The following is a 72,089-nucleotide window of genomic DNA, read 5'->3' on the forward strand; positions in this document are numbered from 1 at the left end:
ATCCATAGAAATCTGTTCCCATGGTCGTGATGGAATAGATAAGGGCATTAGTCAACCATATTGTTTACCATAATGTCTTTTAACTCTTTGACAAACTAAACATTTAGAAACAAAATTAGATACATCACTGTCCATATGTGGCCAATAAAAATCTTCAGTCAATGTATGCAAAGTAGATATAATACCTCTATGACCTTGATATGGAGGACAATGAATCTCATTCAAAACAAAAGATCTAAATGGAACTGTAACACATAATCTATATTCATAAAACATGAATCCATCATTGTAAGATAGTGAATCAATAGGAATCCAATTATTTGCAACTAATTTATTCCAATCAGCTTGAAAAGTAAGATCTTGATAATAAGTATCTTTCATAGGAATAAGGGAATCAAATGATATCACGTAAATATTATGAATTGTCGGTCTTCTACTTAAAGTGTCGGCTACTACATTCTCTTTTCCTGGTTGATGTTGTATAAGGGGATGAAAACTTTGAATGAAAGCTGCCCATTTGATATGTCAGTCAGATATTTGGGGTTGACTAAGGAGATGTCTAATGCTTTGCTGGTCAGTTTTAATCATAAATTCAGAACCCATTAAGTAGTGTTTCCATTGTCGTAAGGCTTGTATTACAACTAGCAATACCTTATCATATGTAGAATATTTAAGTTCAGATGGTTTCAGTTTACAGCTAGAATAGGCTTTGGGATGATTATCTTGCATAAGAACGGCTCCTATTCCAGATCCGCTAGCATCAGTAACTACTAAAAAGAATGGTCTATTGAAATCAGGTAGTTGTAATACAGGAGCACGGGTTAATGCATGTTTCAATATCGAAAGATTTTTGTTGATTATCAGTCCAGTTATAAACAATACCCTTCTTTAAAAGTTTAGTCAAAGGCAATGCAAGTAGCGAAAAATTTCGCACAAACTTTCTGTAAAAACTAGCAAGACCTAGAAAAGAACGTAACTCATGCACATTTTTTGGGTATGAGCCAATTTAAAATTGCTTCTATCTTTTTAGGGTCAACCTTAATATCTTCTCATGAAACAATATGACCTAGATATTCAATTTCTGTTTGAAAGAATTCACTCTTTTCTGGATTAGCATACAACTGATTATCTTTCAACAACTTGAAAACTAAAGATAGATGTTCATAATGCTCATTCTCATTTTTACTGAATACCAATATATCATCAAAGAATACTATAACACAATGCTGATATTTCAAGAATATGTGATTCATCATTCAACTAAATGTAGCAGGTGCATTAGTTAGACCGAAAGGCATCACTAGAAATTGATAACGTCCAAATTGTGTTCTAAATGCAGTTTTGAATATATCAGATTTATCCAATCTCACTTGATGATAACCAGATTTAAGATCTATCTTCTGAATATTGCAGAACCTTGTAGTTTATCCATAAGATCATCTACCCTAGGAATTGGATATCTATTCTTAACTATAATTTTATTCAGGGCACGATAATCAATGTACATGCGATAAGTATTATTCTTCTTCTTTACCAATAAAACAGGTGCACCAAATGGAGAACTGCTAGGTCTAATTAATCCTCTATTTAACAATTCCTCTACTTGATTTTGAATTTCTTTTTGTTCAATTTGGTTATGCCTAGATGGTGCTTTACATGGTGGTTGTGTACCAGGAATTAAATCTATTTTGTGAACTTCAGGTCATGAAGGTGGTAGTCCAGGTGGTAAATCATCAGCAAAACAATCTTTAAATTGAGCAAGAAATTGTGTATGCCTAGGATGCATATGTTTTTCTTTTGCTTAAAGTTCATTGACCCAAATTAAATAAGATTTACTACTTTTACGTAATGCACGTTTAGCTTGAGTATGAGTAAGCAGTGGAAAATTATTAGATGCGTGCATACCATGCAATGTAATTTGTTTTCCTTGAAAATAATTTTTAATTGAATGCGTGGAATAATCTATGTCAGAATTATACTGATGACACCAAGGCATACCTAGGATAATATCACTAGATTGTAAAGGTACAACTAGAAAATTCCTTAGTTCAGTATATTCACCAATTTTAATTTCTAAGTTATGCACCTCTTGTGTTCCATTATATCTTATGCCTAGGAATGCTGCTTTAATGCGATAATGTGTAGAAACAGTTTGTAAATTCAATTCTTTCACTAACTTTGCAGAAATAAAATCATGTGTGCTACCATCATCATGCAAAATAATCTTTTCTTTACCATGCACAAAACATTTCATTGTCAACAAAGAATGTGGAGTTGGCATACATGGCAAAGTATCTGAAGGAGTACCAAGGTCATCATCATCTTCTATAAAGTCAAGCATTTCCTCACGCTCTTCATCTTCCATTGCTCCAAGATAATTGATTTCTCCTTCCATTGCTCCAACCTTCCTTACTTTCTTCTTTTCCAGTGAGAAGCCACCCCTAGGAAGACAAGGCATCGGCCCCGAGTCTGACTTGTCCCCAGGAACCTACCAGGCCTTTGCAAGGCGACGAGCAACTGCTTATAAATTTTCCTTTCTTTCCTTTTCTATTTTTATAGGGGTTAGAACCCCTTTTTACACACCTTTGTATATATTTATTTTTGTTGAGATATTCGGGGTTTTGTTTTCCCTATCTATCATCATCATTTTTCTTCTGCAAGCTTCTCTAACTACCTCACAACTAACAAGAACTCCTAGAACGATTGCCTAGTAGGCTAGCAGAACAGGGTCACTAGAACTACCTTCTAAAACATGTCTCTCGATGCCTGGCAATGTCTTTACAGGAGGCAACGACTACTCAGCCCTCCCTCAGACATACCTAACCTAAACCTGGGACTTCATGCCTTGGACGCCGGTCCCCAACAAGAAAATAAAATCCCCTACAAGTACACAGACACATATAGCATAAAAACACGTTACTCGTAAAGGATAGATATCACCTGGATAGGGCCACGAGAAGTCTCCGCACGACATAGGCTCCTTCCAAGCTCTTCTTTGAACCTATCTAGCACATGGCTAAAACAAGAGACCATTAACCACACCTGTACTAAACAGACGACTGGCCCTCTTGGCCTAATGAAATAAAACACTAAAACCTCGCAAAACTAGCCCTCTTGGCCTAATGAAATAAAACAGCATAGCACCTACACATCCCTCCCCGAAATAGTTGAGATATACAATCATATGCTCCTTTCCAAGAAGGAAAAACAGGGCTCGCAGCCCTAAGCTAAGTGCATAAGATTATGACCCATCCCTCCTGCATATATAGTAAGAGGCCCACACATAACATGTTGTCTAATCAGCCTATGGGTTCAAGATAACAACGGTAGATGGGTCTCGGCTACTCTTTGCATCACCCATATCAACCATCGCCTGCCATATATTGCATGCTCTGATAACATTCCCCACAAGTGATCGGGTCCTGTCTCATTATTGATAGCAATATCCAAACTGGGACCACAGTTGAAGAAAAGGTCTTCTTCATAAGCAAGGTTTTCTAGTGAATCTGCAAATTGATTCCAGTAACGTGGAATTAACTGAAGAGACACTCTCTCAAACTCCTCAAGTAAGGTCATGGTAGTTCGATGATACATACAAAGGATGGGATTCTGCACTGTATATGTCCCATCTAGCTGATTCAAGATCAACTGGGAATCCCCTTTTACTAACAACTGTCGAATACCACCTTACTTAGCAATATGCAGTCCCATAATCAAGGATTTATACTTGCCATGTTGTTAGTGAATCCTACCTTGAGATAAGCAGCTAACTTCATCGTAACTCTACGTTGGGGATCTCGGATTACTACTCCAACACTCCCTTTTTTATTAGGGCCCCTAGATGCTCCGTCAAAATATAATGTGTACATCCACAATGGGTTTACACAGCCTGCCATCACGAACTCCTCTATTCGTAATTATGATAGTCAAAATTTAGCATGTTTAGAGGATGAAGTGACAGCTCCATCCCACCTTCTTCACTAACTCAACAGGCATACTTGTCAACATTCGTAAACAGTGATGGCAGAAGACTTTAATCTCCCACACAAAGGTTCCGTCTTCTTGCTCAATCACTTTGTATCCTTTTCTCCACCAGATAAGTTTCCCCTGATGGTATCTCTGCTCCAGATATGGGTGCTCCAGATAAGGAATTAACCGCCCCATCAATCAGCTTTAAGCTCTTTTGCAGGTCTCAAATCAGCCCCCAGCATGGACTTGCAATGCATTTCTTCGTGTTAGCATACTTAGAAATAATAAGGTTTAATATAATTAATATTAACCTTATTTTTAAATTCTACTCCCTGTAGATTAGCTAGTAGAGCCGTAGACCTATTTTTTCCTATCCTAAGAATCTTGTAGGGGCCATCCCATCTAGGTTTCAGCTTCCCTAGAAAGAGCTCCCTACACGCATCATAGTACAGAACTAATTGCCATTTTTTAAAGGTATACTTCTTTGCTTTAAGGATGTGCAACTGCTTCATCTGACGTTTAGCTACCTCCTGGTGTAATAAGCTCTGCAATTGCAGCTCATCCAGGTAGGCTATGGTCGTGAAACGTTCCAATGAGTGGTTAATTGCAAACCGTATGGTTGGCAACTCGATTTCGAGGGGTAATACACACTCTTCCCCATTAACTAATTTAAATGGAGTATGGCCGGTAGCTCGCTTAAACGTTGTATTATACGCCCATACTACCACATACAACTTCCTGCCCCAGTCTCGTTTCTTCTCCTAGACTATTTTAGACAAGATACCCACAAGCTGCTTATTAGACTTTCGACTTGCCCGTTGGCTTGCGGATTATAGGGGGTCATTTTGTTATGCTTGATTTGCCAAGCTTAAGTATGGATTTTGATCACTTTATTCAAAAAGTGGGTTCCACGATCGATACTAGTTCCTTCGGTGGACCGAAACAACAGATAATCTGCTCTAAGAGGAAACTTGCAGTTTCTTTTGCATTATCCTACCTCGTCGCCCGCGCTTCTGACCTTTTTGTAAAATAATCAGTTGCTACTATAATGTACCTCTTCTGAGTAGTAGACAACGAGGTGATAGGACCCACAAAATCAATGCCTCACTTCTCAAATGGAATGATAGCCATAATAGGTGTAAGTGGGCGTTTCCTATTCTCTTTGCTGTCATGTCTTTGGCATGTATCACATCTCTTAATATAGTCAAAGGAATCTTGGAAGATGGACGGCCACCAATATCCAGCTCTTAAAGCTTTTTGTGCCGTCAACCGTCCAACAAAGTGCCCTCCACATGCAGAGTCATGACACTCTTCCAAGATGAAAGGAATCTCGTCAGACATCACACATCGGCGATAGATATCATCAACACCCTACCGATATAGTGTTCCTGCGATCAAGGAAAACTTCAAAGCCTGTTGTCTGATTTTTCTCTTTTCTGATTTTGATAAACCAGCTCCAGTCTCTCCCGTAGATAGATAATGCATGATAGCAGCATACCAAGATGGGATAGAAGCTGTATCGACTTTAAACATTTCTTCAATATCACTTCCTTTAGCTAGAGTCTCTTTCAGCTCCTCGAAATCCACAAGGCATTCCACAATACCCTGCAACCTCAGTGGCTTACTTTTAATCTCATAATCGAACTCCTGCAAGGTGATTAACCACTTTGCCAAACGATCAGGCAGTTGTAGCTTGTTCATAAGCAATCTAAGCCCTTCCTCCTTCGTATAGAAAACTACCTTCTCATGGAGGATGTAGTGCCTAAATTTTTTAGTTGCAAAGACCATCACAAGGCACAACTTCTCCATGTAGATGTAGTTAATTTCTGATATGCCCAATTTTTGACTAGCAAAAGCTATCGGTTGATACTATGCATGGTGGTTGCTGAAAATATGTAAAATACCTCACCTCTTTTAGGTGCTTTTAAAACTGGTGCTTTTACTAGCTCCTGCTTCACATCCTCGAAAGCTACCTTACAAGGGTCACTCCATACAAATAGACAGCTAAAGGATAATAAGTTCATTAATGGCAACGTCCTTTCTGTCAAGGCATTTATAAACCTTCGATAGTACCCTACCGATGACAGAAAGGTATGTACCTCTTTCGGAGTGCGTGGTGGACTCATAGCGACTATAACCTTGATCTTTTCACAGTCAATTGTGATCCCTACTAAATTGACCACATGGCCTAGCAATAGCCCATAAGGCACTCCAAAGACACACTTCCGTGGGTTAAGAGCGATACAAAATTATCTGCAGTGCTCAAAACACTTTCTTAAGATGATCAACATCCTTACCCTTATAGTGGCTTCCCCCAGGTCATCGATAAATACTTTCAACTCATCTGGGGAGATGTCACTAAAGGTCTTGTCTGCTGTTCGTTGCCACGATCCAGGTGCATTGCACAAACCAAAGGCCATCACATGGTACACAAAAGTACCAAAGACAGTAATAAAAGTCATTTTCAACTTGTCCTCTTTTGCAATTGCTATCTCGTTGTATCCTGCAAAGCAATCCATGAATGAATATATTTCCCTACCCGCTAATTGATCCAAAATCTGGTCAATAAATGGCAACCGGTAGTAATCCTTAACCGTCTGCTTATTCAGCTCTCTAAAATCTACACAAAGTCGGATCTGGTTGTTTTTCTTCTTCCTGATGACAACTGGTGAACACCATTTTGTGTGCTGTACAGGGAAGATTAAACCAGCTTTTCGTAACTTCTGTAACTCCTCAAACAGCCCGTCCCTCAATTCAAAAGGCATACAGCTTACTTTCTGACGCACAGGACGACTGCCTTCTTTTACATGAATAGTATGAACATCCAGGCTGGGAGAAATGCCTCTCAGCTCGTCATAACTCCAAGCAAAGATATCGCGGAATTCTTGGATCGAGGACACATAGTCCTCCCTTTTTGCTGAACTGAGCATGGAACCTAATTTAATTGGCCTCGAATCATTTGGCGTGCCAAGGTCCAACTCAATCACATCTGCGTCTCTTATCCTATCTTGCGGCTCTATCGGCTCATTTAGAGTTATCTGATAAATATCCTTTGTAGTGGACCCCTCTTTAGATTCATCACCGGATGATGTCTCACTACCAGATGGATCATCTGCTATTTCTAATTCATTTTTAGAGGATAAAGGAGCTCTCTCACTCTGAGGCAACTCAGGGTAAGCATCGACTATTACTCGATTAGCACCTCTACCTAGAACCATTCAATCGGCGGGTATATCGACTTGATAGTCTGTTCGTAAGATCCAAGGCTTGCCTAGCAAGACTTGATAGATCAGATATCCTGCAAATCTTATCACCCTAAAGTCCAAGAAGCATTCTACACTTGCAACTGTAACATGGACTTTAGTAACGCAACCTTCTAGTTGCCTTAGACTATCATCAGCCATTCTAAGAAGGGTGGAGCCATCTTTTTGGATGCCTAGATCTAACCTCTCCATCAACTATGAACTCATGATATTGACAGAGGACCCAATGTCTACGATAGCATGCTCTACTAATATTCCATCCACGTATGTTGGAACCCTAGGGCAATTCTTTTCAGCATGATCAAACCAATCTTCCCCTACTCGTGCTATGCCCAAAGGTTTTACAATATACCCAATATGTAGGATCTTCATGAATTCCTTGCATACTCTTGGAGATAATTTAATCAACTATAAGAGGTTTTCATTTGGTTTGACTTCGCAAAGAGAAATTCCTAAATCAAAATCATGATAGGTAGCCAAAGCTCTCTTTTCTCGCCAAACCATCCTTTCTTTTGGTCTCGGGACCGGCTTTGGTGCTTCTCTTTTAGCTCTTTCCTTCTTTCTTGGCACTTCCTCATCCTTCTTAGGATCGACTTTTTTATCAATAGGCCTTAGAGGTCCACCTTCCATGCTAGGATTTAGGATTTGCATCCCCTTATCCCCTTGCTTAGGGTTTTCCTCGATCGGTTTTGCATTATCTTTATCACCCTCTTTAGCCTTTTGGTCTCCTGTCACGACTCTTAGGTTAGAGCTTTCAGCGCTATTGACGCGTACAACCTTAATAAGTCTGACTCCATTGCCTTGTGGCAACTCCTCTATAGTGATCTTTCCCCTTTGCAGTATTTGTCTTGGTCCATCATTTTTCTGGAGGTTATTACCTTGCGCTCTATGATTAACTGGACCTGGCTATTTACTCCCTTGTTGGTGGGAACTAATCTTACTCCAACAAGTAGCGGCTAAGTGGCCCGACTTCCCACAAATATCACATTTAACATTTGGATAGTTTCTAGGGAAATGTTGTCCGCCGCACCACTTACAGCTGAATCTTGAGGGACCACCCTCTTCAGGACGTCGACTCCCTATCAGATTCTGCTGCTTCTTCAGGAAATTGACGTCAACAACTATTTGCCGATATTGTTTAGAAATCATGTCGGTGTAGTGCTTCATCATATCCTTAACTTCACCAAGGACATTAGAGGCATTCGACTCATAGCCTTAATCATCTATCCGTCGTTCCATTGGCCTCACAATTTGATTGGGCATTGGTTGTTGACTCACAGGAACAACTTTAGGGTTCAAAGCTTGGCCTCTAACATTTGGTGGAGCCAACTGACTAGCCATAGGCATAGTCACACTGGGAGGAGCTGGCAACAAAGGTACATTGTGAACCATGCTTCCTCTCCCATTAGGGTTATTCATAGGCATCCCTTGACTTCCATTTATCAATGGTAAATTGCCTCCAGGTACTAGACCCCCATCAAGATTTATTCGAGAGGAGTAGGCTATTTGTAATCGTGACTCTACTCCTTCTGCCGGTGTGATGACGGTGTCTATATCAGCCAAAGCCACACTACTCAATTGTACCTGAATATTGAAATCCAATCCAGGCAAGAAGCATTGCAATTGGGCAGCCGACAGAATAGAAATATAAGTTTGTAACTTATGAAATAATTCCTTAAGCTTCTTGGCATAGGCTTTCACATTCTCATGGGGGTCTTGGCGTGTTACATTTAAAACACGCAACCGGTATTAGCCACCTCTTTCAGGGGCATATTCCCCTCAAAAAGTTTCATAAAATTGGTCGATTGTGGTTATGGTTCCAGTCTCTATGCTATGATACCATACTGCAGCCCTTCCTTGTAATGTCATGTTAAAGAACATCATAAGATATCGCTCATCTTGGATGCGGTAATTAAACATTAATATTTGAAATTCAAAAATGTGAAACTCCGCATCTTCTTTGGCTAACCCATTAAAAATGGGCAAAGGCACTCCTAAAGCTGGCAGGTCCGATGTCCCTACAGGAATTGCAATGGGTTGTGCCATGACGACAATCGGATTAACAATAGGAGTTTGGAATGATGGGATCACACCCCCACTTGAAGTGGGTTGACTTGGTGGAAGAGAGAAATAACTTGCGCTTCCTCTTGCACCTAAAGGACTATGTGTAGCAGTTGGGTTACTAAGACCACTACATTTTATGCGTATCGGGCTGCTCCTTTGAGGAGAATAGCGGCTTACAATCTCCAACCGCCGTCTAGCCCTCTCAGCATGTTCTACTTTTTGTATTTCAACTTGACGATCCTTGTCAGAGGACATAATCCAACTTTTTGGTCCCTAAAAACCCTAGATTCGAGAATCACCACTTGTTGGCAGCTCCTGGCAGATGCACCACTGATGGGACCTCAAATGGGCCAGCACTAGCTATGGCATGCTCATAACAGACAAACACACCCTCATGGCCTCGTGGGCCAGGAGCGTCTATATGCTGCTAAAGGACGAACTGTCCTAAAGCCTAATCTATGCGTTCATAGTTTTGTAGTCCAATGTTTCCCTTTCTATAAACTCCACAGAGGGAGAACCCATACACACTGGCAATAAATGCCACGATAATCACATACATGGGAGGCAACCTCTCGATGGAATCAATGTGGCCCCACTACAGCTCTCCTACATCGCATGGATTAGCCCCTTGATGCACTGCTCAACATATAGAACAAACGAACAAACTCCACTCTTTCATTTTGAAAGTATTCCAAGAGATACCATAGTGTCCTTACCAAATAATCTCCCAAGAAACGAACGTCTATACTACGGCTTAGGTTGCCTTTCCACACTCAAGCGTGGGTCATCATAATAAAAAACATGTGCTATGCGTCTAGTTCTTTGTATTCTGATACCATGGTTCACACACACATGCAAAAGTGGATGATCCTAAAGTACTCAAATATAATTGTCAATTAGAAACATGTTGTACACAACCAAGCTTTCCAATGCTCATTCACTAACTCGTTGCAGTGATGTAAGGATAGCAGCGAGACAACACTCGTGCTACTATCCACTTAATTAAAATACAACAAACTTTATGTCATGATGTGCATCAGAAGATCAGCAACAATCAACATGCAAATCGCACCATTCAAACATCCCAACCCCCTACGTTTAGGTATTGCTTTCATTACATAGGTGTAGAGGTTCATTTTGTCATGTTTTGTTGTATGAAAAGCGATAAATCACAAACTTTGACAAGGAGATAGGGAAAACTAAGGCTAAGCCTCATGCTTTGCCACTAGCACATATAAAAAAATAATAATTATATTTTTTCTTATTTTTGTGAAGCGTATTTCTATTTTTTTTCCTTATTTTTTACATTTTCTTGATTTATTTGGAAATAAAATATGTTATTTTTTAATATTTCTTATTTCAATCACTTGAGCATACTAACATTCAATTAATCTTCCATTTTTTCCCCATAGGAACACATTTCACACACCCAAAACGACAAAACTACCATTTTATCACTTAAAAATCCCATTTCAGATTTTACAGGAATTAAATAGCGCATGTAAATAATTGGAAAATCAATATTTTCTGATAAACAGTAATTAATCATGATGCAACCAGCACTCAAACAAATTTTCATCCAATAAGAACATCATTACCATCATAAAATACCAAAAAGCCTTCATTTTCTTCATAAAAATGATCATACTGTGTTTTTATGAAACTCGAGACGCATTAAATGACTGCGTGACTAGTAGACAAAGCCTCCATTGCTCTCAATCCAATGCTACACATCAATCTTCAGTATCTCCATCAATCTCCATCACCGTTTCCTTCAATCTCCTTCCTGATTCCACCTTCAAGATAGTGCACATGAACAACCCATAGAGAGGAGAGAGAGGGAGGAGAGAGAAAGACTAGATTTTGATCTCTTCATTCAGCCAGCCATATCTCAGGCGAGGATAGGCGATATGATCAGGGAAGAAGGAGAAGTTGCCGGGTATTGTCTGTTTCATGGCTTACTTGCAGCTGCAAAATAGATTTGTGGGGGGTGAGGGCGATTTTTTCGGCGGCATTTCTGATGATGGTGTGCTACCGCCACGTGAAAATAAGGGAGGGGGGTGCCTCCTCCCAAAGGGCACCCCATTTTGGCTTAAGTTTTGTCCACCCTTTCAAATTTGGCCCATTTTTGGCCTCTTTCGCGTTTGGGCTTCGATTCGACCTCTGAAAAATCTTGCGCATCCGTTTGAGCATCCCGCACTGATTGGCAGCTCCTGACATCCTGCATGGCAGTCGGAAAAATTATCAAAAATCCGCAAGTGTCGCTCAGGCGCTTTTTAAAAGCCATCTTTCACTTGGTGCTTAAAATTGTCCTAGCTGCAGCCGCCGCCTTCGATGTTGAAGATTTTTCTCCTAAATTCCAGATGTTTTGGCAAAATTTAGGCACATTCCGGGCTCAAAACTCCACTCTCAATTATATGTTCAAGAAGAAAGTTAGCAGTATTTTTTGCATCCTCCTTTCTCATCACTCTTACTTCTGACCATTTTGTAAAATAGATAGTTGCTACTATGATATACCTCTTCTATGTTGAGGACAATGGGGAGACCTACAAAGACAATACCCCACTTTTTGAATGGTAATAAATCCATAATAGGAGTCAATGGGTGCTTCTCATTGTCTTTACTATCATATCTCTAGCATATATCACGTCTTTACATATGCAAGTGCATCTTGGAAGATAGATGGCTACCAATATTCACCACACAAAACTTTTTGGATGTAAGCAATCCAATAAAATGCCCTTCATAAGTAGAGTCATGACACTCTTCCAAGATAAATAAAACTTCATCGAGTATAATGTATCAACGATACACATAATCTATCCCTTGGTGATATAGATTTCATGTAATTAAGACAAACTTTAAGGCTTAGTATTTAATCTTTCTTTTTTCCATTTTAGACAAAGAGAGTTCAATCTCTCTTGTGGATAGATAATGTATTATTGCAACATACCAAGATGGAAGGGAGGCCATGTCTATTTTAAACACAGCATCGAGGTTGTTAACTTAAGTTAATACTTCTTTCAACTCCTCAAAGTTGACAAGACACTTTAAAATGCCTTACAATCTCAGTGGCTTTATCTTAATCTTGTATTTAAATTCTTGCATAGTGATTAATCACTTTACTAGGTGATTGAGTGGCTATAACTTGTTTAGTAATAACCTCAACCCTTCTATCTTTATATAAAATACTACCTTCTTGTATAGAATATAGTGCCTGAATTTCTTCCTAATGACAAAGACCACCTTGAGGCACAATTTTTCCATATGCATATAACTAATTTCAGACATACCCAATTCGCAACTAGCGAATGCAATCAAATGTGGTACCATTTCTTATTCCATATCTGAGCTAAGCACGGTAGTAGCTGATACTAAATATTGTTGCTGCCCAAAATACATAGAATGTATTACCTCTTTTAGGTGCTTTCAAGACTTGCGCAACACTCAAAACCTTTTCAAAATTATTAATTATCTATCCCTTGTGGTAGTTTCCCCAATATTATCAATGAAAACTTTTAGCTCTTCTGTGGAAAAATGTCCTCAAAGGTTTTCTCAATCGTGCGTTATTAAGAACCCAATGTATTACATAATCCAAAGGCCATGATATGATATGCAAAGGTTGCAAATACGGTTACAAATGTCATCTTTAACTTATCTTCCTCTTAGATGACCATTTGATTGCAACGAGTAAGCAAAATAGTCCGTAAAGGAGTATATAACCCTACCTGCTAGTTGATCTAAGATGTAATCCATGAATGGAAACAAATAATAATACTTAACTATTTTCCTATTGAGCTCTCTAAAATCAACACAAAGGTGGATTTGATTATTATTATTCTTCTTGATAACTACCAATGAATACCACTCCATGTGTTGCATGGAAAATATCATGCCAACACTCATGTAGTTTTTGTAACTCTTCGAATAGCCCATCCCTTAACTCAAAAGGTATGCGCCTCACTTTCTGTCAATAGATAAGTTGACTTTCCTCTTTCAAGGGAATAGTATGCACAACTAATCTGGGAGAAATACCCTTAAATTCATCATAACTCCAAGGAATACATCATGGAATTCTTGGTTTAACGACATGTAGTCCTTCCTTTCTTCCATGATAATCATAGATCCTAATTTGATCAGTCACAAATCATTCATGTATATTTCTCTCTTGATTCATCACTTAACAAAGTCTCACTACCAGAATGCCCCTCTAGTGCATCCAATTCCATTGAGGATATGGGTGCTCTCTCACTTAAGTTATAACTTGTCTAGCACTTCTACCAAAGATCAAATGACTAGTTGGTATATTGACTTGACAATTGGATTGCAATATTTGTGGCCTTCCTAATAGCACTTGGTAGCTTCGCCAATCTATAAATCTAATGAACCTAAATTGGAGGATACATTCGACATTAGCAATCACATAAACTTTAGTAATACAACCTTCTGGTTGTCTCAAAATATCATCATCCATCCTTAGAATTGTGGAGAAACCTTTTTGGATATCTAATCTCAATATCTCCATCAATTCTAAGCTCATAATGTTAATAGAGGATCTTGTATCCACAATAGCATGGTCTAATATACCATCAATATAAGCCAATACCCTTGTGCAATGTTCTTTGGCATGCTCACACCAATCATCGCACCGACATTGAATATTCCCAAGGGTTTGATAATATATCCAGTGCAAGGAATCTCAATAAAATTCCTAAAAGTTAGCAATAGCTCTCATCTCCCACCAAACCATCCACTCTCTTGGTCAATTCACATGCTTAAGTGCTTCTTTTTTTACCTTCACTTTCTTCTTCCTTAGCTCCTTATTTAGGTTTGCTCTACTATCAACAGTCCTCAAAGAAATCTCTTGTCCTTATCATCCTATTTATGGGTCTTTCTTAGTAAAATTTACATTATCTTTATCTCCTTCTTTGGCGTTCTGACCTCTCGTAATCGCTCATAAATTAGAAGCATTAATGACATTAACACACACTATTTCAATTAGACTTATAGCATTTCCACTAGTAGGTAGTTCTTCCACAGTAGTCTTTCCTCTTTTCAAAATCTGCTTCGGTCCCTTATCTTGTTGAAGATTATTTCCTTGTCCTCAATGATTAATAGGACTTGGCTATGTAGTTCCCTACTAAAGGAAACTAATCTTGTCCAATAAGCGTTGGCTAAGTGGTCGTACTTCCTATATATGTCACATTTAACATTAGGACGATTTCAAGGGAAATGTTGACCACCACACCACTTGTAACTAAATCTCAGTGGAGACACCTAATCAAGCTTCCTAGAGCCCATCAGATTTTGATGATGCTTCAAGAAATTAACATCCAGAGTGATCTACTGATATCATTCAATAATGATCTTTGTGTAATGTTTCATCATACCCTTAACTTTCTTAACAATATTTGATGTAGAAGATTTGTAGCTAGTGGCATTAGGAGCCATCCCCACATTAGGTTTTACAATATACAAAGGGGTTGGTGGCTGCACATACACTTGGTTTATGATGGGACCTGGCCCGCTACTCATAGATATTGTGGGTCTTGGTTGGGCAACATTTGGCCCTACAAGAGTAGGTAATTGAGGCAACCATTAGCTTAACGTCCCTTAACTTTGATTGATGATATTGTTGAGTGATACAAGTACTGAATTATATCATGTTAGTACCAGATTTGGTACCATTCCAATCATTAAGAGGGCTTGCCCTCTTGCTACATAGGCATTCTGAATCCTTGACTTGACTCCATCTACTACTATTACAGCTACATCTAGATCATTTAGTGCCGTTTTACTCGAGTGCAGTTGGATTGTGAAATCCAATCCTCTTAAGAAAAATTGCAACCAAGTAACAAGGGATAATTGGATAGTATTACCCAAGCACTTAGAAACTTCATGTAGCTCTTGAGAATATGCTTTCAAACTCCCATTGAATTCTTGTCAAGTCCCATTTAGGGTACATAACCAATATTGACTCCCCTTTTCAAGAGAGAACTCCCTATCAAACACAATATAGAATGCTTGGATATTGGCAATTGAATTTGCTACAAGTCGATAGTACCACTAGGCTGCATTTCCCTTCAAAGTCATGTTAAATAACATCAAATGATGTGCTTTCTCCTTGAATTGACAACTAAACATAAGTTTTTGGAAGTCTTTGATATGTAATGCTATATCTTTGTTTGGACTTCCACTAAAAAAAGGCAACGGATACCCTAAGTGGATAGAGCTACTATGTCTACTAGAATTTCTATTGCTTGAGAAGATATGAAGGATGGTTGTGCCATCCCTATAGAAACAGGCTTAGGAGGGTCACCTACGAGGTTGCTAATGGCACTACTAGATGGTAATGTTGATCCACCACTTCAGCTAGTCTTGAAAGGAATTGACTACCTAGTCTAAGGTATTAAGGATAAACTCCCACTTTTGTGTGGATTGGGATTGCTCTTACTATGAGGGGTTATGTTCTTCTAACTTTAAGAGGTACTAGACTAGTACAATCCAAGGAGTATTTGCAAAAAAATTATATGTGTTTTTGTAGCTAATCTTCATATTGTTCTCGTTGAATTTGAGATATCACTAGCCTACACTCATGTTCTTACCTTAATAGCTCTTTCTCTGCTTCTAAATGAAGAATCATTCACTCCAGATTCAAGTCTTGGGTCCTTTAAAGACTCTCAGAAAACATACTACCTGTCGGGACCAAAAATAGGCCCCCGAAACTAGCTCTAATGGCTCTAGCCACGAGCTCCTAGACATAGCAAAAAATCCACATGGCCTCACAACCACCATGAGCATCTAGGTACTATAAATAACTCATCTAAGTAGTATTATGTTTGTAGATATGATTTTCAAATTGTAGTTTAATAAATCAACCTTCCTAACTCTAAGAAAAGGGAACTTCCCAAACGTAGGTGACTATCTCACCTCCAATCGCACATATAAAGGGCACCCTTGAACTATTATTATCATCCTCTATAGCTCTCCTATACCCCATGGATTAGCCCTAGGATGTGGTTTAGCCCTAAGATGTGTCATCTTAGACATATAACACATTGAAAAAAAATCCTCTCTTAGTGTTTATTGTTCCATGAGTTTTTCTAGAACCTCAGGTAATATTTTCCCAAAGAAAACACACTTACAGCTACGGAATCTCTTTCACTCAACATGGATCAATAGTTTGGCAAACAAGTGCTATGCATCCAAGAGATTTACTCTAATACTATGCTTTTATGCATATGTAACGTGTTGTGCCACATAGTGCTGAAACAATCCTTACTAATAAAAAAACTACCATGTGGCATACAAAACCATTATTTTCATTATTTATTCTAATGTTGTGCAATGCATGAAGAGATGGAATTGGTCTAATCCATACTTACACTCCTTTAAACATTTGATAAAACCCTAAATGGCTTAGTATGATGCACAAACATTTGGTTCTTCATTGCAAAGATATAGAATTTTTGCATTCATTTAATGTTGTGTCTTGCATGTATCCATTTCTTTTATTTTATATTATTTTTCATTGAAGCTACCCTTATCTAATCACTTGAATATAAAATCAAGTGTATTCTAAGGTTAACTCTCATACCCTACTACTCATTACACATTCATTGTGATGTTTCCCTAAATTTTTCTATTTTTCTACTTTTCTATTTTTCTAGGCTCAAAAACTATTCTTTTCTAATTTTTTCTTCTTCTTTCTTTATTTTTCCTAATTATTATTAGTATAATTATTGATAGTTCTACAATTTCTAACAATAAAATAGAGAAATAGAGTCATGGCAACCAGCATGGTTGATTTGGTCCCATATGCACCATTACTTTCACTAATTTTATCAATTGCCATCATGTTTCTCAATTTTACATGTTTGCATGGATTAGATAATTATTTTATGCATTATGACAACCATAAAATTTGAAATTTTGGAATTACAACCCTTAAACATAACACATATTTCTTTCATATCGAGTCTCAGTCCATATACATCTCAATTTCATAATGAAAATACTAATATAATCACATTTCCTTTAAAACTGAGACTTATTGCAAGATATTTTATAAAAACAGTTAATTTTTAATGATTTGGGGGACATGTAGGTAGCTCCATGACACTCCACACACAATGGATAATAGCCACCTTCATGCTTCCTTGCTCCATTTGTCGCATACTGTTATGATCAGACACACCCCTTTCCCCTCTCTCTTGCCCAACCCACATGAATAGCAATTATGGCGGCAAGAGTGCACCATATTCAACACTGTAGTAATTAGAAGTGAAGAATTGTGGGATCTCATAGCTAAGGCCATTCCTTATTATTTGATCACTTGCAGATTTTCAAATTTGATGGGATTAAAGGGATGCCAAAAATTTACATCCCCCTATCATGGAGTTTTTCAGGTTTATAAGCTTTATTATGATATTTATTTACTTATTAATAAATATATAATTCATGTTCACATTGTTGGTAAGCACTTTGATTAAAATTGAAGGCCCAAATGGACTCAAATTAGAGATATGAAAGCATAAGTGTGTTTGTCGTGTCATTTCCTACTGACTTGGACTCCTAGAAGCTTTTTCTAGCTTCTGGATAAAGTAGTTTCTTTGTAGTAGCAATGTTCAGGCTCTTTAAATGGACTATCAAACTCCGATTGAGGAACGGATGATTTTAGTGTGTTCTAGGCCACCTACTTTTTGCTTAGAAAACTTCAGTGACTCTTTATTTTTACTGTAAATCCTTTATTTTTTGCTTCAGTTTTGACTCTTAGATACACCTCTCATTTTACTATCCTACATACTCAAAGTAACATTTGCAATGTGAGTAATGGGGTAAGTTGTATCATCCCTTGTCTCCACATAGCCTAGAAACTCTAGATTATGTATCTCTCTGAACCACTCTCCATAAGAAGTCATGTGGTGCAAGGCACTTGAGTCTATATACTATACATCATTATTTGATAAATCATGAGCAATCATAGTCTTCATAAAGTGATGCATAACAAACAACTGTTCACTTCTGTGCATCATTTTTTCAACTAGAAGATGTGTAATTACCTTACTGCTTTTTCCTACTTTTAATTTTAGCCTTCTTTTTGAAGTAATTTTTAGAAATGTAACCTTTTTAACCACAATGGTAGCACTCCTATTATTACCAAAATTATATTGCCTCTTAGAATCTACAATTTTGCCTCTTTGACTCCCCCTTCCTTGGGACTATCCTTCTCTATTTTGGTATGCATCATAACATTGACCAAGTTCAACACCTTGGCCTGTGCCATGATCTCTACCTCTTCTTGTAAAGTAAAACACCAATTCATACTTATTCTTACTTTGAGAAGAAGAGAAATCTATGACAAGGTTTTTCTCCTCAACTATCATCATAGAAATCAAGTCTACAAAATCAAGGATATCATCCCTCATATTCATAGATGACCTGAAGCTCTTGTATTCATCTTCGAGGCCCTCTAAACATGCATGCACAACATTCTCATCATCAATTACAAGATTAATAGATCCAAGATCTTCCACAATACTCTTGATCTTCAAGGCATAATCATTAATAGAAAAGTTTTCTCTTTTCAATTGGTTCATTGAGCTGCATCTTTCTAGCCTTTGTGTTTCCTTTGAACAGCCTTGCTAAATTATTCATGCAATAGCGGGAATATCAAATTCTCAGAAATAGCCCATCACGCTATTTGTGACACTAGCAGATAGCCAGTAAATGACTTTACTTCATGTCTGCTCCCAACATTTTTAGCCTTTATCTATCCTACAATAGAATTTTGCACAAAAACTTCAAATGCTACTGCCATGTCTTCTTCAATATAATTCTAAATACCTATATCCTGCACGGAATTTTTAATTGTTCTTATCAATAATCTCACTAATAATCTAGTTGAAGTTGTTAGACATTTTGATAAAACAAACAACCTTACAAAAAATTGCAATCAGTAAGCAAGATGATACTAAGTGCACCACATGTACACACCCAGCCCTTTTCATTAAACTACACAATAATAATCATAATCTGCAATCTATATGCATATGCTTTTTGTGTCTACAACCCATCAACATTTTAAATTAAAAATATTTGAACCTATACATCGGTAAATGGCTGACATGCTCAAAACTACAATATACCCAAGAATTGCCATTGGACCACTTGGAGCTTCATAACAAAGGTTGAAATGATCTTGGATGCCAAAAATGACAATAGAATGGCATATAATGGATTGTCTACAATACGTATACTATTCTTCTTGCTCACTAAGTTTCGATTCAATCGAATACAACCCTAGCAGCCTCAGGAGCCTATTGTAGCTATAATCCAAGGCAAATTGAGCAAGGTGGAAGAGCTTCTTACCCATTGCTGTCTTACTTACTTTCATTCTCCAACACCTTCACCTCAACCATCAATCAAGCTCCCCACAATCATGGAGCATCTTTAATACCATGAAAATAAACAAGAAGAGAGAGAGGTGAAAAAACCAAGAGCACACACACAAAAACAATGGAGACTTGAGCATATATAGGGATAGGGCTGAAATAATATTCTTCTTCACTCAAAAGAACTAAGTCTACAACATGATAAAAGAACAAAATGTATGTACACATGGTCACTAAGTGTGAATTCCCTAAGGAAAGAAGAGGTGGCACAATAAATGTGCCATAACAAAGGGTGGACTTTGTGAGTATATTCCAGCTATAGAATCACTAGTGTATCCTCATGTTGGTCAACTAACATGCCAATGAGTAATAACTTGCCACATCACCAAGGCACATAGTGGATGCTAGCTCATCTAGAGCTCGACATCTCAGCATTCTAGATGTGTGGCTGAAAGAGAGATACAAATATCTACTTTCACCTAGTCAGAATCAATGGGTATATGATGTCATACATCCTTGATGAAATAGTGTAGGGCATGGCACCTAGATTGGTCCCTCATCTCTGTGATCTATTGCTCATGCCATAGGTATATCTTCTTCATCTCTCTCTATTGTAGTCTCTATGTCTAGTACCCGTGTATCTATGGTTAGCATGTTTCTCTAATCTTCTCATCTCATTGAGCTGTCTCCCCTCACTTTTGGCTGTTCTGTGAAGTCATTATCCAAAAGAAGTTGATAAGATGTGATTTGCTAGCATCCCCCTCTCTGTGTGGTTTGTGCTTGTAATAATGATGTGAGGAGCCTCTATATCTTGACTAAGAACTGGCCTAAGTAGTGCTGGTGGTCTAGGACTCCGTGACTAGTGTGGGGGAGGTGTCTCCTCCAAATAATGTGGGTATCTAGCTCAAACAATGCTAAAGGCTCTAGGTACATAGATATAGAGCTCCTCACTCTCCACCTCCTCCTACCATAGTCTATTGATCCACTCAGTTTTGGAAATGTGGGTTACTTTCCCTATCTCATGCATCGCCATCCCTTGTGATCCTTATAAAGGGATCCCTATAGTATAAAATCTTTAGTGGAAGAGAATGCTAAGGTGAAATGCATGTCTATTCTATGTATATCTAGTGGAGGTCATGTCATATGACTAAGTTCCTCTTAACGCAGAAAAGATGTATGAAGGGGGATTCTCAGGGTCATACTAAAAGGGGGGAAGAAGGTCCATGTCAACTCCTCTGAGAAACTACTAAACTTGTGTATAGTACCATGAAGTCTCATGCCCTACTTGAGATGGTTGTTAAGAGGCCTCAAAGGCTCTCCTAGGTAGTCTATCTAGATGTATAGCGTATACTCTGTGTATGAAATTGCTAGTATGAAAAAGAGCCTCCATCATTTTAGCAAGTGCAAAAAAAGAAAATCTACTAATCTCATGTGATACTAATGCTTTGCTGTGGATCATCCGTGAGAGCATGATGAATTCTACTCTCACAATCTATGTCCATAGGTATGTAACCAGACCAAGAGCCCAAATAGGTGCACCATACATCATTGCAAGTGTGACCAATGTATCAAATAACCATCTCCATGTGTAGGGATCTTAGAATTGTGCCTTCTAGCACTATTTCTCCATCATGGTCAATGCTATATATCCTCTTGTGAGTCAATATTTGGCTACCTATGCCATGGTGAATTCTTGCTCCTAGGTTGAAGACTAATCTCCTCACTGGGGTTGATGTGTAAAAGATCAAGATCTTGGTTTTCCCAAGATTAACCATCAAGCACACTATATAAAAAAGTTATGAAGGTCATGGAGATGTCATTGTAGACCCTATTGTAGCTCCACCCCATCTCCTCCTCATGTGATGTGGTCATCTATCTCATCAATGTAGATAGAGAAGTAGAGAAGAGGTGAGAAGAGAAGATGAAGTGGAGATGAGAGATTGCAAAGGGACAATTTGATTAGAGTTCCATCTTGACCTTCCCAACAAATTTATCATATTATGGAGTCAAACTCTTTTATCCACCACATATAGATCCCCTCCACCACTAATTTTACATACTAGAATTGGAGCTCATCAATCCTTACCCCAACCCTTTTCATCAATCCCCATTTCCACCTATTCTTCATTTTTCATCTTATCTCTATATATCCAAGAAAATGTCCATTATTCATATTTATTGTCTAGGGTTGGAGCTCATTAATGCATACCCCTGTCCTTTTCATTGATCCCCATTTCCACCTATTATTTGTCCTTTATCTTTTGTCTTTAAATGCAAGATAACTTCAATAATCCCACAAGGAGATCAGTCAAATATATGTATGTATCACATGGATTTTAAAAATATTATTTTTACACTTTTTTAACATACAAAAGAGTCCCATATATGTCACAAATATATGTATGTATCACGTGGATTCAACATATGGGATTTTAAAAATACAAATTTTACACATTTTTTACATACAGAAGGGTCCCATATAAAGGGGTTACTTACAAATTGAATAGAAAAGGGTTATGTTTTATTAAGGAAAAATTCAGAGATAAGGATATTTATAAATAGGCCTTGAATGCACGTGATATAGAGGGTAGACATATAGTGAATTCCCTGGGCATAAGCCATGCTTATTGTCTAAATTTGAATCCCTATCTTATTCTACATTGAAGCTAATCATAGAAATCATAGAAGCTATCATCCCAACTTCTAGTTTATTCATATCCATTTCTATCAAAGATAGTACATGTTAAAGAGTGCTATGAGGACGGAGTAAGGAGCACATGTAGAAGATTTTATGTGATTGCAATGGGTCCTTAGAGAATAAGCAGTGGAACTAGGCACAAGATAGCTCAAGAAAATGAGGTTCCTCCCGAATCAACCTAGCCCAAGGCATGCGTCAGTGTATCTAAGCTACATGTTCTTCATTAAAAATTAGTTGAAATAGTAAATATTGTTAGAAGGATCAAAGTATAGATTAGCTTGTCAATTTGGAGACTCTTGTGAGTACATCTGATTTGAGTAGAGGGGCAAGTAATAGGTTTCCTAAGAGGGAAATTGCTACAATGAGCATTCCCCTCCCGTGATGGATCCTACTCCATAGAGTATGATTTGATTAATTATAAGGTTAAATGTACAAACAAAGAAATGGTTATGGTTTTGTCTATAAGAAAACTCATTGCCATAGAACTATGAATCAAAAAGGCATTAGAATTAATACTCAAAATTTTTGTAAGTAAAGCTAGTATAATGGTTTGAATATTGTAAACCCTCATATAATTATCCCCTACCTTAGAAGATTATGCCTAAGTAGGTTAAGATGATGTTAACAATTGTATTCGAACAAATCCTTTTCTTTAGAGAATTTACCAGTAGAATATTGTCATCTTGACTAGTAGAATAATATTTTCCTTAAAGAGGTCTAAGATGGAATTTCTTAAATAGATGTCAAGTCTATTCATTTGGAAAACCTTCTTCCATGATTCCATCACAAGGGAAAGACTTCTAAAAGAACTAAGACAAATCTTTGAGATTGATCCTATATAAGTTGGATTGAAAATTAGAAACTAAGGTCTTAGATAAATCAAGAACTTAGAAATGAATAAGGTTCTAATAAAAGGTCTAGACCAAATCAAGGATGTTGTAAGGTTTCCAAAGGATTGATTCACTTCCAATAAGGATAGGCTAACGTATACCTCAAGTTCATGACAACTTTAGTTGAATGGAATCTCGTGCTAGATGGTAAGATAGATATATTCTATGCATGTATTTGTATTACAAAGGATCACTTGATGTACTAGAAAGGATTATTCAAGCATTTGTAAATCCTAAGTCATGTTGTACCAACACAAGTTGATTTTAAGGAGCACATTGCTTGACCTCCCCAATGTTAGTCCATGAGGCTCTTTCACCAAGGAGTTGATTGTCTAATTTGCATGCTACAACCAACATATAATGTGAAATGTTTCTCTCGATGCTAGCTAAGGTGATTTGATGGTTTTCCTACAGTGCAAAGTCCAATTTTTGGACTAGGAATTGATGAAATAAAGTAGTAATTGTATAAAATTTTTAAAATTAAAAGAATGCTTTCTTAAAGTATTTTTTAAAATTGTATTTTTTTTTCTAACATTAGACAAAGGAATGTATTCTAATAAGATAGTTAAGGAAGTTTGTTGTATGTGCCAAAAATAATTATTATAAGGTTAATAAGAAAATGAAAACTACATCTTCAAGGAAACTAAGTGGATGAATTTATAATGGTAGATTTATCCTATGGTAGGGTAGTCTCAATTAGCCAAGGATTTTCACACAAGAATGTTAGACTAGAGATTTTTGGAAGAATTAAACGTTTTTCTATCCTAGAGGATATTTTAAGAATGCACTTAGTGCTATTTTAGGGGACAAGACTAAGACTTTACCTATGAGTAGAGGGATTAACGCATCGAGCTCCCCCTTGTTTCTTACTATCTTAGAATTGAGCATGACACTAGTTCATGTTGGCTCAAAATGATTTGGATAAGTGGCTATCAAAAATTTAAACTAGAACTTTTTGCAGGAGACCTTAGAAGTCAATTAGGAGTAATTTTGCAAGTTAAGGCTTATGGAGATGAGATGGAGCTTCCCCTATGAGGGTAGACTGAAGTAATCCTATGTCATGAGGTTCTGATATTCCTTGAAAGCTTTGAATGGAGCTACCTAGATACATCCCTTAATGGGCAATCAAATATTTCCCTTCATGGGAAATAAAAAATTATGCTATCAAGCAGATATACATGTTACAAAGAGCAACTAGTTGAGAGCTAGTCCAATAAGGTAGGCCGAATGCTTCAATGAATAAAAGCTTGGATCATGTCTTATTGTTGACTACATAGGAAGCTCAATATCTGAAGTGTTGTTCCACACTTGAAAACCCAAATTGTGCATAGGCTATTGTGTAAATATTATATGAGTACATACTTAGGTACTCACTATTAAAGTATACAAGCTCATACCATCTCTTCACTAAGGTATGAATAATGCTTCTAGGAAGAAGAAAATTATGATTATCGCCTTTATAGGAATGAAATTTGTAGGGCTAATATCTTGATCCAACCAATCAAATCTTGGAGATGCAAAAATAGCAAATGCTTTTCTTCTTAAGAACTATTGAGCTCCTCCCTACTATTTTTGGATTTGGGAATTAGCCCATTACTTGTAATTGGCAGTTTCATAGCTACCCCTCTATTGTGAATAAAGACTTTAATGCTATTATCAATCTTCTGTTTTATCTCAAATCTAGCTTTGATGAAGGCTTGGATTAGTATGTTACCCTCATCTCAATACATTTTACTACCACTCTTTACTAAATAGTCAATTTTGTTTAGAGTACTTTAAAGCAATATTTGAGCACTTTGAAGCAATTTTCAACCACTTTAAAGCATTATTTAACCACTATTTTTAAGGCATAGTTTAAGACACAATTTGAGTTTGTTGAAATTGTATTAAATCAATGAAAAACTGCTCAAAAATTACTATAATAGATAATACTATTTTGGCTGTAGCAATCCACTTTTTTGTCATGGTATTAGAATTGGTTTTTTAGAAGAGCATCTAGTCTAGATAAGAGATAGCATCTAGTCTAAAAATCCCCATTCGTTTTATTTTTTACTTGAGGCCAAAAATAACATCTAGTCTAGATAAGAATGCCTCACCCAAAGAATCACTATAAAGTAGTGGCCAAAGGAAAGAAACGTGGAAAACTCTTCAAACTTGATGAATCACCTTCAGCGTTTACAGCCATAAAAGATGAAAGAACAACCCCTCTTTCTCATATTGAACCATGGCATAAAATGTATAGATACTTTGAACTTTAGAAGCATGTGCATATCAAAGTCTCAAGCATGGTTTTAGGCATACCATTATTACAAAGGATTGACAAAGTTTCTGAAGCATGTTGCATTGAAAATTATTAAAGAACTAGAATTTTAAGAAGTAAAAATAGATCAAAAGGAGTCCTTGATCTTGTTCATGCAGTTATATGTGAATTAGCATATAAACCTTCAATAGCTGCACATATACTATGTTAGTTTTACATCTTGATGATTTTTCTAAGTATATTTGGGGATTCTCCATGAAATCCAAGGCTGAAATATTCAATGTTTTCAAGCACTTTCATATTATGATGGAGACCATGATAGGTAGAAGAATGAAGGGTGAAAATCAAATAATAGAGGAGTCTTATTATCCAAAAAATTCAAGTAATACCTCCTTCAACATAGGATAAGAAGGCAACTCACTTACAACTATACAACTAAATAGAATGGTGTTTTAGAGAGGAAGAATAGGACCTTGTTTGAGCCAACGAGATGTATGCTCAAAGATAAGCAACTTGCAATTTGCTATTAGGCTGAAGGAATCGATACTAGTTACTACTTGATGAATAGGTCATGTACTAAAGTACTACATGATATTACACTATATGAAGCCTTCTATGGATCCAAGCCTCAAGTATCTCATCTCAAAGTATTTGGATGCTTAGCTTTTGCTCACATTTCTAGTGAGGAAAGGTCAAGTATTTCACTATATGTATACCCTCTATATCATGTGTGTTCAAGGCCTATTTATAAATATCCTTATATATAAATTTTTACTTAACAAAACTTTACTCTTTTCTATTCAATTTGTAAGTAATCCCTTTATATGGGACCCTTATGTATGTAAAAAAAAGTGTAAAAATGGTATTTTAAAAATCCCTTATGTTGAACCCACGTAATACATACATATATTTGTGACTGACCTCCTTGGGGAGGAAACAGACAAATTTAATGACATATTTGAGGAGAATGCAAGCTAGAAACTAACTCAATTTTTAGATTTGGATATATGCTCTTCCAACCTCTCAAAATGTAGATATCAACATCCACAAAATAAGACACTATTGAAGAATTGGAAGATGAAGATGAAGAGCATCAAGCAGTAGAAGGTCTATAAAGGTAGAGAACAACACTGCACTAACATGTCAAAGAGATCAAAATTTAGATTTTGAGAAATGTAATCTCTCTCCTCATTTCAATTTTATAGCATGATGAACCTACAACATACAAGAATGCAAGTGGTAAAAAGGAATACAAGGATGCTACATATAATGGAATTTATCCATACATAGGAATGCTATAGATAATGGAATTTATCCATACTTGGGATTTACAAGTCAAAATTTAATGAGGAAATACAGATGGATAGATAAAAAGCTAGGGTAGTTGCTAAAGAATTTGCTCAAGAATATGATATTGATTATGAAGAGACTTATGCGTCTATAGCTAAGATGAGTTCCATTAGATTATTGCTCTCTTTGGCTACTCTTCATAAATGGAAGTTATTGTAGATGGATGTAAATAATGATTTTTTTGAAAACTTGAGAAAGAGGTCTACATAAACTTGACTTGCTTCATGTAGATGATCTGACTTTGATAAGAAACAATAATGCTCTCGTGGAGGATATAAAGTTTGAACTCTTTGATGAGTTTGAGATGAAAGAGCTTGGATGCATGCATTGTATTATTAGTATTGAAATTTATAGGATGAAGTTAGGAGAAATTTTCATTTCTTGATAGAAACACATTTACTTCATCATTAACAAATTTGGTATGGCTAGCTCCAACGCTATTTCTACACCCATGGAATCAACTCTCATGTGAACTTTAAATATCTCCTTAATGAAGAATCAATAAATATCATACCATTTGTAGTGGTCTGAACCAGAATAAAATGAGAAACCTTGGTCAGTCTATATGTTAGGTATGCTCAATATCCCACCCTTGTAAGGTGCCACCAATGATCCATGGTGCTCTAAGTTGTAAGGCCCCCATTATAAGGAGAATGTCATATGTGAGCATGGACATTGGGGTGGGTCTTGAGTTGTATGTCAGATGAGATCTATTTGACCGGATGGCAAAAAGATAAGGCTTAAGTTTATTAAAGTTTACTTCAGTTTTGAACTCCACCCCTTGCAAATCCACTAAAAGAGATTTAGAACCACTCTTTCCCACACACGAGAAATCTTATAAGGGCTATCGACTTGGGTTCTAACTTGCTTGGGAATAGTTCATGATGAGAATTATAATAGAGGACCAATTAACCATTGAAAAATTTATACTTCTTAGCATGAAAATCATCAAGCACTTTCATCCGCTTCTTCTCTACTTCCTAACGTAACAAGGCTTGTAATCTTATCTAATCAAGATGTGCAAGGGAAGTGAATATTTCTTGCAATGCTTCCTCTTCACCTAGATAATGGTTTAGAGTAAACCTTACTATAGGTAGCTCAATATCTAAAGGTGAAACACACTCTTCCCCATATACTAATTTGAAAGGGACATGGCTTGTACTCTTTTAAATGCCCCATTATAAGCCCAAACAATCACATACAACTTTTTATTACAATCACACTTATCTTTGAATACTACCTTAGATAAAATCCCCACACGTTGCTTAATAGTATTCTCTACTTGCCCATTCACTTCAAGGTTGTAAGACATGGCCTTATTGTGTTTAATTTTTTTTTGAGGTGGGTGCCTAGTCAGGCTCAAAGGGAGAACCCTGCGCCACTAGCTTATGATTTTGCTACTTCCTTTAGGAACATGTTCCATGGAAGACTCCATTTGCCACCCAAATGAGGGAGCGTGGGTAGACACCTAGCACCCGTGTTCAGGGGTCTAGGTAGTGCTAGACTCTCACCAGCTAAAATCGCTAATCCCGATAGGTTCCCTTAAAGGGATGCCATATCCCAAGGTTGGGAATCAGCTCAAAGGTGGTGTCCCATTGCACTCAAGTAAATATTGCCTCCCGACAACGCTTGCTTGCTTAGGCGAGGTGGTTTTCTCTTTTCTATTTAATCTTCTTTTCTGTTCTTGCTCTTGTCTTTCTTTTTTGTATTTTCTTTCTCTTTTTTTTGTGTTTTTTGGTTCTTTCTCTTTTATAGAAATAAATATGTGTATGAGGAACTAACCCTTGGATTCCAGATCATGAGAGGAGGAGGATGGGGGCTTAAGTGATTTACTAAGGAAGTTTCTACTTTGCATATAGTCTTCTAGGTTCATTTGTATATTCAAAAAGGAGTTGTGGACAAAAATGGATGACTACACCTAGTGAATTGGCTATCATTCATGTCCTCTAGTAAGACCATGCAGAAGGATGGGAAGAGGGCAGCTCACATCAGTAACCTAGCCATGGTGCAGCTATCTATGACAGCATTTAGATCAAAAAATAGGGGTGGAGGAGGTATTTGTAAAGAATTAAGCGGTTGCTTGAGCAAAACCCTAGATAACCTAAGGTAATTAAAAGTTGTGATAAAGGCAGGAGACGGGCAAGAGAAAAATTTGCTAAGGAAGTTGTCGATTGAGGGTCCTAAGTTAGTTTTAGAGAATACAAGAGTTGCCTCCAGCATAGTAGTATTTACATTGTATATTTTACGGAAGTCGTAGCAACCATGAATGTCAAGATTGAAGTCCAACCCTACCCTTCTTGGATATGGCATGTACACTGGGTTTTTTCTTTTGTGGGGTAGGGTGATATAAAATGACATCCATGCATCTACATTCCCATCCCAGATTCTCCTCCATTTTAGTTGTGACCCCATAGTGTTGGATGTGTTTCTCTTTCTATGCTCCATTGCTCTCCAAGCCTTTTTGACCCATACTAATGACTTCCTCCACCACTTAAGGGAACAATGCCCTACTTAGTGTGGGTGGGTAACAAAACGTTAACTTGAAGGGCTTGCTTTTGTTCTCCCATTGCTCCCATACCATGAGTTATAGCTTTTAGTTGATTGGAAAGCATTCTTCTCTCTATGGAATGGGGGCTTCTGGGGTTGCTAGGGTTCATGGCCTTAGTCTTCGTCGTGCTTGCTCTAGTAGCCTCTTCCTTCATTTCTTAGCCTCCTCTTTTCTTTTAGTTGTTGCATCCTCAAGTTGTACTTCCTACTAGGCTTTCGGTCTTCGAGAGGGTGGTTGGGGGATCTGTTCTTGATCTTGTTGACTTACTTCAAAGTCTTGCCCCTCTTCTTTTGGTGACACCTACTACTCTTCCTCTCTCATTGGCTCTTACAGTTCTTGTTCCTCCTTAAAGCCTAGCAGTTCCACCTCTTGGACTGTGAGCCATGTCCTTAATAGATACTTGCATTGCTCCTATTGGCTCACACTAGTTCTTTCTCTTTAACACATAGTCCATGCTTTATGGCTCTATGAGAGTGATCTCTAGCTTCCTATTTAGAGTTTCAATGGCCTCCTCCTTTTCTGAATATGTGACATCCAAGATGGTACTAAGGAAGGTGTATTTTTGGGCTTCCAATTTTGTGCTAGTAGAGACTTTGCCATGCTTTTTGCTAATATCCTGTAACCTTCTACATGGGCTAGATGGCTTGCTAGGTTTTTTACTCTTCCTTCACTTCATCCTTTTGTTTCATCTCCTCTATGCTCTCACTCAGCCTTTAGGATAAGGCCATTATTGTTGGCCCTTGGTCTCCCCATTTTTGGGTCACCCTTTTCTTCTCCTCCTCCATGTGCTTGATCTCTCATTTCAGTCTTCCTTGCTCCTCTATCTCCATTAGCAGTCTGCACCTCATTTCCTCCACCTCTTTTTCATGCTCTTCTCCTATGTGAGCTCTTTATACTTCTCCTATGGCAAGTTGATCCAAGGCTTCTTGAACTCCTCTCATTTGCCCTGCCAGGTCCTCGTGTTTCATAATTAGTAGCTTGTATTGTCTTTGTAATTCAATTAGATTTGTGCTTCTTTTGCAAGCCTTTTTTCCAGTTGTTTTCATCTCTTTCTTTGGCTACCTTGAGCTCTCTTATCTCTTTTTGATATTCGGCCACTTGGCGAGTCCTCTCTAGTTGAAAGCTGCCACCAGTGTCGCTCTCTTTCTACTTCCAAGTTGGCCACTTCTATTTTCTTTTCTTCCTTAGCCCTCTCTAGCTAAGAGAGGAGCTCTTTAATGTACTTATCATAGCCCATTGATGGCGATATTGTTGTGTGTAGGAATTGACGTCATCGATGCCTCTACTTTTAGCTTCTTTGGGTCTTTCCTTGACTTGGCATTTGCAACTATCGGTATTTTTGTTCCAATTGGTTGGGGCTCCTCCACTTGGGTTTGGGGCTTCCTATTGTACCTTATTTATAAAGAATTGAACACAAGCCATGAGATTGCTCTCATCTACTGTGATTGAGGTACCTTGGGTGGATGTGGCAATTGGGGTAGTAGGGATGAGAACAACTGGGATTGGGTACAATGGGCTCTTGCCCTTGTCTTCTACTATGGTTTTAGCACTTGGGGCACTCATGCTTAGGCCTTCTTCTCCTTGCGGGTTCATGGCAATCAACTCCTCCTTCCTGGAGCGCTTCTCTACCGACATGCGTATTGCTAGAGCCATGTCTTCCTCATCCTTCCTTCATAGCTCATCTACCTCTTTGTCTGCCCTCCTCTTTGTTTCCTCTTTGGCTCTTTTAGACTCCTCTTGGATCCTTCGTAGTTCGGCTTCTTCTTTCCTCCATCTCTCTTCTTTAGCCTTCTTTGACACTTATGTCCTTTGGGTGTCTCTCCTACCTCTTATTTTCCTACTACTTCTCCCATTGCCTCTTGGATGAGGCTTTTTAGTACTCCACTGCACCGTATGGATGAGGATTTTGAGGCAGTTTTCTTTCTTTCTGTTCAAGATTTTGATGTTGGGGATTCTCCATTGGCTAGCTTGCTCCCTCTAAGGCTAGTGCTTTGGCAGATTGGTTGATTGTCTTACTCACATAGCCTATCTAGTCAATCTTGTTGGGTGAATGGCTTGTGCAAGGCTCTGCAACAAAGGCATTCCAATCATGTGCATGAGCGAGTTGTACCTCTTGCTTGAAAGCAACAGGAGGACCGTGGCCTAGATTCTCACTTCAGGATCAAGGATATCTTGGATGTTGATGCCATCATTTGTTAGGACTTGGTCCTTCTTCATGTTGAGCATGGCATACACATCCCTTTTTGGTCTCCTCTCCACCTTGTGTGTTAGCCCTAGTGCCTTCTCCACCAAGGCCTTGCTAAGTTCTACTTGTACCTATTTGGCCTCTTTGCCTTTGCCCACAATTATGGTGTTGTATGCTCCATCAGAGTTGTAGGTTCTCAAGAACTCCATGCACCAAACTTCATGATGTACTTTGTGAGGTTGCATTGTTCTATGATCTTTCTAATTTATTCCTCCTCGGCCCACTACCTTGTCAACATTATGAATGGTCCTAAATTTTAGTTGATTATTATAGGCCCTGTTCTCAAGGATGATACCGTATCATCTTCTCTCTTCTTCCATGAAAGCGAGTCTATGAGCGCAGTCTTGTTGGCCTACCATTTCTAGCTTCTATTTTAGCACAACAAGCTTCCATTAGTTCATGAGAGCTGATTTTTGACTCTGAGAAGTGCTTAAAAATAGCCAAAAAATTCAAATTTCAAGGGAAAAATAGACTTTGTCGAAGGCGGTAATTGCAGTTAGTACGATTTTAAGCAGCAAGCAGCGGACGGGCTCCAAAAGTGCTTTAAAGACCCACTGAGCGACGGTTGGGAAATTTTCATAATTTCTTGAGTTATTAGATTGGATCTCGGGAGATGCCAGGTAGTGGAGGACTTTGAGATGGGCATGCATGATTTTTGGAAATGTGAATTGGATGCCGGATCGGGCAAATGGCCAAACTTGGTGAGAAGGGGCCCAAAAGGAGAAGTGAAAGGAGGTGACCTTTGGGGCTACCCCCCAAAATCGATTTTGTGGGGGGAGGGGGCTATTTTTAATAGCCGCGTGAGGAAAAAGCGGTGCTCTCTTGCAAAACGTGATGTTGAGGGAGGGGGAGGCTATGGTGGCTAAAGAACAACCCCCCTTCTGATGGAAACCCTAATCTACATCTTTTCTATGCTCTCCATCATCGTCTCTCATGCAAGCAATGGTTGTCTGGGTGAGAAGAACCAGATCTAGTCTTTCTCTCTCCTCCCTCTCTCTCCCCTCTATGGGTTGTTCATGCGGACTACCTTGAAGGAGGAATCAAGAAGGAGATTGAAGCAAACGATGATGGAGATTAATGGAGATGTTGAAGATTGATGTGAAGTATGGAATTGAGAGCAATGGAGGTTCCGTCCACTAGTCACGCAGTCATTTAATGCATCTTGGATTTCATACAAACACAGTATGACTATTTTTTATGAAGGAAATGAAGCTTTTTTGACATTTTATGATGGAAATGATGTTCTTATGCAATGAAAATTGGTTTGAGTGCTGATTGCATTATTTTTAATTGTGAAATATTAGAAAATTCTGATTTCATAATGATTTACATGCGCTATTTAAATCCTGCAAACCCGAAATGCGGTTTTTAAGGGCAAAATGATGGTTTTGTCATTTTGAGTGGGTGAAATGTGTTCCTATGGGGAAAAATGAAAAATAAAATTGAATTTCAGTATGGTGAAATGATTTTTATAAGGAAAATAAAAAAATAATAGTGGTTATTAAAAAATAAATACATAAAAATAAAAAAAAATAGTGGGAAAAATAGAAATACACTTCACAAAAATAAGAAAAAATATAATGAGTTTGTGAATGTATGGTAGTGGTGGAGCATGAGGTTTAGCCTCAGTTTTCCCTATCTTTTTTTCAAAGTTCGTGATTTATCGCTTTTTATACATCAAAATATGACAAAATGAACCCCTACACCTATGCAACAGAAGCAATACCTAAACGTAGGGGGTGGGGTGTTTGAATGATGTGATTTGAGTACTAATTATTGCTGATTTTGATGACGCATAACATGATATAGGGTTCGGTGTATTTTAATTAAGAGGATAGTAGCATGAGCATTGTCTCGGTGCTAATATTCTAAAGAAGGTTCTACTATTGAGGAGGCTTACCAAGTATATTTAAATGAATCAATAGAGTCAAAGAGGACTCGTGATCCTGATATGACAGAGCTGGATCTTGGGACTCCCAATGATCTCCATCCCATAAAGTTGGGCACTATGTTATCTACAGATAAGCATGCAGATTATGTGGCACTCCTACAGAAGTTTAGAGATATATTTGCATGGAGTTATGATGAATTGAAGGGGATTCTCTCCTCTCTTGCCATGCATAGGATCCCATTGAGAGAATGTAGTAAGCTAGTGAGACAGACGGCTAGAGATATGCCTATTGAGCTAAGAGAGTATCTTTTCAAGGAATTAATATGTTTAAGGAAGGATGGTCCAATCTTTCTTGTTGAACATATAGAATAGTGCTCACGGGTAGTGATAAGAAAGAAAGAAAAAGTTAAATTTTCTTGTGTGTCAATCTTAAGGAATTAAACAAGTAAATGGTAAATAACTATTATCCTTCGCCCTTTGCAATGAGTTTTTAGATCAACTGGTAGAGGTGAGAGATATATTTTTTGATGGAATATTTCACGTTGTCGTATTGCTGCGCATTCGAGGAGTGAAACCACCCAAAAGTTGTGCATGAGATTTGTTACTTTGTACATACTTAGTTGTTATGTTTGCTCTTTCATTCTATGCCGAAGATGGAGAAGAATAAGGTTTTTGATAGATTGGAAACTTGAGATGCAATCTCATGGGCTACACTTATTTCAAGATATGCCGAATATGGACATTGTGAGGAAGTACTAAACTAATTCCAAGAGATGCAAGTCGAAGTACATTGGTGGATATGTTTGCCAAATGTGAGAGCTTGCTTGATGTTTAGCACACCTCAGATTGGTGCAATATAACTAGTAGGAGCATCAAGACAGGCTTGATTATGAGTGTCATTGTATCACAGTGGACTTGGGCAGCTACTATTTTGCAAAGCTCTAATGTTACATAGGAGCACGGTGGCCATGATCATGAGCACACACAGGTGCATGCATATGTAACTACACACGCATCGGAGGAGAAGGAAGAAGCTAAAACTCCTACAAGTTCTAGAAAAGATGGTTTAAAATTGAACCAAGAATAATAATATGGGAGTTACAAAGGCTAAAGAGGGGATTTTGAATGGTTAAAGAAGATATGGATCAGGCTGGAAAAGGAAAAGCTTTTGATCTATTTTTGAAAAGAGGAGCTTTTTGAATTGGGAGAGAGAGGGAAAATAGAAAAAGGAGGAAAGAAAATAGACAAGGGAGAGGGAAAAAAAAGAGAACAGAGGATACGAATGAAGGGAGGAAGGGGAGCTATTTTGAAAAGAAAGAGGTATTTTGGGGGGGGAACAGGCATTCAGAATTTGGCGTGTTTTGTTCTTTCAAGGGGCATTCACTTCAACTCGTGGACAGAGAGATAACCGGCCATTACATCTGAGGGTTTTCTCCGGCACATTACAGAATCTCTGATTTAACACCCTTCATTCTTTCTGCGAGCATGAGACAGCCACTCAGTTGACGTTCCGTGTTTGATTTATCCTCTAGGCATCCACTTTAAGCTCAAGATTGATGGGAGCGATCAGAGAGGAAAGAAAATAGAGGCTACGGGGGGGGGGAAACAGAGTATTGGAAGGGGAAAAGAAAAGGAGGACAGAGATTTGCTTTGAGGGCCCAATCGTAGTCAGTTTTGAATTTCGCGATCGCCCTCCTCCTCCACACTCAGCACAATTGTGCTCTTCCCCTCTCACACAAATTATGACAGAGGACAGAGGACCGGGGGTGCTATCGCTGGCATGATCGATGAAGAAAGAAAAAGAATCACAGTCGAATGAGGCTGTAGCGTGCTTATCTCAAGCCCAGGAGCCAATATGAAGTTCCTAATGCGAAGGCTCCATCACCGAGGATGATGTGACCTCGATAGCTTTCTGTGATCATCGAACAATATCATACTGCCTCATGCTTCTCACTGAGTCGACATCTAGAGTTTACCTTACCTGTAGTGGAGCAACATCTTGGACATGAGCTTTTTGCTGTTCGTCCTTGCCTGATGCTCATTACGTAGATTATCACTAGAGTTCATCTAAATTGTATCGGAGCAGGCATGTTTGGTTGTCGCAATAAGGGCGTTGCAGGAGAATTTCCATCTGTGCTCTCCAAAGAATTAAGAAAATTTACTATGCTCGTCGACTAGTGAAGGGGTCGGGATGTACATGGCCCAGAACTACAACGTCCCAACATCACCAAGCTCTACGAATCAGCCCTCGGCATGGCCCGCTAAGTTGAGGAGAACTATCGCAAAGACTTCCCTTCTTCTTCCAAATCTAAAAAAGCCTATGGACTGACAGTCGCAGTGCAGTGCACAGGCGGTGTCCACGGTGGTAGACCCATCCGGAGTATGAACATGTCCTCCGTTTTCTGCCGCTTCTACTGCTCATAAATCCTCTGCCACAATATGATGATCCGTCTACCCCGATGGAGCGGAAGTGTTCATTATGGTTCAACATTCTCATGGATGGGAGATGGTTTTATGTCTCTGATTATCGAAGCTGAGATACTATGATCCAAAGACAGTTGGTCTAGATTTTGATGGGATGATATCCGATATTAGGCTGCTCCTACAGGTTCGATCATTCTGTTACATGGCTGTGCATACAATCTCATAGGAATTGATCCTACTCGAGAGCAATAGGAGATCATTGCTCATGTTATTCAAGAGAAAGGTCACACTGCTTTCTTTGATGTGGCCTATTAGGGCTTTGCAAGTGGCAGTCTTGATGATGATGCCAGTTCCGTAAGACGATTTGCTGCTTGTGGGATGGAGTTATTTATTTCGCAATCCTATAGTAAGAACCTTGGTTTATATGCTGAGCGGATTGGAGCCACATATGTAATTACATCTTCACCCGAAGTTGCCACTACAAGCTAATTTGGATTTCTATTTGTCTTCAGTCTCATTGGTAGAAATAAAAATAGAAACTTGACATCATTTTCTCATCTTGCTTATTCACTTAATTGATCTTCTATCTTGAAATTAATCAAGGTCCTCTGTGGATGTGACATTACTTTCACAAACCCTTCGACATCTTTGGTGAACCCGACGTGAAAGCGTCGCAGAAATTTCAGGATGGGAGACACTTCAGCCTCTATTTCAGCTTCTTCTTCAACTCCTGCTGCGTCTACTTCAGCTCCATCTATGGCTGCTGCGTCAAGTACTTCAACGGAGGATCTAAAACAGATTTTGCAGAATATGTCCATGTATATGCAGCTCCAAAATCAGCAAACACAAATGTATATGCAGCAGCAACAACAATTGCATCAACAGCAGTTGTCTCAGCAAAGGCAACTCTATTCGGAGCAGGAGAATGCAAACAGCGCGACTAAGGCTATTGAAGCAGTTGAGAGTGAGAAGAAGCTATTTGACGGGTGTAATGTTTCAGCATATTTGAAGACATATGAGATCAAGATGGGGTTCTTTGGAGTTCCTGCTGGACTTATGAGTAAGTACTTCCTTCGACTTGTCACACCTGCTTTGAGGACAAAGGTGACTGATTTATAAATTCAAAATACACATTGGCAAGATTTTAAGAAGGCACTAAAAGAAGAATACTTCCTTGAGGACTTTGGTATGGCTACTCGACGGTCATTCCGAGAGTGGGTCTACATGCCAAACAAAGGTCTTGCTGCTTCAGAGTTGATTCGAGAATTTGAAGAAAGGTATAGTCAGCTTGATGCCATTGAACAAAGAGCATTGGATGTTGAAAAAGTTGAGCTTTTCTTGCAAGCTGCAGATCCTGCTCTTCAAGAAGAATTGGGTGAGCTTCTTGAAGATCGCACGAAGCCTATGGGTCTTAAAACTGATCGGCAGGATGCTCAGGATGCAGTCTCGACATTGACCAAGAGGAGAATATGGAAGACTCGCCTACAGAATGGTTCCATGACACCTACACCATCATCTGCTCCTATGCCTACTTCTATCCCTGTTATTTCTTCTTCTCCTCAGCCAGTTTCTTGGCCTATGCCAGTGCCTACTGTTTCTACTCCACCTATTCCTCCTGTTCCACGACCGATGCCTACACCTTCTGCTCCAAAACCATCCGCTCCATCTGTGCCTACTTCTCTTGATGACATAATCAAAGGTATCACAGATTTGACACTTGAGTCAGTCAAAGCGGAGTTGGTGGGTAAGTTGAAGGAGCAGTTTGCTTCAACTGCGCCTGCTACTTCTTCTAGTGCTCCTATTGCACCTAGGAGTGCTCCTAGTGCACCTAGGAGAGATCGGAGATGTATTTGGTGTGATAGTACGGAGCATCAGCATTGCAGGGATTGTGACTCTTTCCAGGATGCAAGGAGGCAGAATTTGGTATATTGGGGGCAAGATGGTAAGATTTGGTTGACTGAGACAGGAGCTCCACTTGCTACCAACTTTGGTAAAGGTGGAATGAAGAAGTTAGTGGAGGACATGGCTGCGCGTACTTCTTATGTGACGGCTAGAGGTGATGCTTCTGCATATGGAGTACAGATTGAGAAGGGATCAGAGACTCAGTCCGCATTATGGACTTATGCTATGGAGACTGCAAACAAGGGAAAAATTCAGCAAACTGTTTTGACTAGCGCAGGCTCTAGCATCAGATCAGAGACAGGATGGGACTCGCCTGTTGACAGGTATTCTATTTATGCTTATTTGGCTAAATCTCATGGTGCAGATGTATTTGTTGAGGAGAAGCGTAAGAGGGATGAAGACAATCCAAGTGCAGCTAAGAAGACTAGAGGGGGTGAGTTTGTTACTCCACCTATTGCAGGACCATCTTCAAAACCAGGGCCAGATCGACAGATGGAGGATGCTCAAAAGAGAGAAAAGAGGCAAGAGCCTAGAGAGAGAAAGCAACCAGGATTCAGATTGATGTCCGACATTGAGACATCTACAGATATGAAGAAAATCTTTAATGATAAGATACTTGGCAGTGAGGTGACTTTCACTATTTCCGAGATTTTGGGCATCTCAAAAAGAGAGTTTCAGGATCAGTTTCAGGAGGTCCTGAAGAGGAAAAGACATGCATTGTCAACCACTGATGCACAGGGAGTTTTGATTGGAGAGTTGGATGATGATGATGATGAGGTTATGGTTGATAATGCTTCTGTTTTGCCGCAGGTAGAGAAGAGGGTTCAGCCTATGCATTATGCTGAAATTGATGAGCCTGTTTTGATACCGCGTAGTCACTTCTCGCGGAGCCATTGGGCTAGGGCAACTACAGAGACGATGGTAAAGGTTGGAGAGAAACAGGTGCCTTATGTTGCATTGGTTGATCATGGTTCAGAGATTAATCTCATTGTTCGTGGAGTTTATGAGAATAACAGATGGCCTATGGATGTAGAGCATGGGTGGCGTATGAGAGCCGCCAATAACACTGCACGTAATTTATATGCTGCTTGCCCTAGTGTCAGGGTTTCTATTGGTGATGTAGAGGAGGATTTTCATTTCTTTGTGCAGGATTCATGCTCGTATCCCATAATTCTTGGACAGCCATTCATTACAGAGATGCGTATGGAAACAAAGGTCATGGATGATGGATCTGCTTATGCACGGATTCGCAGTAAAGATGGTATGAGAGCAGTTCAGTTTATGACTGTATGTGTGAACCATGTTAGAAACAGAGATACTCTCAGAGATGCACCCTTACCCACTGTGAGGGATTCGGGTTTTCATTAGGTACCGCCGTTTCGCGAGACGACGGTGGTACAGAGGAGAGGAGATTGGAGTTCTCGCCTCCTGGCAGCAGTGTTTTCTCCTCCGGTTATGTTGGGATTTCAGCAAACAGTTCAATGAGCTATCAGAGGACTTCTAGATTGTCTAGAGCTGCCAGGCAGTATATATGCAGGAAGGAGAAAAATTTGAAAAATGCAGGAATTTTGGAGGATGATGAGCACATAGATGGTATGTATGACAGTGTGATTTGTGCAGATACGATGGCAGAGATGGGAGATATGCTGAAAACTGATATGCTGAATTGTCATGGTAATGTATTAGTGCAATCCCTGGACATGTTTCATGAAATTGCAGATTTTATGTCACAGATTGAGTCAGAGGCTGAGGTAACTCAGCAAAGAGTATTGAGTGCTGAAGAAATTCAGCAAACAGAGTTTCCAGCTGGTTATGATCAGCTTTCAGAGAGACAGAGGGCTGAAAATTTTCAGCCAACAGAGTTTACTGCTGAAATATTTCAGCATTCAGAGTTTGGGGCTGTTTCTATGCAGTCCATAGAGCAGAGGGCTGAGAATATTCAGCCATTGGAGTGCAGAATTGCTGATTTACAGCAAGGTTTATGTAATGCAGAAGAGCATAATGAAGCCAGGGTTGACACGAAGTACAAAACTGTGGATAAGAAGGTGAAGCCGGTTGCTGTACCGCTTCCACCTGACAGTGATCAGCAAATAGAGAGGGCTGCTAAACAGCAAATTTTGAGGAATCCGGAGCATATTGGTCATAAATTTTCAGCAGAGACACTTGCTGAATTGAAAATTGGAAATGGTGATTTCTTGTTACCCATAGAGAAGCAATGCTTTCAGGAGATGCTTGAGCGTCATGGAAGGGGATTTGCTTTTGTCCCACATGAGATTGGATGTGTGAATCCTGATATTGTTGCTCCTATGGTTATTTTTACTATTCCTCATATTCCATGGAATCTCCGGCCTATTCCAGTGCCTAAAGCACACTTGCCAAAGCTGATTGATTTATTGAATGAGAAGATCAGGATGGGAATCCTTGAGCCTTCATCTGCACCATACTCAAACAGGTGGTTTACAGTTCCAAAGAAGAATGGTACTCTTCGATTTATTCAGGACATGCAGCCAGTGAACAGGGTTACTATCAGGAATGTTGGTATTGGTCCAGTTGTGGATGAGTTTGCAAAGGCATTTGCTGGACGTGCCATCTATTCTTTGGGTGATTTGTATTCAGGTTATGATCAGTTTCAGCTGGCTTTGGAAAGCAGGGACATAACCACCATGAGAACTCCTATTGGGCTTGTCAGGATGTGTACCTTGCCTCAAGGTGCCACTAATTCTGTTGCGCATATGATGAATGCCATGCATAAGGTCCTTCGTGATTACATACCTCAGCTTACTATGCCTTTCTTGGATGATGTGCCCATTAAGGGGTGTGCAGAAGAAGAGAAGAATGAGAGCCTAAATGAGCAGGGATGCAGATACTTTGTGGCTGATCATATTTCAGCATGCGAGAAGATTTTGGCCAGGTTAGAAGAAGTGAACTTGACACTTTCAGGGCAAAAATCTGTTTTTGGAGTGAATGAGGTTGTCATTGTTGGGCATATGTGTGGATATTATGGCAGGAAACCCTCACCTGATAAGGTGAATGCTATAGGCAAGATTGCAGAGTATTGTTCTACTACTTCTGAGGTACGGAGATTCATTGGTGCTTGTGTGTTTTATATGATTTGGATACCTCATTTTGCACACATTGCAGATTGTTTGTATCAGCTGCTTCGAAAGGGGCAGAAATTTTATTGGGATGATAGCCACACTAGAGCCATGCGGAAATTGAAGAAGTTATTGCAGAATGCTCCTACTCTCAGGAAAGCGGATTATAATTGTGATAGGCCTATTGTATTGACAGTTGACACTAGTCCAATTGGCATAGGTTGGGCTGTGGGTCAAGATGATGCAGATGGAAATAGGTATGCTATTCGATTTGGGGCGAAAGTCCTAAACGAGAGACAGAGGAGATATCCGCAAATCAAAAGGGAGTTATTGGGGATTGTGACGGCTCTCAAATGTGACAAGGAGTACTTTATTGGAGCTTCAGTTGTGGTAGAGACAGATTGCTTGCCATTGATTGGTATGATCACGAGTTGCTCTACTCCGGATATAGCCATGTTGAGATGGATTGCATACATCAAGTCATTAAATCCGGAATTTAAACACATAGCAGGGAAGGATAATCCAGTGGCAGATATGTTGTCTAGAGCCAGATATGATGATGAGGAGACTCTACTTGCAGAAGAGGATGATGCAGAAATTTCAGCCACTATGGTTGATCATGTTTGTCATGTTTATGATATTGTGGCTTTCACAGAAGAGCTCTATGTTGGAGATTGGTTGCAGATTGGCAGGTACCTTAGTACACTAAGCAAAAGAGATGAATGGACAGATGAAGAGTTCAAGAAGATCAGAAGGAAAGCTTATGGTTATTTTCTTAAGGACGGATTTCTTTGGAAGCATCCGAAGAAAAGAGGCGGATTACCTTTGCGGGTTGTCTGCGATAGAGAGACACAGTTACAGGTGATGAGGGAGTTTCATGAGAGTCCTTGGGCTGGTCATAGAGGAGTATGGGCTACTTATGAGAAAATCAAGGAGAAATATTGGTGGAAAGGCATGTATAGAGATGTTTCTCACTTTGTTGAGACTTGCAGAGACTGCCAGATGTATTCAGTAGTGCGTCATAGAGATGAGCTTCATCCGACCTATCCGCTATGCATTCATTATAAGTGGGTAGTTGATTTGGTTACCATGCCTATGGGTCTATGGCAGATGAGATACATTGTTTTGGCTAGAGAGGATCTTACCAATCATGTTGAGGGTAGATCTTTGAGAACGAAGACCACTAGTGCAGTGTGTAAGTTCTTATTGGAGGAAATTTTCTGCAGGTATGGTTGTGTGGGTAAGATCACTGCGGATCGTGGTGAATTGGATGCAGATGAAGCTAGGGAGTTTTTCTCTCAACTAGGAATCAAATTGGCTCTAACCACAGCATACAATCCAGAGGGAAATGGGAAGAGTGAAAGAGGGCATCCGCCAATAGTGAAAGCATTAGCCAAAGCATGCAGAGGACGGATTGGAGAATGGCCGAGACTTCTACCATTTGCTTTATGGGCTGATCGTACGACTCATAGTGTTACTACAGGATATATGCCTGCAGAGTTGATGTATGGTCAGAAACCTGTTATGCCGATTGAGACTTGTGCTTTGACTTGGTCAGTTTTACCTTGGCAGGAGGATTTGATGAGAGAGGAGCTCTTAGCTCTTCGGATTCGACAGTTGGAGAGGAGACCTGAGGATATTCAGCTAGCTATTGACAGGTTGAGAGTTGCTAGACTAAGGAACAAGGACAGGTTTGATAACAGGCATCGCTTGCGGCCTAGAGCAATAGAAGAGGGAGATTGGGTATTGGTCTTTGATAGCAGTCTTGAAAATCAGCATACTGCACTTCGGAAGATGGTGAAAAGATGGTTTGGGCCATACATAGTCAGACATGTCTTTGATAATGCAACATATGAGCTGACAGAATTGGATGGGACAGTGCTTAGAGTGCCAATTGCTGGAAAAAGAATCAAGATTTTTAAGAAAAGAGATGATGAGGATTATGCATTGGAAGAATTTTCGAGAGAAGAGCAACGTCAAGAAACTCCAATGGAAGAGACAGATGATATGGTTGAAAATCTTGTTAATCTACCGGAAATGCATAACGAAGAGATTGATTTGTTTGTGGATCTTGATGATAATGATCATGGGTAAGTTGGCCCATCCGGAGGATGCGCAGGATTAGAGGGGGTGGATGTCGTATTGCTGCGCATTCGAGGTGTGAAACCACCCAAAAGTTGTGCATGAGATTTGTTACTTTGTACATACTTAGTTGTTATGTTTGCTCTTTCATTCTATGCCGAAGATGGAGAAGAATAAGGTTTTTGATAGATTGGAAACTTGAGATGCAATCTCATGGGCTACACTTATTTCAAGATATGCCGAATATGGACATTGTGAGGAAGTACTAAACTAATTCCAAGAGATGCAAGTCGAAGTACATTGGTGGATATGTTTGCCAAATGTGAGAGCTTGCTTGATGTTTAGCACACCTCAGATTGGTGCAATATAACTAGTAGGAGCATCAAGACAGGCTTGATTATGAGTGTCATTGTATCACAGTGGACTTGGGCAGCTACTATTTTGCAAAGCTCTAATGTTACATAGGAGCACGGTGGCCATGATCATGAGCACACACAGGTGCATGCATATGTAACTACACACGCATCGGAGGAGAAGGAAGAAGCTAAAACTCCTACAAGTTCTAGAAAAGATGGTTTAAAATTGAACCAAGAATAATAATATGGGAGTTACAAAGGCTAAAGAGGGGATTTTGAATGGTTAAAGAAGATATGGATCAGGCTGGAAAAGGAAAAGCTTTTGATCTATTTTTGAAAAGAGGAGCTTTTTGAATTGGGAGAGAGAGGGAAAATAGAAAAAGGAGGAAAGAAAATAGACAAGGGAGAGGGAAAAAAAAGAGAACAGAGGATACGAATGAAGGGAGGAAGGGGAGCTATTTTGAAAAGAAAGAGGTATTTTGGGGGGGGAACAGGCATTCAGAATTTGGCGTGTTTTGTTCTTTCAAGGGGCATTCACTTCAACTCGTGGACAGAGAGATAACCGGCCATTACATCTGAGGGTTTTCTCCGGCACATTACAGAATCTCTGATTTAACACCCTTCATTCTTTCTGTGAGCATGAGACAGCCACTCAGTTGACGTTCCGTGTTTGATTTATCCTCTAGGCATCCACTTTAAGCTCAAGATTGATGGGAGCGATCAGAGAGGAAAGAAAATAGAGGCTACGGGGGGGGGGAAACAGAGTATTGGAAGGGGAAAAGAAAAGGAGGACAGAGATTTGCTTTGAGGGCCCAATCGTAGTCAGTTTTGAATTTCGCGATCGCCCTCCTCCTCCACACTCAGCACAATTGTGCTCTTCCCCTCTCACACAAATTATGACAGAGGACAGAGGACCGGGGGTGCTATCGCTGGCATGATCGATGAAGAAAGAAAAAGAATCACAGTCGAATGAGGCTGTAGCGTACTTATCTCAAGCCCAGGAGCCGATATGAAGTTCCTAATGCGAAGGCTCCATCACCGAGGATGATGTGACCTCGATAGCTTTCTGTGATCATCGAACAATATCATACTGCCTCATGCTTCTCACTGAGTCGACATCTAGAGTTTACCTTACCTGTAGTGGAGCAACATCTTGGACATGAGCTTTTTGCTGTTCGTCCTTGCCTGATGCTCATTACGTAGATTATCACTAGAGTTCATCTAAATTGTATCGGAGCAGGCATGTTTGGTTGTCGCAATAAGGGCGTTGCAGGAGAATTTCCATCTGTGCTCTCCAAAGAATTAAGAAAATTTACTATGCTCGTCGACTAGTGAAGGGGTCGGGATGTACATGGCCCAGAACTACAACGTCCCAACATCACCAAGCTCTACGAATCAGCCCTCGGCATGGCCCGCCAAGTTGAGGAGAACTATCGCAAAGACTTCCCTTCTTCTTCCAAATCTAAAAAAGCCTATGGACTGACAGTCGCAGTGCAGTGCACAGGCGGTGTCCACGGTGGTAGACCCATCCGGAGTATGAACATGTCCTCCGTTTTCTGCCGCTTCTACTGCTCATAAATCCTCTACCACAATATGATGATCCGTCTACCCCGATGGAGCGGAAGTGTTCATTATGGTTCAACATTCTCATGGATGGGAGATGGTTTTATGTCTCTGATTATCGAAGCTGAGATACTATGATCCAAAGACAGTTGGTCTAGATTTTGATGGGATGATATCCGATATTAGGCTGCTCCTACAGGTTCGATCATTCTGTTACATGGCTGTGCATACAATCTCATAGGAATTGATCCTACTCGAGAGCAATAGGAGATCATTGCTCATGTTATTCAAGAGAAAGGTCACACTGCTTTCTTTGATGTGGCCTATTAGGGCTTTGCAAGTGGCAGTCTTGATGATGATGCCAGTTCCGTAAGACGATTTGCTGCTTGTGGGATGGAGTTATTTATTTCGCAATCCTATAGTAAGAACCTTGGTTTATATGCTGAGCGGATTGGAGCCACATATGTAATTACATCTTCACCCGAAGTTGCCACTACAAGCTAATTTGGATTTCTATTTGTCTTCAGTCTCATTGGTAGAAATAAAAATAGAAACTTGACATCATTTTCTCATCTTGCTTATTCACTTAATTGATCTTCTATCTTGAAATTAATCAAGGTCCTCTGTGGATGTGACATTGCTTTCACAAACCCTTCGACAACGTGATCGATTCTGCATTTGTATTGAGTCATAGTCCAACATCCACCATCTCTTCTCCTCAGAAGAAGACCCCATAACATATAGGCATAGTGCCTTGTAACACAAACATAAGGAAGCTCCTCCCGGATGATTGCAGTGGCTCCACTACGAGGATTGGCCCCAAGATGCGTCACTTCAACATAAAGTACACATGATACAAGCTTCACTCTTTCATCTTGAACGTATTCTAGGAGATACTATGTGTCCTTATTACCAAATAATTTCCAAAAAATCGATCAACTAGGCTACGGATTGGGTTGTCTCACACTCTCAAGTGTAGGTCATCATAACTGAAAACATGTACTATGCATCTAGTTCTTCATATTATGACACCATGATTGATATACACATGCAAAAGTGGATGATCCTAATGTTCTCATACATAATTTTCAATCAGACATGTGTAGTGCACAACCAGGCTTTCCAATGCTCATTCACTAACTCATTGCGACGATGTAAGGACAAACACTAAAACTTGAGGTTTGGACAAGTGAAGTTCCCTTGATGAGTGCCTCCCATTTTATAGTGGGAGATAATGCCCTTTCATCCAACATGTGCTCAAGGTATGCATCTAGAATTATTCTCTTTAACCCATGCCCAAAAATGAATGAACCAGTTGGGATATGCACCAAACAATAAGAATGTAATATCCACGAATATCTAAGCAACAATTGATAGCTTGGTCTCCCAACAAATCTGATAGCAGGGAAGTCAAGGACACACTTAATATTAACAACCGTCACATGTGCTTACATTACCATTCCTTTCAGTTGCCTTAGGCTATCATCAGTCACACTTTTAAAATCGTCGTGACACCCTTTTAGATTGGTAGACCCAGTCTCTCGAATAAATCCATACTCATAATATTTACAGATGAGTCACGGTCCACATCCACATATTTTTAATCAAGATTCTATCAACATATGCTTGCACCCTAGGGAAGTGCTTCTCTACATGATTCCATCATTCACTACCCACTCGATAGACACCAAAAGATTATATGACTTAACTCATTTGTAGGATTTTCTTAAACTCCTTACAAATATTTGATAAAAGTGGACTAGTTGTAGCAAGTTCACATTTGGTTTGACTTCACATAGCGTGTTTGCTAAATCAAACTCATAGAAGTTGGCTACCACACTCTTCTCTTTCCACATTAGTCGCTATTTTGGCTTCTTGATACTCTTAGTACCCTCCTTTTCTTTTGACTGATATTGTTTTAAACCATAAGCTCCTCTAAAACACCACATTTTTTAAGAGGGCCCACCTAAGCATCCAATACCTTCTTATCATCCCTATTTGATTTAGGGTTAACTTTTCTTGTACTAGGGTTATCTTTCTGAGCATCTTTTAGTTTTTGACCCCTAGTTACTACCCTAACATTGTTAGGAGATAAACTCTCATTGATTGACTTACCCCAGTGGGTACTTCCTCGAGTGTGGCTTTACCCCTTTGCAAAATTTGCTTAGGGCCCTCCCCTTTGGTATTTTTATTATTCACATGATGGTTCATAGGCCTAGGTTGCTAATTACCTTGCTGGAGAGAGCTAACCCTACTCCAACAGGTAGTGGCTAAGTGACTAGACTTCCTACATATATCACACTTGACTTAGGACAATTATGAGGGAAATGCTGCCCACCACACCACTTACAACAATGGACCCCCATCACGAGGCTTTCTAGTATCCATCAGAATTTGCTAATGATTTAAAATAGTAACATCTATGCTGATCTAGAGGTATTGCTTAGTGATCATATCCATGCAATGTTTCATCATATCTTTTACTTCCTCTACAATGTTTGATACAAAGGACTCATAACTAGTGGTGGGATAGAGGAGCTACACCCCAACACATTGCACAACTTGCAAAGGGGGTACTATATGTGCTGACTCTTGGTTTATAAAAGGAGATCTTTAGCTATCTATTGGCTTAACGATATTTAAAGGAGCTAGCAACAAAGGTAGATTCTACATTATGCTTCCTCTATCAATCGGGTTGGTCACAAGGGTACTAGCTACACCTTGATATCCACTAACCAATACAAAATTATTTCTAGAACTAAGGCTCGATTAAATTTACCCTCGATGCATAGGCTGCTTGTAAGTGAAACTCTACTTCCTCTGCTCGGGTTGTTATAGCAGTATCTATATCCGCTGGAGGGACACTACACAACTACACTTGGATATTAAAATTTATGTTGCAAACAAAATGGTAAAGATTGCACTTTTTTAAAAACTAGCTCCAACCATGAAGATAATTGATGAGGTATTATATGCTAGTTCATGGAAGGAAGGCTTGGGAAACCCTCCCAAGACAAGCTTATTAAAACTATGTTTGTAGTATAGAACAACAAAAAGAACTAGCCTAATGGATAGTCACTTGGTAGTTAATTGCATTTGGGTAACGACATTGTTGGGATGGGTGACCTTATGGGAAGCTTTTCCTAGAAGCTGGTGGGAACTTCTCGCGTGCAACCAATGTCACCAATGAAGCCTTCGTAGCCTGTTTCAAAGTATGCCAATGCCAAGATGCCAAGGTCTATGCCGTGGTCACCGCCTTGGTTGTGAGCCTTGGAGTGATGTCTGCCTGGCGACGCGGCGTGCGGTACTCGCCGTATCTTTATCTCCATGCTATGTTCAAAAAACGGAGCCTCTCTCTAATATCATCGTTTATGTCATCAAAAATGCTAAAAGCAAGAATTCTCTCTTTATTCCCTCCCCTCTCCCCCTCCCTCGGAGTACTATATAAATAGGGATAGAGCATTACCTTAGAAGAACAACCCATACTGAAGTCTCTCTATTGTTGACACGATGAAGCATTATTGAAATCAGTCTAGCCTCTCTCTCTCCACACCTACATAGAAGCACTGCTCAAATCCATCAAGATTCTTCCATGGCTCCCAAGAGACATTGAGATGCTGAGGGAGGTCATGCTTGGAGAACTCCCCAATGTGAGAAAGTAGTCCTTGTTGAGGGAACTCAACACGAAGCTAAAGCGCAAGCAGAAGTTACCCTTGAATCCATTCAACCTGAAGGACTAGTTATTCCATTACAAATCTAGGTTGTGGTCATAACCCGTAATCATGATGGATGCCAGAACGGAGATAATCAGGTTTAGTACATAAGAAAATGATTATTTTTAAGCTATTAACTCAACAACTTCCTAATTTTTCTATTTTATGTTATTACTTTTTTTTGCATCTTATGATAAAATGAGGGATAAGTTAGTAATGTTAGAAAAGCCCATAGGATAAGTCTATTACATAGATTACAAATAGTTAGAACCTACTTAAACTTACAAAACATGTTAGTATTATCAATTGCTTTTAGGAAAGAGCACGGGAACTGATGGGATAGATTCTATGCATCGCGTACATTGACAAGTTTGTTAAAAATATTTTGTGAATAATGAATTATGTTTCTTATGATTTCATGCTTATAATAGCTGGACGAGTTGTGGATTGTGGTGGTTTGGGACATTGGGATCCCCAACCCAATGCTCCCTAACACTGTGTAGAGTGAGAAAACTCACATGCGGGTGGTGGTCCGATGCTCCCAAGGGAGGTAGGTGTTTTTGGTTTTTGATCACTCAAGCACCTAAGAGGGCGAAGGACCAAGTGATAAGTGCCCCTGCTATGTAAGGACAGCTCCTAAGGCTCAAGGAAGCTTAGAGAGGCTCTGAGCAAGTAGATTCCATGTTGACTGCATACAAAGTGCGATCACATACAGCCCAATTCTATTAGATCGGAAGGTCTTATCCTAGACTGAACAATGTCTTTTTGTGGAAAGTTGAAAGCCCATGAAGCTAATGATAGATGAACCTACAACCCGGTCTAAGGTGGGGGCTCGTGACTTGTCACAACCTGCCAAGCCTCAATGCCTACAAATCACCAAGCATGCAATCAAGGCCAATGAACCGAAGTTCAATTGGGTGCCTAAGCATGAAGGACTGCCATTTAGAAATAAGTAGACACAACCGCACACTACTAGAAACTCATACTCGAGACCTAGGAGGCTAGAAAGACATTATGGGCATAGAATGGTGAAGCCACTATGGGTCCCAAAAACCCTCTTGCAAGTGCAAGGCTATTAGAAGGGCAATACCTGGATATGGGTACCTAAAGCCAAGAGTGCCAAGGGCACTACTCAATCACCACCCTCGAACTTGTCTGCACAAACCCGCATAATAGTTAAGTAACTGAAACCACACGAAAATCAAGCTGCTAAGCCACTAAAACCCAAAACTGCCAAGCTTCTAGAGCCTCAACACACCTACCGATAGAGACCGCAGCTTGCTACTACCAAATTGCCTCAACCTAGTGATGCTCGCATCCCAAGGGCATCACACACATCTAACAACACAAAATTAGCACCGAAAACCATGCCTATTGTATAAGAGGCTAAACCACACCGTTAGGATCAACTAAAATTGCACATGGCTGAAGAAAAATCTCATGTTTGGATGCATGCATTAGATTGCATGGAAAAAGGAAAAACAAAAAATTCTGAATTGGCTAATGCAAGTTAGAGTATACAAGGGAGAATAGAATGGAGTGCACTAGTGGATTCATTTTCAGTCTATGCTTATTTGGTGAGGTTCAAAATCAAGAAGCTCTTATGGAAGAAAAGAGAAGAAGAGACGAGGACACTACTAGTCCTTCCTCTTCAGGCCCATCTTGATTCTTTCTTCTTGCTTTCATCCTAATTCATGACCTGGAAACCCTCACCCTTGAGCAAATCAATGACCCCTCTACATATACATTAACTCCTCACAAATAATCTTCTGTGAACAACAATGCTTTTGGTGATGGTTTCCCTACTGCAAGCTGCAATAGTTTGTGCCTTAGTCATCTACTCTCCTCTCTTCAACATTTGCATGACTATAGGGTAGCTCATACTCCTTTGCCCAAAGCTTCAATGTAAATGGCCCTAGCTATGCTGATTACATGTGCCGCCCCGATGTGAGAAAAACCTATAGAAATTGAGTGAAACCATTGCCTTTAGCGAGGATAAAAAAGCATGCCCAAAAAGCTTCATAGCGTGTCGTTGTCAATCATGAAGAACATGACCAAAATCTTTATATCACCCTAGAAATACGGTGACCAACTCAATTCCTCCTCTAAACTTAAACCATTGAGCCCCTAGCAACACATAGTTCTCTCTTTACTTCAACTTCTAGCTCCTCAAATATGTTGGGTCCTTCCTTAGGACTAGTAAGAGAAGATGGAATTGAGCTAACGATGGCCTCCCCTTAATCTGTCAACAACTATTGCTTTTTTTTTGAGCTAATGATGATGATGTTCAAAGCCAAAACCATGACCCTCGCGAAGGCTGAAAAAAAACTTCGTCGAGGCATCAGAAAAAGCCCCACGAGATATTCATAGCCCAACATGAGCTCTCTCACAAAGTCCCAATGACCAGACACAACTACTAATGGTCTCCATGCTTATGCCACCTTGAGAACACCCCACTCTTGTACAAGGAGTTTATCATACAAGGGTTATTTGTGGATGGTGGGACTGAAAGCGCTCGACCTTATAGACAATTGATAACACTCGTAAGGATGTAGGAGCAACATATGCGGGGTCATGCAAGGAATCCAAACAACCTTTCATTGCTCGAGTATCTTTGTTATTAGTCATGTGCCTAATTTTAGTTGTCAAATTATGGTTAGAATGCCATTTGTACTCAACGGCACCTTGTACTTTCCCTTTTTTGTTGAGATATCGAGCTCCAATCGTGATATGCCAAGGTGACCGTTGTGCATTTATATCACCGACTTGTCAGTTGCGGTTGGTACACCGCCGAATGAATAATAGCTAGATGATAGCTATCCTTATCTACTCTAGTTCGTGGCTCAGTTAGTATGCCACCTTAGTTAGTTGAGTTTGGTTTGAGACCCATATATAGGGTTCTTCTATTTCTATGTACTTGAGTTCTTTTGGCTTACACAACTAAGAAGAGGAAAACTGTTTTCAGCCTCCACCCTTGTGTGTATTCCCCCATTGTGCAAGCAAGAAAGCTACAAGTGAGACTCCTTCCTTCTCTCCCACAATCTTGACATGGTATCAGAGCCTTTTTCATGGTAAGGAGCTCAAGAAAGCAAGCCAAGTTCACGGTGTTCTGGTAAGAGGAGCAGTGTTGCTTTCATTTTCTGTTTCGGGAGCAGATCTCTATAGGTAGCATAGCCGAAAATTGCAAGAGTGCATTGTCTCAGGTTGAGACACCCTTCGCGGTGAAGCAAGAGGGCAGTATATGCTACGGGGGGGCGGGCTTTAGCCCTAGGTGAACCTATTTTTTTGATTTGAGGCCATTTCGGGGCCTGTTTTGGAGGCGGAAGTTTTCTGCACGCACTCGGGAAAAGGCCCAGTTTTATGCAGGGCAGCCACTGTTCTACAGGTTAGTGAAAAGTTACTGTAAAAATTGCATCGTATGCTTGTGCACAGAGACATTGGGAGTTACAGAATCATCCTTGTTGCCTATTGATGCAATATCGTCAGTACGAAGTGACTGTGTGGTCAAATACTACTTTCCTTAGTTTTGCAGATTTGCCCTTGTGAGGCTGAAGCTGTGTTCTTTGCAGTGACAGAATTTTTTGTAGTGTTTTATAATGGCGTCTGATTCTCTTTCACTGATTGTCACTGAAAAGCTGGACAAGAACAACTTCCAAGCATGGAAGTTTAGAATGACGAATTTCCTTATGGGAAAAGGATATTGGGAATTTGTTGTAGGAAATGAAGAAGAACCAGTTCTTCCTGATGTTCCCAATCAACAGCAAATGCAGGCATTTAAAGCATGGCATGAGAGAGCCAGGAAAGTTATGTGCTGGCTGTTTATCAGCATTTCAGACTCTATAATTGTGCATATTCAAGATGCAAGTACGCCAAAGGAGGCATGGGATACTTTGTCAAAAATGTATAGCACAAATATGCAAGCCAGGAAAATGCAGCTTAAGCAAGAGTTGCACAATGTGCAAAGAGAAAGTATGAGCATCAATGACTACCACATGAAGGTGAAGAAGATTGCAGATGCACTTGCTTCCATTGGGTCGCCAGTGAAAGATGATGATTTAGTTTCTATGACCTTGAATGGTCTAGGAAAGGATTATGCACAGTTTCGGACATCCATTTCAGTTCGTGAAAGATTTCCTGATTTTGAGGAGTTGATTGCTCTTTTAATTTCTGAGGAACAAAGAAATGGTGGTGCATCTTCTTCAGGAGGAACTTCAAAAGAAACTGTCTTCTACTCAAATGCTGGAAGAGGTAGAGGCAGAGGTAGAGGAGGCCGATTTGGAGGCCGTGGTAGAAATCAGAATATGCAGCAGACTCAAGAAAACCAGTCCTATGGAGGAGGACGTGGTAACTCTAGAGGCAGGGGGAGCCAAAGAGGTCGTGGTGGATGGCAAAGAGGCCAAAATGCAAACAGTAATGTTGAATGCTACTACTGTGGTAAAATGGGTCATATGGCTAAAGACTGCTATAAAAAGCAGAATGACATCATGAATGGAAAACTGTAACAATGAAATTATGCATCTTCTAGTAGACAGGGTGATGATAGAAATGAGCATTTGTTTATGGTGCAACACATAAACAATTCTGTGACAAGTGTAGAAGAAAGCAACAAAGTGTGGTATGTTGACTCATGTGCATCAAACCACATGAGAGGTCATGCAGAATGGATAGAGGATGCAAGGAAAATGGAAAAACCACGATTTGTAGAGACTGGTGATGATACTGCACATCCTATTGTGCAGATTGGAAAAATTCCTTTGTCTATGCAGGATGGGAAAAAGAAATACCTGACAGATGTATTTTATGTCCCAAATATCACCAAGAATCTGGTTTCTGTTGGTCAAATGGTTGAGTAGGGCTTGCAGGTCAGATTTAATCCTCATGGATGCTTTGTTGAGGATATGAAAAATAAAGGTCGCTTGATAGCAAAAGGAAAGAAGAAGGGCAGAATGTTTACGTTGGATGCAGACATGCCTGAATTGAGTGCAGCAATGTTTGCACATGGGACTGGTGTAGTTGCAGATATTGATATCTGGCATAAATGCATTGGTCATGTTAATGTACAGCAACTTAAATCAATGTAGGCCCAAAATACTGTTGCAAGATTGCCAAAATTCAAGGTTGCAGAAATGTATAAGGTATGTGAAGCCTGTCAGTTTGAAAAACAAGCAAGGAAACATTTCCTAGACATGTTCAAGAGAGTGAGAAGCCATTGGAATTAATCCACTCTGATGTGTGGACTACTAAAGCTGCATCTCTTGGAGGCTGTCATTATTTTGTCACTTTTATTGATGACTATAGCAGAAAATTTTGGATGTATTTTATGAAAAAGAAAAGTGAAGTTTTTTGGCATTTCAAAAATCTTAAAGCTATGGTTGAAAAAGAAACAGGCCTGCAAATAAAATGCCTAAGGTCAGATGGAGGAGGAGAGTACCTCTCAAATGAGTTTGCAAGATTCCTGCAGGAGCATGGCATAAAGCAGCAATATTCATGCAGTCATACCCCACAACAAAATGGAATTGCAGAAAGGAAAAACAGGCATATTGGAGAGGTATCTCGTGCCATGTTCAACGAAAAAGACTTGCCAGATTTTTACTGGGTTGAAGCAGTTGCTACAGCAGTTTACATAATGAACAGGACTCCCACTGCAGCAATACATGGGATGACTCCAGAGGAGAGGTATATTGGTAGGAAACCATATATTTCTCATTTGAAAATTTTTTGTTGCATTGCCTATGTTCATGTGCCAGATGAGTTGAGATCCAAGTTGGATCCAAAAGCTGAGAAATGCATCTTTATTGGTTACTCTCTGCAGTAGCAGAAAGGGTATAGATGCTATAACCCTTCTACTCGTAAGTTTACAGTGAGTAGAGATGTTGTTTTTGATGAGATGAGTAGCTGCTATAAACCAGTAAATGTGATTGATAATGTAGATGCACAAAATGGTAATGCTGCACAGAATTCACAGCAGCAATTACAAGATATTAGTGGACCTGGATCGTCCTCTAGCAGTGGTTCACATTCTTCGCCATGGACAGGCAGATTGAGATCAGGAGAATCTTCTCAAAGTAATTCAGATAGTGGTATGGAGGTATCACGAAAAGGAAAAGAGAAGGTAGATCAGCCCATGTTTGATGTGAATGCAGGTCACTCTTATGTGGATGGTAAATCCAGTGGCTCAGAACAGAGCATTGATGATGAGTTGGGTATTCCTTCTATTGTTACACCTCGAGTAAGAAAGACAGGGATGTTTTGAGAGCACCTGGGAGTGAACCTACTTTGCGCAGGTCTACCAGAGTTAGGTATCCTGTGGATAGGCTAAAATATGATGGATTTACAGCCATTCACTATGCATATATGGTCAAAGTGATACAAGAACCAGAACCCACTTCTTTTGAGCAAGCCAAGTGAAAAGAAAAATGGGAGAAAGCCATGGATGAAGAAAGGGATGCCTTGGAAGCAAATGCTACATGGGAGTTGGTACCTTTGCCTAAAGATAAAAATGCAATTGGCTATAAGTGGGTTTATAAGGTGAAGCACAACGCAGATGGTTCTATGAACAAATATAAGGCAAGATTAGTAGTCAAAGGGTATGCACAAACATATGCCATTGACTATGAAGAAACATTCAGTCCGGTTGCAAGTATGGCAACCGTAAGAGCAGTCATTGCTATGGCTACATCAAAGGGATGGCCTTTACATCAGATGGATGTAAAGAATGCCTTCTTGCATGGCGATTTGCAAGAAGAGGTCTATATGGAGCAGCCACCAGGTTATGTGCATGCTGTTCATCCTAAGTTTGTTTGCAGGTTGAAGAAAGCCTTGTATGGTTTGAAGAAAGCACCTAGAGCATGGTCTGACAAGATAGGACAATATCTTGTCACTATTGGCTTTCAGATTTCCAAGGCAGATTTCTCACTTTATGTGAGAAAAACAGAGAAAGGTATTATGCTACTTGTCATTTATGTTGATGATTTGATTATGACAGGTGACAGTGATGAAGATATCCTTCATGTGAAAATGCTATTGAAGCAGAAGTTTGAGATGAAGGATTTGGGAGAGTTGCGTTATTTCTTGGGCATTGAGGTGATTAGATCACCAAGTGGGATACGGCTCTTGCAGAGGCAGTATGGATTGGACATGCTGTCCAAATATGGGATGACAGGCTGTAAGCCTATTTCACTTCCTTTGGAGCAGAATGTGAAGCTGAGTGCAGATGTAGGTGAGCTTCTGGAAGATCCTACTATGTACAGACGCATATTAGGAAGTTTGATTTATATGACTATTACCAGGCCAGATTTGAGCTATGCTGTTGGATTGGTAAGTCAGTTTATGCAGGCTCCAAGGAAACCGCATTTGGACATGGCTAGACGCATACTCAAGTATGTGAAGTCCACATTGCAATATGGACTATTTTATGAGACTGGGGTTCATATACAATTGCATGGATACACTGATGCTGATTGGGCTGGTAGTATTTCTGATAGACGATCTACCAGTGGATATGTGTTCTCTTTTGGGAGTGCTGCAGTCACTTGGAACAGCAAGAAACAGTATACAGTTGCGTTGTCGAGCACAGAGGCTGAGTAGAAGGGTGAGCAATGGCTGCATGTGAGGTAGCTTGATTGCATAAGCTACTTTATGATATGCATCAGCCTATAGATGGGCTAGTTGTCATTTATTGTGACAACATGAGTAGTATACACTTGGCAAATAACCCAGTCTATCATGCTAGAACAAAGCACATTGAGGTGCATTATCACTATGTGCGGGAGAGGGTTTTACTAGGTCTTATTGATCTAGTTTATGTCAACACAAAGGATCAGGTAGCTGACATGTTCACGAAGGCATTGGGCGTAGAGAAGCTGCGCAAGTTCAGAAACGTGCTTGGTGTGCAAGAATTGGGATTGAGCTCGAGGGGGAGTGTTGAGATATCTAGCTCCACTCGTGATATGCCAGGGTGACCGTTGTGCATTTATGTCACCAACTTGTCAGTTGTGGTTGATACACCGCCGATGAATAATAGCTAGATGACAGCTATCCTTATCTACTCTAGTTCGTGGCTCAATTTGTATGCCACCTTAGTTAGTTGAGTTTGGTTTGAGACCCATATATAGGGTTCTTCTATTTCTATGTACTTGAGTTCTTTTGCCTTACACAACTAAGAAGAGGAAAATTGTTTTCAGCCTCCACCCTTGTGTGTCTTCCCCCATTGTGCAAGCAAGAAAGCTACAAGTGAGACTCCTTCCTTCTCTCCCACAATCTTGACATTTTTCTCTAATGCTTCTAGTTTTTCCTTATTTATCTCATGAAGGGCAATGTAGAATGAGGGAATTAAATTCAACTCTCTAGTTGTAGCTTTTGGCATACCTTTCATGAGCTTTTCGGCAACAGTCATGAAGCAAGAGAAAATAAGTTGTTGCTCCATCCACTTCAATGGATTTTCTAAGAGCTATTTGCACTCGTTTGTCAATTTTCCAATGTCACTATAAATATATGCACAAGTGAGCAATGTGAGCTTTGCATATGGCTAGACTATCTCATCATCCATTTCCTCGAGAGTTTTCTTCCTATGCCTGAACTTGAGGTGTGTTGGGGGTTTTGGATGTGCTAAAAACATGTTTTGTAACGTTACTTCTGAGAGTGGACTAATTGACAAGGGCTTGTTCCTTTGTGGATGTGGCCTTTATCATAGCCAAAGAATGTGATTGTTGAGATTTCCATTGGAAAGTAGTAGTAGAAGAGTCAAAGGACTAGCTACTTTTGTCAGTCAAGGTTAATTGCTTGGTCAAATCCTTATCTTGGTAGGTGTGGCAATGTCCATGGTTGCCTTTTGTGGGTTTATGTACATACGTTGAGTAGCTACACAAGGCTACTACTATTGGGCTTCATGTTTTTGTTTAGGTGAATAGTTTATTGTAGATTTGGGACTCCTAAATAAGCTAGTTGATGCCTCTAATGTTTGCTCATGACTTCTTAATGGTTTTAATTTTTCCTTGTTTGAGCATCCATGTGTAGCTAGAGCGGTATCATGAGGTGAATACTCGGTCCCTCTTTTGTAGTTATTTTCCCATGAACTATTACCAACTTTTTGTTGGATTTGACAATTGTATCAAGCAAGTGTACTCCATTTAAGTTAGGATGATTCTCCTTTTTCTAATAGGTGAGGTTTGGCTTCTTCGTTCCTATCTTAGCTCGCTCAATTTTCTGAGTGCCTTTTGTCCTAGACCATGATCCATATTTAGATCTTTTTCTTTATTTTCTTTCTTTGGGTGAATTCTAGGCTATGACTAACAAAGGTAGTGATGTAGGTGGTTTGGGTAACCAAATCCATTGATTTCTTACATAATACCCTTGAACATGTAGTAATGCTTTGGAAACCCATCACATCATTGTTCTAACTCTTTGTTGGCATTTATGATTGTATCTCCAAGACCTTTGGTATTTCAGCTTGTGCGGAATCAGAACGATCAAGTGAACTTGTTTTGAGAGCGATGGATTCACAAAGAGCAAGGATGTTTTATCTTTGTTGGGTGCATCGATAGTATGTTTATGAAAGTTCAAATGCCTTGAGTATATGAGATCCACCCAAGGCCTTGTGATTCTAGAGAGGGCACTTAGTGTGGTGCCAAAGATGTGTGGATGATTGTGATTTTAATGTATGATCCAAATGGTTTGCTACTTTTGCTTATGCATAAAGAGAAGGTGGTTATTTGAGTGTTTGATCTATGTGGTCACACAAGTGGCACATCTAAAGGATGAGCAAGTTTAGAGGGGATGGATGTCATGACATTGTGCACCTAACCCCAAAAAACCTACGATAAAATCATTGAAATAAGGATGAGTCAATGTGAAGATTTGAAGCTATTTTGTCTTGAAGATTGGGTGGTACAAGAGAGGAGAAGGATGAATATGACCAAGCCTAAGGCCACCTGTGGATTGATGTTGTGAAGCTCATAGTAGTTGGTACGACACTAGAAATATTCCAATGGGAACACTAAGTGTTGCAATTTTAAGGGTTGTAAATAAAGAAAGAGCTAAAAGCATGCTAGCTTTTCATGCTCTTGAGCTAGCTTTTGAGAAAACCTAAACAAAAGTTGCATGGGCCTTATGCAAAGGACTAAACATTGTTGCTTTTGAAGGCTTCTTTGGGGGGGGAAAAGAAAAGAAAGATGATAGCTTTTTGGTAGAAAGAGAGATGCATGAGAAGGAAGGAAATTTTGTGCTCATCGTGTCTACTAGGAGGGGGAAAAAATAGCAAGATAGAGGCACAAGGGCCAGAGGAATCTCTGGGGTAGAGAGTAAAAGAAGATGACCAATTGGAAGGGAAAGGAGGTGACAACTTCATGTAGGGATTGTATGAAAGGGAGGTCTTAGAAAAAAAATATATTTGTTTAGCCTAGACTGAGTGTGGGAGGCCATGGCCAGGAGGCTTCCCACTATCAGAGGCAGGCAAAGAAGAAAGCATGATAGAGAGTAGCAAAGAGAAGAGAGACATATCGTAGAGAAAATAAGTCACAATTGATTAGATTGATTATTGATTAGGGAGAGAAGATATATGATTTTAATGGCAGGGAGTTTGCATGATACAAAGGGACATGTTTTTGTTTATGTCTAGATGAATTTGAAGATCCATTTACACAAACACGCCCTTGGATAAAAAATCCATGAAAGGGGTGAGGTCTTTCATGACATGAGTGATCCTACTACAAGTGCAATTTTGTGCCTATATGGAATGAGATTGTGCTCTCTTTTTAAAAATCCATCAAGTGATAGAAGTGCTAAAATAGAAAATGATTTCAATCTATAGCTTTATAATATGAGCTTATAGACTATTACATTGATTATCTGGGATCAATAAGGAATTGATGAACATGAAAATATGAAATTAAATGAGAATGCTTCATCTTGATGTGCGCCCTTGAACTTGCTGCATTCGTAGACTCTATCTTGCACTTGCGATAAAATTGTTGAGGTCAATATAGTGCAACTCGCCCCCTTGAACTGAAACTGCACACTGTCACTATGGTTGCTAGTGACATCGACAAGTTTGCATAGGAATTGGCAACCATTGCAAGTACACCATTATTATAAGCAATGATGCCTTGATGATCATAGGTTTCTTTTCGTGTGTTGGCTTTTGGTTCTCCATGTAAAGCATTAGGGCCCTTGCTAGGAGTGTCATCAACTACATCATCACGATCAAGATTAGCTTTCTAGGAAACTGATTCTTCTTGTGCTATTGATGTCCCATTGACAAGGGACAAAGTATTGAAAGTATTGTGTAGGGGATGCCATCATCATTAACAATGTCGTGTAGGAGAATCCCGTACCTCCATTGCAAGCCTTCAATTTGATCCATTCAAGAGTGTCCTTCATCCACCAACTCCACTTTCCTAATTGAAACATTGTTTCTCATACTCTCCATATCAATTCTTTTATGAGCTTACTCTTATTCGAAGAGAGGGAGAGATAGAGAGTGGAGCAAAACCATGAGTCTTTAGCTCATCATCAATATCTTCTCTTATTCATTCATTCATTGAGTCGCATACTAAAAGAGAGAGTTACACTAGGTTTGACTAACCATCATAAAAAATATGGTTAGGTCAAGTCTATCGACTTATTCAACGACACACACATGTATAGATGTATCCAGCTAATGTCGATAAGTCACATAGACATAAAGAGAGATGGGGTGAAGCTTGATTTCCAACACGTCCCCTCAAGCTCAAACCATTTGCAATACTCCAAGTAGTTGCCTAAAATAGATGAACTTTTCTTTACCAAGTGATTTGGTAAAGATATCTACTACTTGGTTTTAAGTGTTCACATGCATTAAGTCAAGCTTCTTTGCTAGTACCATTTCTCTGATAAAATGGTAATGAACTTCAATGTGTTTAGATATTGCATGGTAGAGAGGATTTCTTGCAAGCATCACATTGCTAAGATTATCATAATGCAGCTTCTCTTTTCTGTCCAAGTGTATCCCCAATTCATTCATGAACTTCAGTAACCAAATAGCTTCACAAGATGCTAAGGCCGCATCCTTGTACTCAACTTCTGTACTAGGCAATGCGACTATAGGCAGTTTTTTACTTCACCAGCTAATCATGCTATTGCTTGTAGCTTCACTTTGTTGTCCAAGTGTATCCCCAAGTCATTTAGTAACTTCAGCAACTAAACAGCTTCACAGGCGGCTAAGGCTGCACCCCTATACTCAGCTTATGTACTAGACAATGCAATTGTATACTATTTTCACTTTGCCGGCTGATCATGGTGTTGTCCAATCCAAATGCATAGCCACTAGTTGACCTCCTGTCAAAGGCACAACTAGCCCAATCAGGGTATGTATAGCCTATCAAGTCAAGGGCTTTTCCATATGCATAAAACAACCCATAATTTGTAGTACCCTTTACATATCTCATGATCCTCTTGAATGCATCCAAATGCGGCTTGCGAGGCTTTTGCGTAAAATGAATGATCAGCCCCACAACATAACTCAAGTTAGGTCGAGTAATAGTCAAGTAGATCAAGCTTCCCACCATCGGTCTATATATGGTTGCATTCTCAATTTCTGTCCCAACATCAATCTATAGCTTGACATTTTGGTCTAGGGGCGTAGACACTACCTCAATTCCTAGAAAATATTTCAGCTCACCAAGATCTTTGACTTTGAATTTAGCCTACAACAATGATTTAATTTCAGAAATCCCGTTCTCATCATCTCCAATGATGGTTAAATCATCTATATACACAACTAGAAACACACAGCCATGATCTATCTTCTTCACAAATAAACTGTGATCTACATCACCCAACTTAAATCCATGCTTCTGTAAGTAGCTACTAATTCGAGCATTCCATGCTCTAGGTGCCTATTTCAACCCATATATTGGCTTTTTCAATTTGCAAACATGTGTAGGACAGTCCGGATGCACATAGCATTTCGACTGCTCCATGTAAAATTCTTCTTGCAAATCACCATTTAGAAAGGCATTTTTCACATCCATTTTCCATAACTTTCAGCCTTTAGACATTGCCAATGCAATGACTATTCTAACAATTTTCATTTTAGCAACATGACTAAAAGTCTCCTCATAGTCAAGACGGTACTGTTGTGCATATCCCTTTGCAACCAGTCTAGCTTGTAGCGCTCCAATGACCCATGTGACTTGCATTTAACCTTGTACACCCATTTGCAGCCAATGGGAAATTTTCCTTCAAGTAACTGAATGAATTCCCATGTTCCATTTTGAGCCAAAGATGAATGCTCTTTGTCCATAGCAGCACACTAGTTCTCATCTGCAACTACCTCATCAAACTTAGTGGGTTCTTGGAAACATGTCACCTTAGTCATATAGGCATATTGATGGGCTGAATATCCAATGTATGTGTACCTGTCAACTGGTCTTCTGACCCTCTCATATCTCCTCAACTCTGGCTCACTCTAAGATTGTCTCTCATGAGGTGGTACATACCGATTCTGCCTTGCACCAGGCATCATAACAAAAGGAATCCCCAACTCACTGTCCAAGCTATCACTACTGGATGACTCATAACACTCTATTCAGCATATATACAGCACTTACTCATTCAGCATAGCTCTAACTGACTCCATTAGTACCCTATTTTCCCTCTCTGCTACACCATTTTGCTGTGGTGTATAACTGCAAGTTAGTTGTCTTTCGATCCCATACTTTGCAAGATATCTATCAAACTCTTGTGAGACATATTCTCCACCTCCATCTAACCCAAGACAAGAAATATAGTAGTCCAACTTATTTTCAACATGCTTCTTGAAATCTGTGAATGCATCAAACACTTCATCTTTATGTTTCAATATGTTCAAACTGTCAAGATTGTGGGAGAGAAGGAAGGAGTCTCGCTTGAAGCTTTCTTGCTTGCACAATGGGGGAAGACACACAAGGGTGGAGGCTGAAAATAGTTTTTTTCTTCTTAGTTGTGTAAGCCAAAAGAACTCTAGTACAAAGAAATAGAAGAACCCTAGATATGGGTCTCAAACCAAACTCAACTAACTAAGGTGGCATACTAACTGAGCCACGAACTAGAGTAGATAAGGATAGCTATCATGTAGCTATTATTCAGGGGCGGTGTACCAACCGCATCTGCAACTGACAAGTCGGTGACATAAATACACAACGGTCACCCTGGCGTATCATGAGTGGAGCTCGATATCTCAACACTCCCCCTCGAGCTCAATCCCAATTCCTGCACACCAAGCAGGTCTCTGAACTTGCACAGCTTCTCTGCGCCCAATGCCTTCATGAATATGTCAGCTACCTGATCCTCTGTGCTGACATAAACTAGATCAATAAGACCTAGTAAAACCCTCTCTCGCACATAGTGATAATGCACCTCAATGTGCTTTGTTCTAGCATGATAGACTGGGTTATTTGCCAAGTGTATACTACTCATGTTGTCACAATAAATGACAACTGGTCCATCTGTAGACTGATGCATATCATAAAGTAGCTTATGCAACCAAGCTACCTCACATGCAGCCATTGCTGCACCCCTGTACTCAGCCTCTGTGCTCGACAAGGCAATTGTAGGCTGTTTCTTGCTACTCCAAGTGACTGCAGCACTCCCAAAAGAGAACACATATCCACTGGTAGATCGTCTATCATAAATACTACCAGCCCAATCAGCATCAGTGTATCCATGCAACTGTATCTGAACCCCAGTCTCATAAAATAGTCCATACTGCAATGTGGACTTCACATACCTGAGTATGCGTCTAGCCGCATCCAAATGTGGTTTCCTTGGAGCCTGCATAAACTGACTTACCAATCCAACAGCATAGTTCAAATCTGGCCTGGTAATAGTCATATAAATCAAACTTCCTACTATGCGTCTGTACATAGTAGGGTCTTCTAGAATCTCACCTGCCTCTGTGCTCAGCTTCACATTTTGCTCCAAAGGAACTGAAATAGGCTTACAGCCAGTCATCCCATATTTGGATAGCATGTCCAATCCATACTACCTCTGCAAGAGCTGTATCCCACTTGGTGATCTAATCACCTCAATGCCCAAGAAATAACGCAACTCTCCCAAATCCTTCATCTCAAACTTCTGCTTCAATAGCATTTTCACATGAAGGATATCTTCATCACTGTCACCTGTCATAATCAAATCAACATAAATGACAAGTAGCATAATACCTTTCTCTGTTTTTCTCACATAAAGTGAGAAATCTGCCTTGGAAATCTGAAAGCCAATAGTGACAAGATACTGTCCTATCTTGTCAGACCATGCTCTAGGTGCTTGCTTCAAGCCATACAAGGCTTTCTTCAACCTGCAAACAAACTTAGGATGAACAGCATGCACATAACCTGGTGGCTGCTCCATATAGACCTCTTCTTGCAAATCACCATGCAAGAAGGCATTTTTTACATCCATCTGATGTAAAGACCATCCTTTGATGCAGCCATAGCAATGACTGCTCTTACGGTTGCCATCCTTGCAACCGGACTGAATGTTTCTTCATAGTCAATGCCATATGTTTATGCATACCCCTTGACTACTAATCTTGCCTTGTATCTGTTCACAGAACCATCTGCATTGTGCTTCACCTTATAAACCCACTTATAGCCAATTGCATTTTTACCTTTAGGTAAAGGTACCAATTCCCATGTAGCATTCGCTTCCAAGGCATCCATTTCTTCATCCATGGCTTTCTCCCATTTTTCTTTTCCCATGGCTTCCTCAAAAGAAGTGGGTTCTGGTTCCTGTATCACTTTAACCATATATGCATAGTGAATGGCTGTAAATCCATCATATTTCAGCCTATCCACAGGATACCTAGCTCTCGTAGACCTGCGCAAAGTAGGTTCACTCCCAGGTGCTCTCAAAACATCCCTGGTCTTCCTTACTCCAGGTGTAACAATAGAAGGAATACTCAACTCATCATCAATGCTCTGTTGTGAGCCACTGGATTCACCATCCACATAAGAGTGACCTGCATTCACATCAAACATGGGCTGATCAACCTTCTCTTTTCCTTTTCGTGATACCTGCATACCACTATCTGCATTACTTTGAGAAGATCCTCCTGATCTCAATCTGCCTGTCCATGGCGAAGAATGTGAACCACTACTAGAGGACGCTCCAGGTCCACTAATATTTTGTGACTACTGCTGTGAATTTTGTGCAGCATTACCATTTTGTGCATCTACATCATCAATCACATTTACTGGTTTATACCAGCTACTCATCTCATCAAAAACAACATCTCTGCTCACTGTAAACTTACGAGTAGAAGGGTTATAGCATCTATACCCTTTTTGCTGCAGAGAATAACCAATAAAGATGCACTTCTCAGCTTTTGGATCCAACTTGGATCTCAACTCATCTGGCACATGTACATAGGCAATGCAACCAAAAATTTTCAAATGAGAAATATCTGGTTTCCTACCAGTATACCTCTCCTCTGGAGTCATTCCATGTATTGCTGCAGTGGGAGTCCTATTTATTATGTAGACTGCTGTAGCAACTGTTTCAGCCCAATAAAAATATGGCAAGTCTTTTTCATTGAGCATGGCACGAGATACCTCTCCAATATGCCTGTTTTTCCTTTCTGCAATTCCATTTTGTTGTGGGGTATGACTGCATGAATATTGCTGCTTTATGCCATGCTCTTGCAGGAACCTTGCAAACTCATTTGAGAGGTACTCTCCCCCTCCATCTGACCTTAAGCATTTTATCTGCAAGCCTGTTTCGTTTTCAACCATAGCTTTAAGAGTTTTGAAATGCCCAAAAACTTCACTTTTCTTTTTCATAAAATACACCCAAACTTTTCTGCTATAGTCATCAATAAAACTGACAAAATAATGACAACCTCCAAGAGATGCAGCTTTAGTTGTCCACACATCAGAGTGGATTAATTCCAATGGCTTCTTACTCTCTTGAACATGTCTAGGAAATGGTTTCCTTGCCTGTTTTCCAAATTGATAGGCTTCACATACCTTATGCATTTCTGCAACCTTGAATTTTGACAAACCTGCAACAATATTTTGGGCCTGCATTGATTTAAGTCGCTGTACATTAACATGACCAATGCGTTTATGCCAGATATCAATATCTGCAACTACACCGGTCCCATGTGCAAACATTGCTGCACTCAATTCAGACATGTCTGCATCCAATGTAAACATTCTGCCCTTCTTCTTTCCTTTTGCTATCAAGCGACCTTTATTTTTCATATCCTCAACAAAGCATCCATGAGGATTAAATCTGACCTGCAAGCCCTGCTCAACCATTTGACCAACTGAAACCAGATTCTTGGTGATATTCGGGACATGAAATACATCGGACAGGTATTTCTTTTTCCCATCCTGCATAGACAAAGGAATTTTTCCAATCTGCACAATAGGATGTGCAGTATCATCACCAGTCTCCACAAATCCTGGTTTTTCCATTTTCCTTGCATCCTCCATCCATTTTGCATGACCTGTCATATGGTTTGATGCACCTGAGTCAACATACCATACATCGTTGCTTTCTTGTGCACTTGTCACAGAATTGTTCATGTGCTGCACCATAAACAGATGCTCATTTCTGTCATCACCCTGTCTACTAGAGGATGCATAATTTCCTTGTTGCAGTTTTCCATTCATGATGTCATTCTGCTTTTTATAGCAGTCTTTAGCCATATGACCCATTTTACCACAATAGTAGCATTCAACATTACTGTTTGCATTTTGACCTCTTTGCCATCCACCACCACCTCTTTGGCTCCCCCTGCCTCTAGAGTTACCACGTCCTCCTCCATAGGACTGGTTTTCTTGAGTTTGCTGCATATTCTGATTTCTGCCACGGCCTCCAAATCGGCCTCCTCTACCTCTGCCTCTACCTCTTCCAGCATTTGAGTAGAAGACAGCTTCTTTTGAAGTTCCTCCTGAAGAAGATGCACCACCATTTCTCTGCTCCTCAGAAATTAGAAGAGCAATCAACTCCTCAAAATCAGGAAATCTTTCACGGACGGAAATGGATGTTCGGAACTGTGCATAATCCTTTCCTAGACCATTCAAGGTCACGGAAACTAAATCATCATCTTCCACTGGCGACCCAATGGAAGCAAGTGCATCTGCAATCTTCTTCACCTTCATGTGGTAGTCATTGATGCTCATACTTTCTCTTTGCACATTATGCAACTCTTGCTTGAGCTGCATTTTCCTGGCTTGCGTACTTGTGCTATACATTTTTGACAAAGTATCCCATGCCTCCTTTGGCGTACTTGCATCCTAAATATGCACAATCATAGAGTCTGAAATACTGATAGACAGCCAATACATAACTTTCCTGGCTCTCTCATGCCATGTTTTGAATGCCTGCATTTGCTGTTGATTGGGAACATCAGGAAGAACTGGTTCTTCTTCATTTCCTGCAACAAATTCCCAATATCCTTTTCCCATAAGGAAATTTGTCATTCTAAACTTCCATGCTTGGAAGTTTTTCTTGTCAAGCTTTTCAGTGACAATCTGTGAAAGAGAATCAGATGCCATTACAGAAGACTGGAAAAAATTCTATCACTGCAAAAACCACAGCTTCACCCTCACACGGGAAAATCTGCAAAACTGGCGAAAGTGGTATTTGACCACACAGTCACTTCCTAGTGACGATTTTGCATCAACAGGCAACAGGGATGATTCTGTAACTCCCAATATCTCTGCGCACAAGCATACAATGCAATTTTTACAGTAACTTTTCACCGACCTGTAGAACAGTGGCTGCCCTGCATAAAACTGGGCCTTTTCCTGAGTGCGTGCAGAAAAATTCCGCCTCCAAAACAGGCCCCGAAATGGCCTCAAATAAAAAAAACATGGTCGCCATGGGCTAAAGCCCTTTCCCACAACATATACTGCCCTCTTGCTTCATCGCGAAGGGCGTCTCAACCTGAGACAATGCACTCCTGCACTTTCCGGTTGTGCTACCTGCAGAGATCTGCTCCCAAAACAGAAAATGAAAGCAACACTGCTCCTCTTACCAGAACACTGCGAGCTTGGCTTGCTTTCTTGAGCTCCTTACCACGAACAAGGCTCTGATACCATGTCAAGATTGTGGGAGAGAAGGAAGGAGTCTCGCTTGAAGCTTTCTTGCTTGCACAATGGGGGAAGACACACAAGGGTGGAGGCTGAAAACAATTTTTTTCTTCTTAGTTGCGTAAGCTAAAAGAACTCTAGTACAAAGAAATAGAAGAACCCTAGATATGGGTCTCAAACCAAACTCAACTAACTAAGGTGGCATACTAACTGAGCCACGAACTAGAGTAGATAAGGATAGCTATCATGTAGCTATTATTCAGGGGCGGTGTACCAACCGCATCTGCAACTGACAAGTCGGTGACATAAATACACAACGGTCACCCTGGCGTATCATGAGTGGAGCTCGATATCTCAACACAAACAAGCGAGTCTGCTAAAATAATCAATGAAGGATACATTGGAGTGCACTAATTGCAAAGGTCTCAAGTTATTCTTGACATGCTTCATAAAGGGAAACCTTGCCTACTTTCAAAATTGACATGTAGGACATACATGGCCAAAGTCATTATACTTAAATTTGGGCAATCCAAGTACTACTTCCTTCTGCTGCATAGATTTCAACTTTTGAACATTAACATGGCCAATCCTCTTCTACAAAATCTCAACATGGCCAATCCTCTTATGCAAAATCTCAACATCCTGTATAGTACCCTCATCATGTGCAAAAATGGATGCCTTAAGTTCTGCAATGGATGCATCTAAGGTAAACATCTTGCCATCCTGTCTACCTTTAGCAATTCATTTGCAGCCATTACGGTATTCTCCAATAAAGCATCCATCTTTGTTAAACCTCACTTGCAGGTTCTGTTCTGGCATCTGTCCAATTGACAAAAGATTCTTTGTGATTGATGGTACATGTAGTACATCATGCACGCTCTTTTCCTTGCCATCAGGCATCATCAACAGAACAACTCATGTATACTGAATATCATGCTTGGTGTCATGCCCAATACACACATAACCATGTGAACTTGCAACCAACTCATCAAACCACTCTCTATGGGGTATCATATGGTTAGAAGCCCCAAAGTCAATGTACCATCTCTCATATCTGCTCTTCCTAGGTGCATTCTTGAAGACATGCTACATGGCAAACAATCTATCACCTTGATCATCATGAGCCCTGCTAGATGATGCATAATTCCCATGTTGTTTTCCTTTAGCTTTCATGTCTGTCTTTTTCTTATGACAATCCTTGGAAATGTGCCCATATCTACTACAGTAATGACAATCTTTATTCCTGTTGGATTCATCATTTGACTGCCATGATCCACCATCTCTGCCACAGGGTGATCTTCCCCTACCTCTAAAGCCACCAGGTCCATGCTGGCCCTGTGTATTCATGCCATGCCAATTACTCTGCTACTGTTATCCATAGGTGTTTTGAGTTATTACACAACCTTGAAAAGAGCAATGGACTTTGCCACCTCTGCCTTGCTAGCTAAAATAAAGGATAATGTCTTTACTTTGAGACAAGCTAGAACCTGTATTCAACCCAAGCTTCACTTCTTCATGCAATAGCAGGGCAAGCAACTCATCCCAGTTAGGGGGTTCATCTCTAACAGAAATAGAAGTTTCAAATGCTTTGTACTCTTTTTCAAGTCATTTCGAGTGATTGCTACCATATCATCTTCAAATGCTGCAAATCCAATAATAGCAAGCTAGTCCGCTATGATCTTAATCTCTGTCATGTAGGCATGGATGCTTCCGCCATTCCTAGACATGTAGTTAAATTGTTGCTTTAATTGTATCTTCCTAGCATGTGTTACATCTCCATAGTTCTTCATGAGTATGTCCCAAGCATCTTTTGAGGAATCACATCCAGTGATTTGTATTGCCATATCATCGAACATACATAAGGAAAATCAATGTAGCACTTTGCATGCTCTCTCTCTCCAATATTTATGAGCTCTTCTCTGATCATGTGTTGGCTGCGGCAATTCAAGTTCAGCTTCATCACTAGTGCATAGATCCTAGTAATGTCTACCGACCAATAAATTCTTCATACAAAATTTCTTGTTATCGAGCTTTTCACCAACAATCTGTGTAATGTTATCAGTGCCTTGTGCATTTGCCATGTTGCAATGAACTATGTCAACTTGTAAGAAGCCAACAAGTCCAGCTGACTAACTGTAGTCTTTGACTATTTATGACAGTTTTCTGCAATAAGTTCACTGATAAAAACAAGGTATTTCACTCCATTAACATCTCATAACCATCCAAAAATATGTGGCATAATTTGTAAGTACATTCGTCAATACATAGACCATGTAGTTTTTGTATACTTTGCATCATGCAACCTTACTGCTAGAGTACATACATGTTGTCTGAAATCTGTAAACTATTAGTGATCAGTAGCTAATTCAAAGCCAAAACTGAGGTGTATACAAGTCATAAATCCTCCAAAACTTCATAGACATCTGCTAGTACATGTAGCAGTCCAAATATGACCATATGGGCACAAATCAGTGCATAACTAGCAAGTATAAAAGTCAAAACTCATGCTTACATGTTGCAGTTAGCAAATTTTCATCAAAAGAGAAGGTATCTTAGTCCAAAACCTCCTCAAGATGTCACGTATATATGCCACCATACATGAGAATCAATGCATAAACCTATCAGCTCCCCAATAGTGTCCCATCTTCAAAAGCCAGTGTTATATAGTGCATTTACCACTCATAGCCATCCAAGACAATGTCAAGACATTTGTTTCAGTCCAAGACATTTGCATTTAATGCCCTTCTTGATCCACAATACATTTGCAAGCCATGTACCAAGTCATATAGTAGACATAAACTAACCAAAGTCATCTAATGTTCCAAGACCATTAAGTGCTTGTAGCCCGCAAATTTTGACAGTTTTCCAGCAAGTAACAAAAAAAAATCTTAGATCTTATATGTCTATATGAGCATATCTGTGCTCCAATGAAGCCTTCCAAGCATGTCAAAAAGCTCCAAGTTCTTTCCAATGCCAAGTAAGTGATGTATACTGTTTGTGTACAGTAGTTCAAGCTGCATTTCAAATTTGTAATTTCTTGTTATGCCTTATGGATGAGCTCCTACAAAGGAAATAGCATCCTACAATCTTCAAGCACCTTCCCAGGGGTATATGCAAGCATTTAACCACTCAATAGCCACTTTATATGATGCCTTTGCAATCAATGAAGGTCAACCTGACATAGGCACAGATCACATAGTCTGGGCAGAATGGATCTCTAGCAAATCATCACTCCCCCCATGGTACTCATCAGCCACTTATACATCCTCAATGGAGACTTAGTACACTCCCAAAAAAGCCACATACGATGCTTGAGCAATGGAAAAATCAATGTCTCAATGCATACCTTTCAAGAAATAATGGCCGCTTGCATGTGCTTCAAAATGCCCTGATCTTCACTTTCTTTAGGTCTTCTTCAATGGCTCTTCCTCCAGAGAGCCCACCTAGCATGGCTCTGATACCATATTGGAAGAGAGGGAGAGACAGAGAGTGGACTAAACCATGAACCTTTAGCTCACCATCATTATCTTCTCTTATTCATTCATTCATTTAGTCACATACTAAAAGAGAGAGTTACACTAGATTTGACTAACCATCATCTAACTATGGTTAGGTCAAGTCTACTGACTTATTCAAATGACACACACATGTACAATTGTATCCAGCTGAAGTCGATAAGTCACACAGACATAAAGAGAGACCGGCTGTAGCTTAATTTCCAACTTGATTTCCAACAACTCTTGAGCATCATAAACACCAACATGTACAAGCTCTTGCTTGCCACAATGATGTGATAAACCTATTATCTTGATGTACTAGTGAAGGACTTGTACTTCAAATATGAATGCATAGGTTTTTGTTGGCTTCCATTCTAGTGAGAATTTTAATCTTGTCATGCTCTTGATCCTCTATGGATTTGTGGCTTGACCCAAAAGCACTTTGACATTGTTGGTGTCTAGGTCGTCTTCCAAAGCTATGAGAGTAGTGTAGTGAGGTGCAGTGATAAAAGGTATGATACTAAGAATATGGCATGGAAGGCACTAGGTAAGTAGGTGTAGGTAAAGTATCTAGATGATGGGAATGGCAATTGAGGTTACAATAAACACAACCTTGCTCATGAAAGTAGGAGGAAGGATGGGCCATATGTAATGGCACCCCATGATGATGATGGCTTAGAAGGGAAGTCAAATGAGTCAGATGACTCATCCAAGTTTGTAATTTTATGATTATTGAAGGAATGACGTGGAAGGTTTAGCCTCACTAGCAAGTGCTTCTATGTAATTACATGTTGACAAAGCAAGGAGTCCTCATTGAAGACTTGTGT

Source organism: Lygodium microphyllum, chromosome 9 (genome assembly GCF_053477565.2).
Source record: "Lygodium microphyllum isolate KBCC chromosome 9, Lygodium_microphyllum_v1.1.10, whole genome shotgun sequence".
NCBI lineage: Eukaryota > Viridiplantae > Streptophyta > Polypodiopsida > Schizaeales > Lygodiaceae > Lygodium > Lygodium microphyllum.